Below are 72,089 nucleotides of genomic sequence, written 5' to 3' on the forward strand. Positions count from 1 at the left end.
TTTTTCCAAGGCAAAATGTTTTCCAAGGAAAAATAGGGTGTTTTAGAGAGGATGGCATGGAGGACGGTAATCTGGGGATAGGTTATTGAAGAGTTTAGGAAGATGATTGTAGGTGGTTTAGTTACGAGACCTAAAGAACACACAAAAAAGTATTTCATCTTACATCAAGCTTATGTTTTACAGAGAAGTATCTACTGTGGCAAGACTAACACTACTCATTTTTGAGTTACCATAAGACAGATTTCTGAATTCCATTTAGGATGAAGTTCAAAAGTTCTAAGATTTAATAGCTGAAACACCATACCGGTTTTTAGAAATATTTGAATTTTATATTGAATGTTTGTTAAAAATGGAAACAATGAAAGAATTTATGAGTTTACATAAAAGCCATTTCCTAAAAATTTTTCTAGATTTCCTTACCTATTGGCAATGGGAATTAGTGATTGTACTTTTGTCATTTCCAAGGCACATGTCTTAGAACCCAAAGCAGCTTATTAAATGGCAGTCTCTGGACTAATATAAACTAGGTGTTAATTTTAAATCCCAAAACTAGGAAGATAAGTATTGTTTAAATGTTTAATGGTTCCGTTACTAGAAGAAGTCCTTCAAGATTTGAAAACTAATTGTAATCTCTATTTCAAGGTTCTAGAAAACTGACTGGGATGGGGACTCATTTAGTTATTCCACGTGCTTTTGGACGTTTTTATTTGGCAAATCTACAGTTAGATATGATTATTTCCCTTTAAAACTCCTTTACCAATTCGGCTGCTTAGATCCACTACTAGAAGAGACAGAAGACAGCCCTTAAGTCTGATAAATATTATTAAAATCTATTTAAAAAGGCAGAGAGAAAATATTTTTACCTGTTTTATACTCTAATTCATTTTAAACTTTTTAGTTGACATTTTCAAACAAAAATGTGGTGAGAATAATATAACAAACCCCTATATATATCACGGAGCTTTAATAATTTTTAATACTTTGCCATATTTAGCATATTTATTATTTGTTGAAACATTTTTAATGTTTTCGAACGTTACAACCATTCTTAATTGCTTGAACACATACAGATGATTGAATAAAACAAAATATATTGCTCAGTGGGTTAGTGCACGCAAAGACCTGTGTAATGTCTACCGAGGCTGGGATCTAGAACACTGTCAAAACCCAAAGATCTCATGCTGCTTCCTCATCACTACACCCTACCTCCCAAACTTAAACAGTATCCTGAGTTCCGTGGGTTTGGCTTGCAGTTTTACTTAAGAGAACATGCATTTTTAAATACTACAGTTTTATTTCATAAATTTCAGTGGAATCATAGACTAGGTATTCATTTGTATCTGGCATATTTCGAATTTCGAATGTTCGTTTCAAATATTCATACATGTTATTGGGTGTAACACGTTTTCATTGACTTTCAGGGTTGTATAGTGTGGATGTACCACAATTTGTCTATTTCACTGATGATCAACATTGGGAATGAGTTCTCACTTTGCAATATTATAATGCTGTATAAAATTCTTGTGTATACCCTGTTACACACATGTGCATCCATTTCTCATGTCTGCAGAGACAAATTATAGGGTCATTAGATATACAGATCCATGTTTAGGAGACAGTGACTATTAGGTCTACTTAAGTCAAATTTTTAAATCATGTTATTTACAGGTCTGTATTCTTATTTTTTTCTTTTCGTTACTGAGAGAAATGAGAAAATTCTCCCACCATGACTTCAGACCTATCTATTTCTCATTTAAATTTTCCCAATTTCTGGCTGTTCCGATCTCTTGCCCTGTTCCTAATTTTTCTTATGAGTTCTGATTGAAGATCTCTGAAGAAGAACATGTGTGTGGATGTAAACTTCCCATGGGTTTAGAGTCTTAGGCATTCCTGGCCTTTAACAACATATTCAAAAATTTAACGATGTTTACCTGTTTACCAGGCAGCTCTGCTTTCCTCCCATGCTCTACCACAGTTGGACCAATAATCATCTCCTGTCTTTCTTTGGAGGTACTCTTTCCTAAACTCATGTCTACTTTTTCTTTTCTATTTTTTTCTTTTATTTTTAGAGATGGGATCTCTCTTGGTCACTGAGGCTGGAGCATAGTGGTGTAATCAATGATAGTTCACTGCAGCCTTGAACTCCTGGGCTCAAGGGATCCTCCCACCTCAGCTTCCTGAGTAGTCGGGACTAAAGGTATGCACACCCATGTTCCATGTTCTGCTAATTTTTTTTTTTTTTTTTTTTTTGAGATCCAGGGTCTCGCTTTATAGCCCTGGCTGGTCTCAAACTCCCGCCTTCAAGAAATTTTCCCACCTCAGCCTCCCAGAGTGTTTGTTAGTATTATGGGCGTGAGCCACCTTATTTTTTTATTGAAAAAAATATGATGTACACATGTTTTGATATATGTATACATTGTGGAATGGATAAATCAAGTTAAATAACATTGCTGGCCCTCATTCTTTTTCTTTAAATTCCCAAAAGTTTCTCTCTCCCATACACATGCGTTTGGTGTTTTTGTTTTCAATGTTTTCTGAATTAATTTATATAATCCTTTTCTGTCTTCTATTTTGTCTATTAACATTTTTATTAGTATTTACCTCTTCTTTTTTATTTTAGTATGCATTTTCCAATTCTTAATATAATTCATAAATTCTTCTTTGTAGTTTTTCTTTTTATAATAAAAATATTCAAAAGCAAATGCTTCTTTTAAGGTAAAGATTTCACCGGTGCATTGGTTTTTACCTAACGGCTACTTTAGATGTGAAAATTTAAGTTCCATTTAGATTAAATATGTAGGACATCATTTATTCGTATGTATTTAAATAATATCAGATTGTATATGGATGCATAATTAGCTTTTGTTTTATGGACATGTAAATATATTCTCAATTTGACGAATTAATCTGTTAAAATAATTCACTGGTTATAGTCCTTAAATCTTCATTATCTTAATTCTTGATCATATAATTTTGAAAAATATCTATTGAGATTTCCCAGTATAATTTTAATTTGTCAATGTATATTTAGACTTTGAATAGTTTTTTTATAGAGTTATTGTTATTTGACACATAAAGAGTTTTGACTCAATCTCTTTCCTAAATTGTGAGTTTTAACACTATATACTACCCTTCTTAGCACTCTAAATAATGAAAACATTTAAGGTTAAAAAATTTCCCTTGGCTATAACTTTCACGGTGACCCATTTGCATTGATCCAGAGGTTAATTTTAGAGTGTTATTTTGCTTAATGGTTTTAATATTAAATCCCACTGTGACTGATAATATTTCCAATCTTGATTTGTTTTCTTCTTGAATTGAACTGAAGAACGTAACTTAGAATTTTCATGCTTTATTTTAGTGTTCTTTCTTTCTTGTAATAGGGCTTCTTTCTGGCAATAGAATAACTTTGCATTTAGCATAACAATGCTAGACATTTTCATCATATTTTTGTTTACTGTTTATTGTCGTTTTTTTCTTTCAATTTTCCATGACTTCCTTGTTTTTCAGGTATAGGGTTGTTCTTTTTTAATTTGAAATTTCCCAAGAATTCTTTCATTATATTAGAGGTAACTTCTTTTTCGTAGTACTTACAAATGAACATACATTTCTCTATTATCATATACAATTCTCTAACCCCCCACTTCTTCTCTTTCTATCCCTCTTAATAAGACAGGACATGCCAGATGCTTCTATTCCCCTGCTCCCTGTCTCCTCCAGTGAGACTTTTAAGACACCTTTGCTATGACTTCTATCAATCATCTCAAAGCCACTTAAGCTCCTATGTCTTAGATGGCTTTTACTTTTACTTCTATGCAATTATTACATTTTTAACCTAGAGTATATTTCTTCATAAATCTCTATGTAATATTTAAGCTATACATGGTCATTTATTCTACATATCCATAAACAACTCAAGGTTTAATAATTTACCACTCTTCACTATCTTCTCATTTTCCCGTATAGGTTGGGATTTACTGGTTTGTTTATAATTATTCCTGGAATATTTTCCTTACATTTGGCATATGAGTGATGATATATTTCAAATCCTTGTATTTCCAAAAGCATCTTTTTTTCATCCTGATAACAATGATACTTGACTTGAAGCTCTACTTGTAACCTAGAGGAGTCCTGACCTCTTCTTCGTGTGTAGACATTATATTGTTCTAACATTTTCTTTTTACTCGGTGTGAATAAGCCATGGTTAGATTGATTTGTAGGCCTTTTTAGTAGCTTAGTCTTTTTTCTTTTTTTAACATTTTCCAATACTTTGTAAAATTAAGTTCATAAATACTATTAAGAATTAGAAATAAAAGAGGGACAGAGAAAGTGCGTGTGTGTGTATTGAGCTTGAAATTCCTTCTGAGACCTCCTTGTGTTGTTATTGCAGTGGTGTTCTAATAGTGCCTGTCTACTCTAATTATTTTTCATTAGATTCTGTCAGCTCTGTGTGTTTCATTTGCTTTTCCTGTCCAGGTTATGTCCATTTAGGTCTGTCAGTCTTCTTGAACTCCTCACTTTTCTCTAGTTCTGCTACTAGGATTTATTGAGTGGCTGAAATCCTGTGAGGGGCAGGGGGCACAGCAGTTTCTGTTTTTTTTGATCAGTGATCCTCCTAGCTATCAGGTTACCGTTCTCCATTTAGGCACTGGGTTGAAGTTCCCTGCTTTTTATCTGTGTGTTTTGGTGCTTCTCCCACCTAGAGGAACCAGAGAGTCCTCCAGGGAACACCTGCCTGATCAGATGTTGTTTCTCTTCAAGAAAGAAAAAGGGAGGTTAGGGGCACAGCAGAGTTCTCTGCACATTCTTCCATTTTATTTTTATTATGGTTCAATTTGAAAAAGATGTGATTTATACACAACTTTTTAGGCATCTATTGAGTAAAATGAAATATATCTGTAATCTTCTTAGTACATTATATTTATCAATATATCATACTTTTATTACTTGGTGGAAACACTATTAAGTAAGAAGTTCATTCTCATTTCATGTTCTTAAATATTTACAAGATGCAATGCTTCCTATGCCAATCTATGATTAAACGTAAAAGGGAATTCCTAGCACAAGTAATTTAATAAAATTTAGACCTATGGACAAAGGAAATTGAAAAATATCAAATCAGATTACTAAAAGTCTCATTTCTTAGGCTAGAACTGGAGAATTAAAATAAGACCTAAGCTTTAGTCTTTCTATGTTATAAAGACTTGTATTATGCAAAGTATTCTTGCTTTTTACTATACAGTGAAAAATGTATTTACTACATAATGCCACCAAATACATTGCTGGACAAACACTTGAAAAGATCTAATTTAATGGCAATATTTTTTGTAGATTGCATTTAACAATCTTATTTTATGTCTCTGTTTTGGTTGGAATAATTCTTAGGTTTCCTTTCTCAGTTTTTTTAAGCATAAGGTCCTATTTGCAAATAAAAGACATTATATAAATGTCAGATTAACATTCATTCAAAATATAACATTTTGAAAAACATTGTTAGTGGACCTATGGAAACCACTATTGGTAATCTTTGGTGGAAAATCATATTTTGAATAAGAATTACTTGAACTAATAATCTATTAAATAGAATCATTCCCATGAGGGATTTTATAGGTACTTTTGCAGTTTCTTAAGTAGATTCCAAAGTACTATTTCTTGGTTTAAAAACAACAACAACAAACAGGCTTTCTTTGTTAGGTGTCTTTATAGTTGATGGCCTGTAAGGTTCATGCATTAAAATCATTTTTAAAAGAATCATTTTCATGAGTTATGTTGACTGTTTCTCAGCTGAGCTCCATTTCACCAAAGATTTACCAATTTTGTACGTTGCATAATTTTCCAAATTGCTTCCTGTACATATTTAATGGATGACATATCTAACAGAAACAAACCACTCTAGGAAGCTAGGAATGGGATAGTGTTTTTAGATACAAAGGAAAATCTCGTTTTGAAAAGTTAGACCTTTTATTTATTTACCAAACACTCTGTATTGTAGTGTCTTAGCAATATTAACACATTTAATACCCACAACTGTACTTTGAGGTTATTACCGCAATTTACTGAAGAGGAAATTGAGACACAGCTAGGTTAACACATTTATCAGAAAAGTCATACAGGTGGCTGATGGCACCAAAGATCCCATCCTGAGCTTCTTCTTCTAAGGTCCTATTTTGAGCCTCCAGCAAAGCTGACATCCTTGTGATGGCTGCCCCCAATTTACTGGTTGTGGGAGCTAATGCAAACTGCTTAACCTCTCCATGCTATGGTTACTCTCCCCAGAAAGTAGAGATGATAATACTTACTCTGTTTTTTTTTTTCCATAAGATTAAAAGAAATGATATATGTAAATCATTTAGCAGGGTACCTGACTTCTATTATTATCTAATAGTTTATTTTGTTAAATTACAAGTTAAAAAGAAGTAAAATCTTTGAAAACGCTGAGTTAGGTGTAATCACAGTAGAAGTTTTACTGATGTGAGCAAGTATTTCGGAAAAATAGACACAGAGTGCATCCTATGGCATTTCATTTTCCACCCCAGCTTTAATATTAGCTTTTCCCCAAAAGGCAAGAATAAGTCCTGGAAATTATACTAGACCCCTGTACATCTTAATGTTCTTCATGAAATCCAGTTGGATTTTTCTTTTTTAAATAGAGAGATTGATATTGATTTCAATATTTATATGAGAAATACATTTAAAAGCTTTTCGGCTGTTTGTAACAAACATGCTCTCCTACTTGTGTCACTGTACAATATTGGATGGGAGGCTATTTAATTGTGTACAATCCATTAGCCCCTTTGATTCTTTTTGTAGTAACTAAAGCTGGTAGTAAAAAAAAACGTAAAATCTGCTTTGATCTGCAGTTAGATTAACTAGAGGATACTCCAAATTTGGATTTAGAGCCATATATTGTATAAAGCTACTACTCAATGAAAAATCCTCAATTATCTTAAGAGCTTGTCTTTACCATGCTTTTACATTTACAGTGCTTTCCCCTTCTCCCTTTTCAAAATTTCTGCTTCCATAGTGCCGGGATGATTTAAGCAATTATTTATGATGGCATTACCTCATACTCATTTTCTTCTCAGCAAAGTTGCATCTATGTCAAGACTAAGTAGTGAGAGCCAATTGAACTTACTCCCCTTCTTTGCTATAATCAATAAAATGCATTCCCTTGAGATCACACTTATTTTTCTCCTTGGATTAGCTGCAGTATCCTTTTACCCTGCAAATAGGAAAAAATAAAATCAAAACCTCAAACAACATTCCAGGATTCTGTTCTTGTCTTACTAAATTTCCTATTGTTGGATTATGGTAAGATTATAGACTAAGTGCAATTAAAGACACAAACATGTTTAGAAAAACGGTTGGTCAGTTGATTTTGACAATGGGATATTCAAAACTCAGTATGAATCCTGCCTGTATGAAAACACAATATGTGAATGATCTGGAAAGCATTTCCGTTTTGACGTTAAGACCTTTATTATTTAGTTTTCAGCTACTTTTGTGAGAAGGTACCAATCACTTCGTTCTGTGATATATTTAGTCAGAGGCCACCAGATTAATTTTCTTGGTGACATGAGTAGTATGGAAGCAAAAGCTAAAACCAAAATCAATCCTACTATATGTTTTAAAATTCTATGGCTTTTGGATAATAAAAGTCTACTAATATAGGCAAAAGATCTTTTTCCATTGTAAAGTTTGTAGAAATTGAAAATGATGTAAGCAATTTAATAACATACCTTAGAGATGTTTTTTAATACTCCATTTAAAACACTTTAGTAGAATCTTGCAGTTGAGAATTAAGATTCAAGTGTAAACATTATAACAGGGAATGATAGACATGTTAATTCTGTCCATTATGGCATTTAGTAAAATTGTTACTACGTGACAAATTCTTATTTTCTGAAAAGAAAGCTAACTTTAAAAAATTTCTGATTCAGGTTGTCTAGCTCTTATTCTTTTTTTCTAATATAAAATTATAGGCTTGGAGGAGGGGTCAGAAAACACTGAAGGAGAAATAAAACCAAGAATCTAAAAGTTTTATGGGAGTTATCTGAGTATATAATATTATTAAGGCAAGGGTAACTACCAGTTGACCTGAATACCTCTAATATGTCCATTCCCCCAGACTGCAGAGTCACGTTCTCAAAAGGAAAACTGATTAGATGTCAAAGCTCTCTGAAGCTCCTGAAGAAACCTTGAAAAAGACTATAAATTAAGTTTAGGGAGGCTATAAAGATAGTGGAAATGTATAGCCAAAAGTTGCAGTTGGATTAGAGGCTGTAAAGTTGAATAGCTACCTGATGTGCTCTACTTTATAATATATGATGCCTAGAAACCTTTGATATTAAAATGAACTTGGATCATTGTAAAAATTAACTTGGTAACTCAGAAGGGCAAATATTTACTCAAAGCATTTCTATATGGAGGGCAAAGTGAAAATAGTCAGAGTTTGAGATCTCAACACATTCTAAATAGTTACTTTCTATTGGTCTACAAGGCAGTAATTTCTAAAGACTACCTTAGTATAATCTACAGATACAGATGTAGAGATAGTATTGAGTCTAATAAAGACTGCTGGACATATATGAATAAAATTTATTAAAAAATAAAATGTAGAATTTTGTAGATTGCTCTTTAATCCATCAAATTTACTGAATAACTGTTTAACTCTGCACTTCATTATGCCTGTCTGGGTACAAAGATGTACACCTTTATGGATACTCCAAAACTAAAAAAAAATGTAGAATTTGTTTAGGTGGCTTTTTTAGTTCATCAAATTTATTGGATAATGGTTTAACTCTGCACTTCATTGTGCCCGTCTGGGTAGAGAAGTACAGCTTTATCCATATTCCAAAACTGAGATTGGGTACTTGTCTACATAGAATATCTGATAGTTATACCTGGGTCAATTTATTTTTCCCGGACACATTAATAAATGTTTGGACGTTGAATGCCCTCACCTTTCCAGATTGTTGACCACGCAGATTAATCATTGCTTGAGTAATTTTTATTAGCAATATAAATGAGTAAATGAATCAAGTAAACAATAATTCTATTTTGCCTTCCACATGATTAATCAATTTATGATTTTTACATTTGAAAATTATGTTTTATTTGCTCTCATAATTTCTAGAAGAAAGCAAATTATGAGAGTTTACCTTTTCCAAAAGTCTACCAAAAGGGCTTTGTAATAAGATGATATTTATTCCTGGTAGACATCAAGCATGTAATCATTAGTTTAAGAAGAGCATTGAGAATCCTTTGCCTAAAAGACCTGTTGCATCTATATTTATTTCCTTCTTTTCTTTCTCCCTTTCTCTCTTCATCCCTCCTCCTTTCTTTCACTACTACTTGCCTTTCTTTTCCTTCCCTTCTTTTCCCACATTGCATTCCTTCCCCCACTTTTCATATGGTTGTACTAATACTCTCCTTACAGTCTGGGCATCACAGGTAGAAAATCAAATGGATTTGAAGAAACAAATAGATCTGAACCCATGTTCCTGAGGTACTACGCTCTATCAAGAATAAACAAATAATGGGATCAGGCATTCAAACTGGTGTTCCCATCACACTTTGTATGTTTATATTGCAAGTCTAACCCTTTTCATTCTAATAATATACTATCAATATTTGCCTATCTTTCCTATTAGGTAATATCTGGAGTTTTTTCACGCACATTAGTATTTTTATTACTTTGCATGATACCTACTTGACCAAGCAGATTAATCACTGCTTAATTTTATCAGCAATATGGATGAATAAAAGAATCAATAAATTACCATTTTGCCTTCAGACAGAGGAGTCAATGAGTATATTCAGAGAAGACCAGCCATAGAATTCGTAATTGTTCTTTCTTGGACTCATGGTTAGATAAATATAAATATAGGGCCCTGCAAGCTTGCTGAAATAAAAAAAGCATATTGAGAAGATTTGCTCCAGGAAACCGCTTTGTCTAATTGATACATTGGTTTCCTTAGGGTCAGCATAAAATGAGTCCTTTAATTTGTTATGGACTGTGATGATTAGAAATGTTCACTCTTTGTGGGTCCTTCTTCTGATGTAATTACTAGAGTCTTGAGTTCCTTAAAAAAAAAAATCAATGATCCTTAAATAAATCTTGAGCAACGTTCAGATGATTATTTTCTGCTTCCATCATCTTTCTTGCCTTTCCTAATACCTTTTCCCTAAATAAAGCCCTTCCCTAACACAACTTTTATCCAACTGGCTTTTAAGCAATTGAATTTTAGCTCTACTGTCAGGGCATATTCAGCTGCAACTTTGATGCAATAGTCTCCTCAGTGACTAGTAATGAAACTGTATAGTAGCATCAATGAATACTGAATAAAAATTTTATCAGTTTTCTCCCAGTTTACATTGATGGGGGAACACAGATAAAATGGTGATGAGTCAAAATGTGAGAATTGCTATGTGTTAAAATTAATTCACAAAAATTTATGTTTGTTGTCAAATGATATAAATATATTCAGTCTCCCTTAGCTATTTCTCTTGTCTTCTTTTCCACCTGATATTTTTCTGGTATATATTTATTACTTTTCAATTAAAAGTGCTGTAAATCTTCAAGATAAAAGTGTAATACGCATCTTCCTTCTGTTCTTATGTGAGAATTTATCAAAAATAATGAGCATGAATTGGTGTGGCTGATTAATCTTTTATGTCCCTGCTTACTACAGTTATGTAATTTCACAATAAAAACCTTGAAATATATATATATATATTTTTTGCTTTCAAGAGGCGTTAATCACCAATTGCCCTGGCTTTACGCATGCCCTCCCCTCCACCCCCCAACACCTGCCACTCACACACACGGATTTACTCTGTAGATCTATCAACTGCATTCTGCTATCCTTGGGTCTTCTAAATCTTTATAAATTCTGGCTAGAGATGGTCTCAACATAGGAATTCACATGTTTTTTGCTCATATCATTTTTCTTTTCATTTTTGCATAAATTGTTAGAAATGTATTGGTTAAAAATTTTAAGTGCCCTTAATTTCTTTAAAAAAACTAGTATTTTTTCTGATGAAAAATAAATTTGTACCTTCTTCCTTGAAATATGGCATACAAAATAATTAACATGGGCCTAGCTGAGGACCAAACCATGAAGTAAAAGTGAAAGAATTAGCTCATAGACCTACAAAATTCAGAATTGAATTAGTTGTAATACAAATCTAGTAAATCTAATCTATAGATTTTAATGCATCCTAGATATTTGTATTTAATGTATACATTATTAAGGAAATTGTTTTTACCAGCATTGCACGTGTACCATTTTACATGCTATGTTTCACAAGAAATATTGCTCAGCCTCCCCACTCACTTTGTGTGTTAATATTCTCTAAAGAGCCCAGTTGCACTATCCAACTGAAAAATCACTTCAATCTGTCTGTTTAGTAGTGAAGACGAGGATAATCTCACTCTAGAGGATTCTTTCCACTTGACTAATAGATGGAGTCTCAGATCTCAACCCACGCTTTGAAGAAGCATTCTTAGGAACCCACGCCAACTGGACGACTGATGGGGTACCTCACTATTTTGTGGCAGGAAAATAAGACTATGAACATCCCCCAACCATAATGTGTCTACTGAATGAAAATCCACAGAGAGAGATTATACGAGGGCAGCAGTTTTCCCTTTCTGTTGTGCACAGAAAGTAAACTGGAGCATGCTTAAGTGTGGACTCTAAAACCAGATACTCTAGGCTTGCTTTCTTCAAAGTAAAGTATTTTTCCCTCATCTTTATATTATCATTACATAAAATTAAGGCCAATTACAGAGATTAAAAGAGTGAGAGTGGAGAAAGTATACAAATGCAAACATTTCTACTTTAAGGATTCAGGATATAAGTAAAATTTTAGCCTACGTTTTCAAATATCAATGCCAGCCCATTCAATACTTCTGAGTTTAATTTTTTGATGTAGCACTTACTGCTGTGCAATTTTAATATATTAACCCATTCTCCTGTTTATTGTCTGCCTTTCCCCACTGGAAATGTTGGCCCACATGGACAGGAAGTTGGTCTGTTTTGTTCATTTCTCTATGCACGGTAACTAAAAGAGCACCTGTACTTCATGGGAACTCAATAAACATTTGCTGAATTCAGCCAGGGACTCAGCCTCAGAATGGTCATTGGAACAAGAGGAGTTTGAGTATGGGAGCTGGAGGACAGTTTACAAAGATCTCCATTCTCCTCCTCACAGAGCTTCATCATCTGCCATAAATATTCTAAGTGCCCAGATCTTTAGAAGTATTTGTAACGAACGATGTTTACAGTAAGATAGATATTTTTCAAAGAAAGACAAAAAATCCGATATTATTAGAAACTTCATGCCTCGGGCCCTCATGTTGTGTAGTTTGTCATGAACTCTGTAACTGTGCTCATCTTTGCTTCTCATAGTGTACACATGTATATTCATTGTGCATATTGTTTTATGGAGAATTCATGCTTGGAAACATTTCCAGGAATTTTGGAGACATTGTAAGAAATCAACTTCTTTATGCTGCAGGGTCTCCTTTTACACCAAACAAATTATAAGGTATTAACTTAGTATATTTAGGAAGAAAGAATAATGCTGAAATTTGCTGTTGTACTTCTAAGATGTTCAAATTCAGGATACAGTAGCATGAATTGAGTATCAATTAATGATACAAGGCAATTTAAGAGCATATCTTAATGCTTAATCTTGGAATGTTTGTTTTAATATTATATGCTGAGGAAGCAATATTGAAGTGCTATAAGCTTCATTTGTATTTAGCATAAAAATTTTAAACTAATTAAACTAAAGGTGTCCAATAGGTTTTTTTTCTGTCTTTGTGTAGTTTAATATATATTGATGTTAAAACATAATTATATTCACTTTTGCCTAGTGAAGTAACACCGCTTGTGGAAAATATTTCTGAGAGATAAGAAATACCCTTTTATAATATTTTCATATGCTCACCAAATCATTCTAATAGTTTGGCAAAATCAACAGACATTTATTTCCCACTGGCACTGGCTATACTGAATGTTTACCAAATTCATTTAATTTTTAATGCGATTATTTTGGCCTTGCTGTTTAAGTGCCAGAAAGTGCCAGAGGGTAAAGCTATGCAGTAGGTTGAATAGTGTCTGACTCTGTCCAAAGACTCAGTTAGGAGAGTTTAGTCAGGGAGAATTTTTGTCCTAGGTTAGTTGTTAATGTCCATCTAAAACCATAGAGTAATTGCACATTTTAAAATTTACTTTGCTATAAGGCACTTGGTTTAAATTGGGAGTTCTGCCTTTATATTTCTAACAACGAAGTCACAAAAAAAAAATCCAGATATCACCTGGCCTAAACCTACATTTAGGTTGAATGTGAAATAATCTAAGACAGATGGCGATCTGTGTTATTTTGGTAGAGTTACTTCTTTGGCTTTAATTTTCACTGGCAGGTGAGTTCAAAATTCAATCAATCACAATAAATTTATTAATTTTAGATGTATTTTAAATAGAATGAATCCCACTATTATCTCCTAGCATTATAATTTATGTTTTATATTAATTATCATGGTTTATACATTTGGGCAAATCTCAATTTTCTGAATCTTAGTTCCATCTTTTATAAAAAGATGGAGGTCTGTTGGGTCAAAGTTGTGGATATAATAATAAACCAGATATATGCTTAATTATGCTTATTTTTATTTACAGAAATTGAAAGAATTTTGAACCAACACTCAAAAATCATGAGATTTTAGGTCAAAATATGAATTCCCAGGTTCGTCTGCAAAATTGGAAAAGCTATGGATTAGAAGGCAACATTCTCACATGGTAATAATCTAGAGCCAATCATTGGCTGCTTGCTAGTTGGTCCTATGACTTCCTCTTCCCTCCTCTCTCTGATACTGAAATTAAAGAAAATTTCTAAAAACGACTTTAAAGTTCATATGGAACCAAAAAAGAGCCCACATTGCCAAGTCAATCCTAAGCCAAAAGAACAAAGCTGGAGGCATCACGCTACCTGACTTCAAACTATACTACAAGGCTACAGTAACCAAAACAGCATGGTACTGGTACCAAAACAGACATAATAGACCAATGGAACAGAACAGAACCCTCAGAAATAATGCCGCATATCTATAACTATCTGATCTTTGACAAACCTGACAAAAACAAGAAATGGGGAAAGGATTCCCTACTTAATAAATGGCGCTGGGAAAACTGGCTAGCCATGTGTAGAAAGCTGAAATTGGATCCCTTCCTTACACCTTATACAAAAATTAATTCAAGATGGATTAAAGACTTAAATGTTAGACCTAAAACCATAAAAACCCTAGAAGAGAACCTAGGCAATACCATTCAGGACATAGGCGTGGGCAAGGACTTCATGTCTAAAACATCAAAAGCAATGGCTACAAAAGCCAAAATTGACAAATGGGATCTAATTAAACTCAAGAGCTTCTGCACAGCAAAAGAAACTACCATCAGAGTGAACAGGCAATCTACAGAATGGGAGAAAATTTTTGCAATCTACTCATCTGACAAAGGGCTGATATCCAGAATCTACAATGAACTCAAACAAATTTACAAGAAAAAAACAAACAACCCCATCAACAAGTGGGCGAAGGATATGAGTGGACACTTCTCAAAAGAAGACATTTATGCAGCCAACAGACACATGAAAAAATGCTCATCATCACTGGCCATCAGAAAAATGCAAATCAAAACCACAATGAGATACCATCTCACACCAGTTAGTTAGAATGGCCATCATTAAAACGTCAGGAAACAGGTGCTGGAGAGGATGTGCAGAAATAGGAACACTTTTACACTGTTGGTGGGACTGTAAACCAGTTCAACCATTGTGGAAGTCAGTGTGGCGATTCCTCAGGGATCTAGAACTAGAAATACCATTTGACCCAGCCATCCCATTACTGGGTATATACCCAAAGGACTATAAATCATGCTGCTATAAAGACACATGCACACGTATGTTTATTGCGGCACTATTCACAATAGCAAAGACTTGGAACCAACCCAAATGTCCAACAATGATAGACTGGATTAAGCAAATGTGGCACATATACACCATGGAATACTATGCAGCCATAAAAAATGATGAGTTCATGTCCTTTGTAGGGACATCGATGAAGCTGGAAACCATCATTCTCAGCAAACTATCGCAAGGACAAAAAACCAAACACCACATGTTCTCACTCATAGGTGGGAACTGAACGATGAGATCACATGGACACAGGAAGGGGAACATCACACACCAGGGCCTGTTGTGGGATTGGGGCAGGGGGAAGGGATAGCATTAGGAGATATACCTAATGCTAAATGACTAGTTAATGGGTGCAGCACACCAACATGGCACATGGATACATATGTAACAAACCTGCACATTGTGCACATGTACCCTAAAACTTAAAGTATAATAAAAAAAATCATTTTTTCAACAAATGGTGCTGGAACAACTGAACACCCACAAGCAAAAAATAAAAAGATTCTAAAGACAGACCTTACACTTTCACAAAAATCAACTCAAAATGGATTACAGACAGACATATATGCAAAATGCAAAACTACAAAACTCCTAAAAGACAACATAGGAGAAACTGAAGGTAACTTTGGCAATGACCTTTCTTTAAGTCACATTTTATCACAGTTTATTTGTAGAAGCAATTAGAAATCCAAATACTGAAAAATGCTTTGCTATACATAAAAATTTCTTTTTTAAATTACAAGGTGATGCCTGTACATGGATAAGGCAATATTTTTCTTACAATTTCTAGATATGAAGATAACTGGATTAAAACTATTAAGAATGGAATATTGGTTTCTTTCAGGCATTATTGGTTAAATTAGTGAAATTCAAAGTCGAAAAATATGCTAGATATCTGTTAAAATGGTCATTTCAGCTATGGTAGCTAATTACTCTTTTAGTAGGCATTTTAAGAGTCTTTCATAATGTATAGAAATTGAATGGCTATTAAATCATTTATTCATTTTTTTTAAAAAAAGAAAATTTCTTTTGTCATTGTGCTTGAAATTTTTTTCAAGTAGATAATATTTTTCTGTGTATCTCTAACAGTAAGCTTATAAAAGTTAAACCAAGAAGGATAAGCATTCATGGAAAGTTAGAAGACCATATTATTTAGTAGAACTTAATAATATTCTTATCTGTTTAATATGCAAACATAGTGTATCTATGTATAAAGACTGCAATTTAAAGCACCAATTCAAAACGAACCACAGTAATGGAGATGAACTACGTGAAAAACTTAATGAACTCAAAGGAAGAGGCTAACATTTCAGGAGGGTTTATTTTTAAATGCAAATAAGCACTGCTGTTCTGAAAAGCAATTATATCACAAATGAATAATGAATTGTCATATATCAATACTTTTTTAAATGGTAATTTTTAGAGCTGTTCTTATTAAATGAAGAAAAATTGCACATAGAAAAGTAAGACATGGCAAATACAAGGGTAAGTGAAATAACTGTTGCCCAGAAATTTGGAAACATGGATGAATACACCAAGTTCATATTAAATTAAAAAAAAAGAAGTAACTGATTTTTACACTGTTTTTATTCTCTGCTGATGTCTTACATATTTATGATACATCATCAATGGAATTATGATGTCTCAAGTTACTTGTGAACATGAGGTGTATGACCAAGACAAATTCATAAAGTGATTTTGTGTGTGCGTGCACATGCGTGTGTTGTATAATTGCCGGAATGTTTAACTTAAAATTGACAAGATTAATGATGAAAGACAATGTTTTGAAGAAGTTCGGTTAATTTTGGACTTAATACGATTCTTAAATCCTATTTGGAAACGTTTAGCAATGACAGAATAGCTACTCTCATGCAGCTCATCATTCGCCATGAATTACTTTACTTAAGAAGTTAAGCTGGAAATCATGCTGGTGTCAATGGTTAAGCCAGCCATTTGTTTACATTCCCATAGCATCAATGATCATCTTCTGAACTCTCTGGAAGAAGGATGATTTGTCACTTGATATTGAACAGATTCTTTGAAATGTAAAATGCAGTAAGTTTATTTCATCTAAGATAAAAAATTAATCTTAGCTCACAAGTGAAGACAGAATCAATGATAGTCTTTTCATCATCTAAATGCCTTATAGAATGCCATGTAGAATACAAGTAGTAACTGGAAAGTAGGACTTGCTTACCTGATTTCTAGTGAAATTATGCCTTTGGGAAGCTCCTTTGTCAAGGATTAACCCGGCAAATACTTCTTGGCAGAAATCACCCTGTGGAGCTTAACAGGATTGCATAAATGACATGTCTAATATTGTGGAGTTAAGAAATAAAATGTTAAGAAAAGTCTCAGGATTAAAACTTTCTGACAATGACCTCACACTGTTAAATCACATAATATGACTAGGTAAGTCAAGAGCCAGAATCAGAAGATACTTTACACTGGCACAGTCCAATTCCAAAAATTAAATGTAACTTTTAATTAACTTGAATGTAAATGTAGCTTTGTGACAATTTTTTTCCAGTTATAAACTGAATAAAAGTAAGCAATGCTGCTAGTTAAGAGATTGAAAACAGACTTCTGTATACTGTGAAAGCACACCATAATGCAATGCATACGACCTGGCATCTTCGTGTAGAACATGTCAGGTTTATTTTTCCAAATCAAAGAAATTAGCAATATTGGAAGATATTTCTATTTTCATATTTTGAGTTTTCAACTTCAACTTTTAAATATCACCGCATGTTCTCACTCATAGGTGGGAATTGAACAATGAGAACTCATGGACACAGGAAGGGGAACATCACACTCTGGGGACTGTTGTGGGGTGGGGGGAGAGGGGAGGGACAGCATTAGGAGATATACCTAATGCTAAATGACGAGTTAATGGGTGCAGCAAAACAACATGGCACATGGATACATATGTAACAAACCTGCACATTGTGCACATGTACCCTAAAACCTAAAGTATAATAATAAAAAAGAAAAGCTGTCAGTGAAAAAAAAAATATCTCCAATAACATACTTATCCTTGTTGCAATATACTTATATTTCAGTACTAATAGTTCATACATCTTTCTGATAGTTGACAATTTTTACGGCACATCAATTTCATTCATTTATATTACATGCTTTATCTATTAACCCAATATTTGTCTTTAACTATAAAGATGTCTGAGTCAGTATCTCTTAGGCTAATGACAAGAGAAAAATTTGGAGAAAATCTAACTCATCCTAAACATAAGATGTCTATCCTGTATTTTAAAGTCATCAGAAATGGGCTTTTATGGTGCTGTCAGAAGCTTATTAATTTTGATGTTCAAATGTGTTTCTATATGTGCATTTTGAATATGTACATATATATGTATATCATATATCTTAGCTTGTTGAACATCTGTATCTTTAATCATTTATGCTCCATTGAAATGATATAGATATGATACTGTACGCTATGCTAAAACCATAGACTAAGAGAAATGTATATAAAAGGCAAAGGCCTTTCCAGAAAATATCCTAGTCAAATAAGACATCAACTTTCCACTAAAATTGCCATTTACTAGGTCAGGATGTGTATATTTATTTGGAAGAAGACACGGCCATGTGGAAAGAAAGGTTATGAAGTTCTATTTCTTATAATTATTTAAAAGAGTCTGAGATTATAATATTTCTCATATGTAGAAATGATTTAATATTCACTTAGACTTTTCTCAATGTATGGAACACATTTGAATATAACATTCATTTAATTAAACTATTTATTTAGAGTTTCCTTGAATGACTTTCTCTACAACCTGACTTCAACAGATAATTGACAATTCTGCACATACTTTTATAAAACTGACTCGTAAATACAATTAATTAGTAAGCTTTGAAAAACTCCCACATCTCAAGGATGTTTTATAAAAAGGCAAAGTTAATGATTTCAAATCTTAATTTATATTAAATCAAACTATTCCCACCATGTGCAGAAATAACTATCTTGCTTTAAAAATTGGAGAAACAAAATATAGCCACTCAATAACCACTGCATCACTAACCTTTATGGTATATGACCTATTGTGCCATTTAGAGTCATGATCCCTTCTTTCATTCTTAGATAATATATCCATCGCTCATATATGTAGAAGGAACTATTTAGAGGCAAATGCTATTCAAGTACTGTTCTACAGAAGTAGGTACAATGTCAGGGTATTTGGAAGTGAACTGATGATGCACTGCACTAGCATATGGAGACATTCTTCCCATAAAACTTGTAACATTATAGTTCAGGGACTATTTAACCTTAAATACAAATCATTTTTATTGTCCCAATAGAACTCGCGACACTTTATTCTTTACATTTCTCTTCAGCACTGTGTACCAACTACATTATTATTTTGTCAGGGTGGAAAGAAAAGACATGTTAAGTCTAATCCATGTGCAAACACATCTGAAGAACTATTTAGAAATGTACACATCTCCATCAAATATAGAACATGAAGACTCAAAATTTGTCACTGATGACAGAATATTTATGAAATAAAATGATCTTCCAGACTTTCCTTTATTTTCAGAATTACATAGAGTTTTCTGCTTTCTTTTTACATGCTATCAGTGATGTGCTTTCAAATAATTCTAATAAAACAATTCTGCAACATTGAATAGGGAAAATGCCAGAATAAAACTTACCGCCGCCAATGTGTTTATTTTTCATACTGTATATTTGTTATTATTTATTTCTAAGTTTATCTGGCAGAACTCATCAGAAAAAAACATAAAGTCAATTTATTTCTAAATTTTAAAAATCTTTTTTGATAGGGACTTAAGTTAATTTACATTAGAGTGTATCTTCTGAGGAAATTGGTTCTTCATCTTTTGCTAGTTTGTTTTGTCTTGCAATCATGTTTCTTATTGTTTTCTTTTTTACAGTTTGCCAAAGACAAAATTTCCAAGGGGCATAGTATAGGGAAAAGGGGAAAGAAAAAGAAATACAATAAAACTAAATTAAGTGCTTTAAATTCCAGTGGGAAAATAAAAATGATTTGTGTTAAAGGTTAAATAGTCCCTAAACCGTAATGCTACAAGTGTTATAGGAAAGACGTTTCTATATCCTTGTGCAATGCATCATCAACCTACAGCCAAATACCACTGACACTGTATTTTTTTTTTTTTTATCTCTACAGAACATTTGGATACCACTTACCTCTGAGACAGTTCTTTTGGAAATTATAAATATATTTCTTTCCAGGGATCAAAAGAGTCCACATCAACATGAAAGATGAAGTGTTGAATCTGAATTCACAGCTGTTTTATGCAATCTGGAAAGAGTACGAGATTTCTCATTTTAGTTCAGTTCTCAAAGCTTTGTAGATAGAGGCCTGAAATGATATATTTGAATTTTTAAAAATATTCTTGTCTGGCTGTGTAAATGATTGCAATCAATCAGATTTTCTTTGTTCAAGAAAAAAACATGAAATTACAATATGAATATTTTGCACATGTAATTTTAGTTATACAGTGGGCAATGACTGACAGCTTAACAATGTCCCACTGTGGCAAGAGTAATGCGTTATTTTGGGAAAAATATTTTTACTTAAGAAAAGTTAACTTGCAATAAGTTGATTTTAAAAGTCTCCTTGGAAATTAATTTTGAAGGTCACAAAAGTATATCTGGAGTCTATTATTTTACAATTTTATAAACTAATTTTAAAAAATGTATTAAGACCTTACCTGTTACAAAAACAGAAATCTGCAGCAAAAATAAAATGATCTATTTCATGGTTGTTTATAATATACAAACATTTCAGAGAAGTATCATTGCCCATTTCAAAAGTGTTACATTAATTACAAAACAAATTTTAAATATTGGAAAAATTACAAAAATAAATTCCAATGGCAGGACAGATTATTATAATCAAATGGATGCATTTTTTGCCATTTTGAAAGAAAAGCTATGTTCACTGGATGTTTTATAATTACACTGTTTCAACAAATCAAAACTAAATATATTGTGATTTTGCTTGAAGATTCCAAAATGAGTTCAATTTTAAAGTGTAAATATACAATATTTAATATAATTTCCCCCTTTGAGTTGGAGATTTTACTGTAAAATTTGTTTTATCCATAAAACAAATTTAGTATAAATATTATTGTAATCAAATATTATACAGAGTTTGAGAGTGATGTCCACAAAATGGTAAAATAGAAGATCTCCTGCCATCACTCCTTTCAAAAGAGTACAACAGGAAACTATTCAAACCAAAATTCAAAGAAGTAATGGAGAAATCCCCGGGTCCATGTGATATTTAAACTTTATCTTATAGCCAATGGGAAGCTATTTACAGATTTTAAGCAAATGATTATGTCTGTGTTTTAAAGGTATTATATTCTAGATGCTTCACGGAATTACATAATTTATACTTTATAAATTTGTAATATATAACTGATTAAAAACAAGCTTGGAAACATAAACTCAAGCTAGAAAATATGGGTTTGACATAAAAGCTTAAATGTGTTTCGTGTGTTTGCTTGTTTGTTTCTAACACAAGTTTAACCTACATGTGAGTCACCTTTGGACTGGTGAGTCTAGAGTTTGAAACACACAATCTGGGTACATACATTTAGAGAAGGTCAGTCCACAAATGACGCTTAATGATCCTTGGGTGATGATCACTTTATCTCTAAAGAGAAAGTGCATGGAAAGAAAGGTCCGCACATACTCTGAAAAACTTAAAAACGGTCACATAAAAGGAACAAGACTAAGACTCACATATTCTCTACCTTGAAAGGGACAGAAATAGCCATATACATAGGAATAAATCATGTTTCTTATAATTATTTAAGGAGTCCAAGGATAGAAATGATTTGCCGGGTAACCATTTAGTGTTTGCTGAATTTATAATGTGTGAAATTGACACAGAAGCCTGAGCTGTAGGGGAAAACCTGGAGAGTGAGAATAAAGGGTCTCAAGAAGCAGTGGTTGACTTGGTCAATGTTGAAAGGTCAGGAAAGTGAGAACTACAATTGGTCATTTGGATTTGGCTACATAGTCACTAGTGACTTCTGTAAAGAGCGGTTTCAGTGGAGTGTGGGGATAGGAGACCTACTGAAAATGCATCAGACAATGAATAGGAGGTAGGGGAAGGGAAATAGCCTGTGTGGGAACAAACAACACAAACAAAAATGTTTTCAGCAACCGCCCTCGTTTGATCCTTCACCCTTGCGAATTAAAACCCAAAGGAGAAGGTCTTACGTCAATCAAAGGAAATTATGAATGACTCAAAGTCAGGAGTTCTAGCAAACGCATTATTTAGGTGGCAGGATCGTGATGTAAAATGGTCCCAGCAGGTTGGAAAGATACAAATATAGGTTAGCTTTTTTTCATGTCAGTTTTCCAAATTCACCAATGACGCTCCCTGCTATTATTTTTGGTATATCAAGGATTCTAAATAAAAATATTCAAAAATGTATCTTCACAATTCTTGGTCTTCTGAACTCTGATAATTTATCTTTATTCCACTTAACATACTTTCATAGCATCAACAATAGTAACAGTGGTTGCCAGTTCTAGATTTCTACCATTTACCAACAATAATCCAATTAGTTTATTAATTTAATCCTCATGGCATAAATTGAGGTTTAGATCATTTGTGCAGATATGAAATGGCTTAAGCAATTTATTTGTTTTTACTTATAATTAAGTTATTTAATTGTTTTTACCTAGAATGTTTCACCTCTAAAACCCACAAATTCTTCAATTTGGATCAATTCTCAATACTGCTTCTTCATATGCCAGGCCGCTGAGTACAACAGAGAAAATCACACAGCTGGCTAGATGAATATCTAATTTATCCTATATATTTATACTACAATGCATTCTCAGAAATTTCATCTGGGTTTCTTTTTTTGGTCCCTTTCTCATTTCTGCTCTGCCATGACTCAAAAACTTCTCTATTCCAACATCTTACCCAATATCCATCATAATCTTCATTGTCAACAACCTCATATCCTATTTTACAGAGATATTTGAGGCCAGAAGATTTAAACTTGCTTTAATACCTATCTTTATAAACAAATGTATTTTTTTTCCTACATTCATTTTTCTCTTCTTTGTTCCAGGCTCAAAGAGAAAATGGCCCCATTCGGAGTTGAAGGTTATTCTTTCTGTAATTTCCATCTGAAATATACTTCTTTAGATCCATTCTTCACTGAGAAACTACAATTTGTGCTCCAAAGCCCTGCTTACATTTTCATTTTGTGAAATAGTCTCTGACACAGGATTTTCTGCACGCTCCCCAAACACAGTAATTTTTCTACAATGCTAATGCTGTACCTATACACACATTCATCTTACTTATCATTGCATGGTTTATGAGGTGGGTGGCAAACATGGTTGAATATTAGGAAAAAAAGTTTCCCAACCCCCTTTGCCACATACTGTGATTCTATAGGACTGAGTCAGGACTTAGAAATTGATGACTCATAAATACTGCTATGTGATGATAATGATCATCCTGGGTTGGAAACCACTGAATCATAGGCCTCAGGTCAGGGAAACAGCTTTAATTTCAGCTCCGAAACTTAATAGAAGAATGGTTTTCCACAAACTTCTCAAATATCTGACTCCCAGCAATAAATCTTTTCTCTGTTTTCAAACAATGTTGGGATTTCTACCACGTCTTCCCATTTCTATCAGTAGCCCCAGCCATCCATCATCTCTCTCATCTGGCCTAATGCAACCCCCTGACTGATGTCTGACTCACACTTGCTTCCTCTATTATATTTTCTCCATCTAGAACTGAGAGACTCCTTTATGGAAAAGTAATATAATGCCACTTCTCTCCTTAAAAATCTTCCAGGGACTTCCTTTGACATGCAGAATATAATTCAAATTCTTCACAACAGCCTATATGACTGTATAACTTGCTGTTACGAATTTCCCTTTTTCCAATTCCTGTTATTCCTTTGATTTCTCCTACTTCCTTCTCACTTGTTTATTTCAACTCAGCCATGTTGGGCTCCTTAATGTTCCTTAGCTACACTAGGCACGCTCAGGCCTCAGAGTCCTTGGATTTCATATTGTTTCTGTGTAGCAATGTTTCCCTGCAGATATTCATATGACTCTCTTCTTCCCTTTATTCAGATTTCTTATCAAAATCACCTCCTCTGAGAAGTATTCCTGGCAAAAGAGTATGCACACATTGTATTCACTCTTATCACCACAAATCACTTTTTAATTTTTTTAAAAAATTTGTTTTTGTCAATTTCCCTGACAAGACAGGAAAACACTGTTGAATTGAAGAGGCCAGAGAATTCTGGGCAAGGGATGCATGAATGGTTCTTGTTGGTGGATGAGGAAACATTGGGGAAGAGATAGCAAGTGATTATATTCCATCCTGACCAATAGGGGCACTCGCAGCGGTGCTGAGACCTTAGCAGCCAAAAGCCCAGAAATAGGATCTGATTTCTTAGTGCCTGTGGAAGGCATCAAACCAGGAAAAGTGATGCAATCTTCTCAGTAAGGAGACTGCAATATTTGTTCTTCCCTAATTTTATTTGCAAAATGTTCAATCACAGTTTTACTTCTGTGAGAACAACTCTTACTGGGACTGACACAAACAAAACTTTTTTCTTTTTTTATTTTATTTTATTTTACTTTTTTTAGATGGAGTCTTGCTCTTTCACCCATGGCACAATCTTAGCTCACTGCAACCTCCACCTCCTGGGTTCAAGTAATTCTCATACCTCAGTCTCCCGCGTAGCTGGGATTACAGGTGCCCGCCACCACGCCTGGCTAATTTAAAACTTTTTTCTATATTTAAATTTTTTTCTGTATAGTCTGGTTTCTATATTAACAAGCACTGTAATTAGATGGGACAAAATTTGTTTAGTGTGCTCTGGCCATAGTTAACTGGTGATATTATGGTGAAAACCTGTATCATATTTTTCCAATTCCATTTCTAGTCTCTAAAACCATTTCTTCCTCACACACTGTGTTTCAAGACAGAAGTTAAGTGTTTTTGAGTCTGGTTCCAGGAAGCCTAAAATAACATACCAATTATTTTGATTAAAGAAAAAGGCCATGGGTCATTTTCCTCATTAGATTATGTCAGTTATGGTATTGCTTGACGTCTATATTTTCTCCCAAATAAAAATGGGCTCTATATAATTTTATTTTAGTGTTGAATGGAAAAAGTGTGATCTAGTAGCCTTGTTATTAGTTTTCCTTTGTAAAATGTCTCAGTTAATTAGAATTGTATCCATTTATAAATATTTCATTGCAAATTTATTAAATAAGCTTTAAGCCTTGTCACAGAGGTGAATGGTGATTGTCTAATTTAAGCCTGAATTTTGTCTGTAACACTGCCTTTGTCTGGTGACACAATTTTGTATGAGCTTAATGAAAGTGGGTTTAGCTTATTCTATTGTCCTTTTGTTGCATTGCCATGACAATGTTTCATACAGAACTATATTCTCTTTTACTTCACTCTTTACCACTTTATTATCTGTTCTACCTTTAAATGACTTCTGCATTAATTTACACAGTAATCCATTGTGCACTGGTGTATGCCACCAAAAAACTAAAAGCATCTAAAAATATGATTACTGTGTATTCATTGGTCATTCACTCGCTTTCAGTGTAGATGATTTAGGTGAGGTTCATAAGAACTGGAAGACTTACCAGCTGTTTCAAAAAAAGTCTATAATAAGTGTGCCAAGAGACATTACCCTCATAGAAATAAACCCATGAATGTTTGATGTCCCCTCCAGTTTACTCCTGTACTTTAGTACACATCATAATGCACGTTTTTCAAGTTTTATTAAAGTGAGCATTTTTCTATTCATTCAAAATATCATATTCAGCATAGTGATTATAGGAAAATCATTTGGAGAAGGCAAATGATTCTGGATTCTTTCTAGTCCTGGCTACAACTGACTTTAATAGGACCTTATTAAAGTCAGTTTAACTCAAAGGGTCTCAGTTAAGTATTCTTTTTATTTTTTTTATTTTTACTTTTTTTAAATACAGGGTCAAGCTGGAGTGCAGTGGCACAATCCTGGCTCATTGCAACCTCTGCCACCTGGGCTCAAGGCATCCTTCCTCCTCAGCCTCCCAAGTAGCTGGGGCTACAGGTATAAGCCACCACATCTGGCTAATTTTTGTCTTTTTAGTAGAGAAAGGGTTTTTCCATATTGCCACGGCATTCTTGAACTCCTGAGCTCAAGCAATCCACCCACCTCGGCTTCCCAAAATGCTAGGATTACAGGTGTGAGCCACCATGCCTGGCCAGTATTCATTTTTTTTATGGGGTAGTGAGGGGTCAGTTTTCTGACCCATGAAAGCCGATATTGAGAGTTTAAACATTTTTTAATTTAAAATAAAGTTTTATATAAGATCGCGTTTTGTTAGTAACTTAATTGCTCCTTGGATGCTGTAGATCAAAATTTTAAAGACCATTAAGATACAACTTTATATACACCATGTGCCTCATTAGATGATTTGGCCAATGACAGCCCACCTATACAACAATGATCCCATAAGATTATAATACTATATGTTTTCTGTACCTTTTCTATGTTTAGATACATAAGTACTTACCACTGTGTTACAGTTGCCTACGGGATTCAGTAGAGTTCATGCTGTATAGGCGTGTAGCCTAGAAGCAATAAGCTATACCATATAACCTAGTTGTGTAGTAGGCTATACCATCTAGGTTTGTGTAAGTACTTTCTATGATGTTCCCACATTGACAAAATCTCCTAACAATGCATTTTTCAGAATATATCTCCATCATGAAGAGACATGACTTTTTTTTGTACCACTGTGTTCTTATTCAAAGAAAAATATGCACATTACACACAACTTTAAACTTATTCACACTCACGTTAGCAATCAAGAATGCAGGAATGTACAGTACATGCACTAACTGTGCCTTGACCATTTGCTGACCTGATACATGACTTAATATATTTGCTCTCACTTGAGGAAATCGAGTTTGGAAAAGAAAATGTGCATTTAACGTAAGTAAAATTATATTGAATGTTTCTTCCTAGTTTAATTTTTCAATAAAACAGGATCTCTTAAAATTATTTGTCATTAAACATTGAGCTATTTTTCTTTTATTAGAAATTACCTATCAAAATAGTGGCTGTCTGTCTTGATTAAAAGTGGATTGGTATAATGATATACTATTGGATCTGTACCCTTTCTATTCTGTTTTTTCTTCTAATTTGTAGAGTAATCACGACTATGATAGCAGGAATAAAAATGTCCTCAAGAACAGGTGCCTAATTGGGAGAAAACTTGACACTTCCCATTTCCATTTTAGAAGTTAAAAAAATCTACATGTTAAGTTATTTTTATAGTTAAGAAGTTTAAGTTGTTTAAAATGCCACAAAGTATAAAACATGATCTGAATATTGTTAAAAGGTCATGCAAATTAGAACCATGCTTATTCAATTTGAATCAAAGTATATTTAAGCCATTTTTTCATAAAATTATTGAGATTATTAATATTTAATAACCTAAATCATTTTTATAAAGTGATAATAAAACAGATTATCCTAAGAGATTGTTTTTGTTATGGCTGCATCAAAAGAAACTAAAATGCATTGTGCCAGGAAGGACTAGTGTCAGTGACATTCAAGTAATCTGGGGGTGATAGATGCTTGACTCTGCTAAATTTATGCTAGGATTAGCACCATTTACCTGCTCTTAGTGTGTTAAATACTCAATGAAATATGTATTTATGAAAGTAATTCAGTGTTTTTCAAATTTCATGACACTTTTAACAAAGCTGTTAAATTAACAGCTTTATGGGGTTCTAATTGACATATAAAGAACTGCACATATTCAATATGTACAATTTGATGAGTCTGAACATACACAAACACCCATCATATCATCACCACAATCAAGGTAATCAACATATCCAGCACATTTTAATAGTACCATAAAGACTTCTCCGCCTTTTAAGAGTCCTGGTAGTCTCAGTGAAACAAAATCTCTTGATTTTCAACATTCCTCTAATTTATCAGTTCTTTCCAACTGGGATTTACCAAGCGATGTCATTTTGTGTTGAATTACCATGAGTTTTTAAAAGATGCTAAATGAAATAAAGTATGTTAGAATTTGATTGCCAATCAAGATTATGATATGCGATCTGAATTTTTAGACCAGTGGTTCTAAAGTTGGTGAGGGAGAGGGGCAGTTGTACTGTGTGGGAGACACTTGGCAATGTCTGGCAATATTTTAGTCGTCACAATTGCAGACTGGTGCCAGAATCTAGTATGTAAAGGCCAGGGATACTGCTACATGCCCTACAAGGCACAGGGCAGTCTTGTAGTATCTGGCTCACAATGTCAACAGTGCTGAGGTACAGAAACACTGATTTAGATTAATCATTGTACACAGAAGTATAGAGTGAGTAAAATGTGTTGTTTGCCTTGTGAAATTTGGAGAAAAAAAACAAAGCTCTATCCAACCATTCTACATTTCTGACATCTGTGTTACATATGATTGGAAATTCTCTTTCTTCTAAATACCCATTGTGTGCTTCAATGACTGCCGGGATACGAGCCACTTGTTCCTACAGTAATTGTCACAGGATAGCTGCCAGATGGTAATACTGAGAAGGACAACATGAAAAAAAATTGTGTTCTTTTTTTCTCATTTCATTCTGTCTTCATAGGCTAAATAAGTTGGTCTAATGTTTGTTCTACCCTACTTTAAGCAGAAGACATAATTCCTTCATGCAAATGGCACCTAAATGGTAAACAGACATGTCACGTGAGATTCTGAGATTCTTTTAATAGATCTGCTTATTATTTGTCCTTATGGACCATTTGACATTATTCAAAGAGGAAAGTTTTTTTTTTTTTTTGCCACTAAAAGAGAACCCGGGTAGGCCTATGACTCTTCTGTTCACTCTTGGAGAGTGCTGTGATAACTTTGTCATAAATGCTATTAGAATGCCCTGACTTTATAATATGTATAGCTATGTATTTGATTTAAATCTTCACTGTGACATGTAAGACTGGCTTCAGGCAGGCTGTTGCCTGCAAATAGGCGTGACCAGCTTGTTCTCTCTTTTCCATCTGACTTTTTGCAAAGCCTCTCAAATTGAAATACAGAGAGGGGCATGGTCAGGGGATAGACTTTTACACAGAGGTGCTGCTCTAGAATGAGTCTCTGTTACTATGTCTGGCAGGTTGTTAGCATGGATTTTTCTAGTTACTAGCCTAATTTAAGGTTTCGTGGTATCACTAAGGCGCCTCTGCTTGGACTCCCTGCCATGACGTGGGCTACAGGCACCCTCTCCCTGAGTACTACTTCCTGTATACCTCTGGTTTTTCAGGGGTCCCATTCATGGAAAAACTCTTTGAGTCTCACTGTATACACACATGATACTCTTGAGCAGGAATCACATTGACTCCAGGCTGACACTTCCCTGCATGACAAATTATCTGATCTATAAGAAACATTTACCTATCATTTATCCTGACAGATTCTACCAGTGAATTTCCTACCAAAGAATTTTGGCAGAATTTCTTTCTTCTTGATGGCTAACCTTCAAACTCCATGAAACACAGATCGAGGTGACCTTTGTGAGTCACCTGTCTCTAGGCTTAAGCAGGTAGCATCTTTCCGGTCATCCACATTTGGAGAGAATATTGGAACTCAGCACAGCAGCAACATTCTCCAAAGCAATCTCTCAATCTCTGTTCTCTCAAACTGATATGCCGAGCTACGTTCAAAATCTGCACCTTTGTAGGCTCAGAATTTACTTGGATAACTGACATTTATTGTCAACTGGGGCCTGAGTCTAAATATCTAAGATACCATTTGTGATTACTAGAAGAATCCATATCACGATTTGCTCATGAATCAAAATTTCATAGTATTTGGAAAGACAGACTGAAATCATATTGATACCATTGTCCTCATGCCTCATTCTAATGATTAAAAACTCTAAGCAATATATGTGCATAAAATACTCATTGGAAATTATAAATGCACATATATATGTATATGTCTATATATGTATATGTTTATACACACATTACATGTATATGTATATATGTACACATATGTATATGAATATATATGTACACATATACATGCATATATGCATGTGTATATACATATGCATATGTGCATAAAATTCTCCTATATGTATGCATATGTATATATATGCATATATGTGCATAAAAGATATACATGTGTATACACGTATGTGTGTATATATATGTATGTGTGCATATATATAGTGTTTTTCTTTGTTAAATGGTTTATAATAGTGCAATTTTCAATTTTGGTGTGAAGTATTAAGTAACTGATGTTAAGACAGAAATCTAAGAAAGTTATTTTAAACAGTAATATTTTGGCAATGCAAAGCTATCTAGTAATATTGCTCAGACAATACAAAGCTAGTTCTATTCATATTTGTCCTGCTGATCTGGAAGATAAAACTGATCCCTCCCTGCAAGGGCTGCACTAGCTGGAATGAGACATTGTGTTTGTAGGACCTATGATCTTCTTTACAGAGAAAAGCAATTCATAAAGTTAGAAAAGGGCACCATGTAAAATCCAACTCACATTTTGTAGAAATAGCGTGAGGATTGCTGAGAGTGCTAAGAAAGACTAAATAATCGCAACAACCAAACCAAAAACAACAAGAAAAAGACCTCTATTCTCCATAGTTTATTCTTGAGAATATGACATGGAAAAAGTATGCCTAAGAAAATGTATCTTAAGGGAGAATGTTATTTGTGTATTTTTTTCAAAAGGGCCATGTTCTTAACTGTTTTTGCACTGCATTTATATATTGTTAATATCTTTTTATAACTTGAATATATCTTAATTCTACAGCCTACTTTGCATTAAGTGCTCTGGATCAAGGCATGCCAATATGATATTTTGATCTTGTATTTTAGTTTTGTCTTTTTCTTAATTCCAGGTAGCACACATGATTATTATGAGAAAATGTTTTAGATTTACCTGTATGTTAAACAATTTTATTTTTGTTGTTAAATCTTCTTCCATCTCAGCTTCTTTATACGATTATTTTCCTTTTTCCTGAAGTATGCCTTTGTAGGTTCCTTCAGTGACATTGTATTTGCCATGTTGATCAATCAGTTTTTATTTTTCTGGAAGTGCATTTATTTTTCCTTTAGTCTTGAATGCTTGCTTTGCTGGATTAAAAAACTACTTGATCCTAATTTGCAGGCATCAGGGCCTTAATTTGGAGAGACTTTCTTGTGGAGAAAATGTGTCTTCTGCTTCGCTTGAGGACCATGAATTCCTAACAACGTGGTACACTTTGTCTTCCTTTGAGAGGCCTGGTTAGTGTGAGAACCTCAGAGTCAGCTCTCCACCGAGGATATAAGCAACGTTATTAGTGGAGTCTTCCATTTCAGGAAGATATTACAATGGTTTTTACAAAGAGTATTTCACAAAGGAGTATATTCAAATTTTATTTGATCTGGGATATGAGGGTATACCTAAAGGTGTTCATGGTATAGTGTGAAAAATTTTCTAAATTGTAAGTAATTTAAAAATAATAATGTTAACATACTAAAAATAAATCTAGTAATTGTAGTAAAGTTTTTAAACATTGTCAAAACCTTTTTCTCCTGCCTTCTTTGTACAAGGCTTAGGTGGTAGACTTGTTAATTAGTGAAATGAGATATTCAAGTTTAATGCTTAAGGCACAAAGGGTTAATGACTGTTATAACAGGTAATACTCTTCAGATTGTTGTTTGATAATACATGGAATGACTCAGTTCATGTTAATAATGCACAATAGTCTTCAGTGGGGGAAGCAAGGGTGAAATTGAGATTTAACACAGAAACTACAGATTTAATATTTAGCACCACTTTACCACTCAAAATTTAATTTTCAGATCACGAATTTTATATCTATTTTGTTCTAATTTTAATTACTGCCTCCAGATTTGTTACGTAAACAAATTCTTATAGATGGTTAGATAATATACCTCATTATTATTGTTTGTCCTAAAATGGAATCAGTTTACAGCTAGAATGACATCATTACCAAACTGGATCTTATAGATGGATCCGCCAGATCTCAGTGGTTGTTCAGAGCTCCAGGGTCTGTCAGTCAGGATGGGGGCCTAGCGAGCACTCTGCCATGTGGACATAGCACATTCTGTAACCACTTCTTGCTCAGATTACATGATATTTAAGACTCATCAAGCCAAACTTGAGAGGAGGTGGCTCTTCTGGCAATATTTCCAGTGATCCCAGAATCTTTGTGAAGAGAAATTCTTATTTGTTTACAAAGCTATTATAATATGTATAAAACACTAAGATTTAATTTTATATGAATATTTGTAAGTATATTTTTGTTCTGGCATTTGATTAAAAAATATAATTCCAGAAAGTAAGTCTTATAAATAATACATACAAATAGTCATATAAACTTTTTTTTTTTTTTTTGAGACTGAGTCTCACTCTGTCGCACAGGCTATAGTGCAGTGGTGCGATCTCGGCTCACTGCAAGTTCTGCCTCCCGGGTTCACGCCATTCTCCTGCCTCAGCCTCCCGAGTAGCTGGGACTACAGGCGCCCGCCACCACGCCTGGTTAATTTGTTTGTATTTTTAGTAGAGATGGGGTTTCACCATGTTAGCCAGGATGGTCTCGATCTCCTGACCTCATGATCCACCCACCTCGGCCTCCCAAAGTGCTGGCACTACAGGCATGAGCCACCGTGCCCAGCCTAAACAATTTTTTTAAATTTAATTATACTCCTTATATGGCTGTCTTGGTCAGAATTGTTAAAATATAAACGTAACAAAAGCCCTAGCACCATCGTATATCTTATAAAGAATAAAAATTACTTTTAGCTTTTATAGTGAAACCCACCAAAATGATTGAGTTTGACAGTATTTTTCAAAAACAATATTAACAGTTTGACAGTATTTTTCATAAACAATATGGCCCATAAAAAAGTGAACTAACAAAATTTCTTAAAATGATAACTTCATTGATACACAGTAAGGTAGGTGGGCATTGAGTCTCCAACTTAAGCATTTATCTGAAGCATTCCAAAATAGTTTCTTGCTTTGCTTCGAGAGATGTGCAAGTTCACCAACATAGAGAAATTCTTCAGTTTTGAATCATTTTTGTGCTTTGTAATAGTAAATGGGCAAAAATCAGAGCACTTATATAATAATAGACTACAGTAAAGAATAGATGTTTCAGCTGGGCATGGTGGCTCACACCTGTAATCCCAGCACTTTGGGAGGCTGAGGTGGGCGGATCACCTGAGGTCAGGAGTTCAAGACTGGCCTGGCCAACATGGTGAAACCTCATCTCTACTAAAAATACAAAAATTAGCTGGGCGTGGTGGTGGGCGCCTGTACTCCCAGCTACTCAGGAAGCTGAGGCAGAATTGCTTGAACCCGGGTGGTGGAGGTTGTAGTGAACCGAGATAGCACCATTGTACTCCAGCCTGGGCAACAGAGTGAGACTCTGTCTCAAAAAAGAAAAGATGTTTCAAAGTGTTTTAAAGAATTATTTACTCTCCATAATCTGGCTTTTTACATTCGTTTTCTTATTTTTAAATCTAGCCCTTTGAAATTCATCAACTGTCATGTATTATTTTCAGATGAAAATAATGAGTGATTATTGAAAATGGAATTTAAAGTTCTGTGAATCAGATGGGAAACAAAAACTTGCCTTCAGTTTTTACAGATTCCACCAGAACGTAAAATTTGTGATGTCATAGATTTTCTCTATTTTGTTTGCTGCTGTATCTCTAGTACCTACAAGAGTGGCCCACACAGTGAATTCATGCATTACTGCATGCATGAATGAATAAAGAATCTCACATGTGGCCATTGCTCACTTATTCAGCTCAAAACCATGACACTCTGTGTCACATTATTTTATCTCCTCTCTCATTCTAACACCTAGCTTTTATAATATGCTTTTCCTAGCATTATAGTTACATTTAGACAGGTGATTTTATTTTAAAAATGCAAACCATTCTTTACAAATGACACTCAAAGCCAATAAAGAATTAATCCCTTTAAGATAGATACTTGCGTATATTGAGACTTTCAAGCCACCAAATGAAAGAGCTCTCATATGTGTCCTATTATCACAGAGGCTGAGTACCAGGATTTTACTTTTAAGATTTTTATATTGTCTCTCTCCCCTGCTCTTCTAAATAGAAGGGAAAAAACCAGTATGTTGGCCATACAGTCTTTACGTTGCATTTTCTCAGAGAAATGTTGAACAGTTATGAATAGAAAGAGTAAGAACCCAAAAGCATGGCCTGAGTCATCCCTTGCTTGTCATTTTGTGGGGAAGTTGAGTCTCATCCTTATCAGTTCTGTTGCTAGCCTGGGAAGCTGAAACCACAGTCCCTTCCAAATGATAACCATAATTTTCTCCCTTCTACTTTATTTTCTCATTTTTCATCTTATAATGAGCAGTTACAAAAACTTTTGGGTCCAAATGTTTTGCCAAGTCAGATAACTTACTTCTTAACCTTTTTGAATAGCCCATTTGAAGCCAGTTAACATTGTGACTCTAAAAAGACTAAATATAAAGTTTTACTAAGATAAGTCATCATGTTGAATAAATACACAAATATGACCTTTGGTATGGATGTGCATATAAGCAGTGGGGTAAAAGCATCCTTGTATTTAAAAGTAAAGAATTCGGTACTACAAGTAGAAATCTACATGCAGAAACACACACACAGTCTGGCTGTAGCTACAGGTAGCATGCATGTTCCTTTTACATGTGAGTCAGAAAACCTGATTTTCTTATGCTCTGTGTTATTCATCAAAGTAGTGAGGGCAAGCCTATTGGGATAGTGTGCATTCCTTGCAGAGAAAGCAAAACAAGCTGTTGAATTTTCTTTTCTCAGGAGAGAAGACAATGAGGTCAGCTAGAATGACGGATTGTCATCACTGGGGCACGGGAAAGGGGTTGAGCAAGTCAATGTATGTTTTCCAGAGCCTAGAGAATGTGTCTGATTCTCTGAAGTATATTTTTTCTAAATGCCAGGTGAGTATGCAATGCTGTTGTGAGGTAGAGATTATTATTGTCATAAGCATTATTACTTAATATGTTTTTCCTCTTATATGCTACACATTATGATATACGCTTTAAAATATTATATTGGTTTGATTCTCACAACAAGCCTGTGAGTTTGGTATTGCTAGCAATAGTTAACATATTTGAAAAAGTTGGAAGAGAGAGATATAATAACTCGTTTCCATGAAATTAATCAACCATTGATATATACAAGGAGACTATTTTAAACAAAGGGAAAGTGTGACTAAATAAAACTTTAAATGAAAAGGAGTGCAAAAATGCTATCGGGATTGGAGATACATTTTAAAAAATTTGCTATGTATTACAATTAAAAAATATATTAATGAAGTATTTTGAATAGAGTTTCCTAAGTCTAATAAGTTTTGCTAGGGCATGAGTGACTAAAATACAAACAAACAGGCTTCTCAACATATTCTCCTTCACTGTTTCATCAATGCCATACATACTTATTAATGGTTTACAAAAATACACCCTGCTATGGTTTATTGCCAAATAGCAAAGATGTAAATTACATCTCCAACACTGACATGCCACTACATTATTAACAGGGCCACGGAGGCCATTGAAACTACACTGTATGCACATTTACAGTAGAGGACATATTGAATGGTAAGCTTTAGTATTTTAGTATATTTAATTTGACACACTTGGTGCTGTTCTTTGTGAATGTTAATCTTTTCAACCAATACAGCAGCATGTCAGTATCTTCATTTGCAGGGTATAATAGGCTTATATCCTGAAACAATAAACTTATAATAGCTTGTCTGTTGCTTGGTGGAGATATGCGTATTCAGCACGAACAAGGTGTTGCATGCCCTATTTTTGCTCAAGGTTCTTTACACATGCCTTTCCTTTCCTGTCAGGAACACAAGCCACATTTATAAGTTTTTGCTATAATACCAACTACATAGTTTGGAAATTTTCCATGGTAGTACAATTCACTTTCTTTTTCCATTATTGATATAATTATAACTAGGTACATCTATATTTGAAATGTGAAGTGAGCATTAGACTGGTTTTTAATATTACATTGAGACTGATTTCTTTTTTTAGAGACAGAAGTAAGATTTGGAAAAGGTGCATGCTTGTAGTATAAAACAGAAATGTACATAAAAGATCTTAATACAGATTACTTCTTTCTACCAATGGTAATATTCAACTTGGTATTCATCAGTGGGAAGGTTTGAATCCATTCTATTTAACTACTTTCTTTTCTGACTAATTTCATTTCTGCAACACAGTAGATATATTATTAAGAACCAAAAATTGAAACAAAATACTTATAGGTCACTTAATAAAAGATTTCTCTTCCAAATATTCTAAAATGGTATTAACACATATTCTATTTAGAACTCTTACTTCCTGTTATTATCTGTTATATTAAAACAATTGAGGTATAAATTTCTAGATAAAAGGGCATTACTCTAAAATTCCTTTCAAAAGATTGCAGCCTCAGTTGTACACTCTTATTGAATGACCCCAGTGATTGTGCTGCTTCATTGCATTTTACTTCTAACATTTCTGTCCTATGCACAAGATTGAAAAAGATTAAATTTGATTTGCGGCAGTCACTACTTGTTATCTTCAAATAAGTATTTGCAGATTAAACAAAGCATGATTCTAGAAGTAAGCATTATTGAGCCTATTTTAGAAAGACTTTTGTAAAATTAACCCATTTTTTACCATCAAACCTATGTTGTAGGAAATAGAATGCCTGTCCCATATATTTCCAAATGAAGCGTGACTTTAGAATGTGCTCCTCGTTATGCAGGTCCAACTCATCATTTTAAAGCTTTTCAAATCAAGTGCATTGGCACCATACACTGAACTGAATTTCTCAGAGATTTTATGGTTATTATCTAAAATACTGTACTAGCCAATCTATTATTTTCTCAGATTGTGTTTCAGTTTTAGTGATTAAGTTTGTTTTGCAAATTGATATAATATTGAGGATTGCATATATTTTAAACACACATACAGATAACACACACACACATTACCCCTATACTATTAAATCTAGAACTTACTGACCAGTATAAGTTTTTCCTCTACCTTTGGGAACCTTGAGCATAATAGCTTTGTTCATTAGATTATAGTATTAACTACAGATAATTAAACGTTACTTTAGAAATTGCTGTAGTAAAGTGATTTAGGCTTACCAATTTAAATCATACAAGCCTTATTAAAATAGTAGTAAAATTCCATTTATCTCTTAAACAACTTTAAGGACTTTTTGGAAAAACAATAACGTGTTGAGTATACTCCCCTTTAAAGGAGTTTCTGATTTTTTTTTTCTCAGCAGTCTAAAAGCAGATTAGAGCATTCTGTATATTAATTTCAAAACAGATTATGTTTCATATTAAATAGAAGATGACATATTTCAACTATTTTGTAGTGGAGAATAAAGCATGGAAATTTATCAGCCTGGCTATTCTGTTGTGACCTTTTTTCTAAGTTGAAATGCTTCCAATGACATTCCCAAAAGAACGATTTTTACATGAATGATCCCATATACACGTATGCATGAATATGTGTGTACATATAGATGTAATTTATTTGGTAAGTTTTTTGGATTTTTAAAAATTAATGAGGTCTTGCTATGTTGTCCAGACTGATCTCAAACTCGTGGTCTCAAGCAATCCTCCCAACTTGGCCTCCTAAAGTGCTAGGATTACAGATGTGAGCCATTGCACCCAGCCAACTTTTGGTGCTTTTGAACACTCCTCGGCTTTCCAAGAGGGATTCATGATGGGCATGGCACCTCCGAAAATAGAGTGACTTGGGACAAAGATGGTAGACAATGTTTGCTTGTGTTAAGGAGTTTTGCCTCTAAGAAGTGCAAGGTTTTTTATAAAACATAGGAATAATTATACTTTATAGGATTGATGCGTTAAATTTAAAATCTATGAAATGCCATTCACTATTCATGTCACATGGTAAATGCTCAAGGAATGGTAGCTTTCATTACTATTACTAATAAGAAAGTAGTTGTTAAATATACAGATTTTATAGCCAAAGTATTTCTCTACTATTTCTTAGCTATTTATCCTTTTCAAGTCAATTAACTTCTCAGAGCTGCAGGTTCCTCTTCTATAAAATAGAGATAAAACTTGCCTCTCAGTAATTAATATATACAGCATAAAGTGCACAATAAAACTGTGAAAAGTGTTGCTCCTATTTTCTTGTCTCATAGAGGATGCAGTCTTTAGTTATTGAAGGTTGACCAAATAATTAGCAGTGTTTTGTACAGAATCAGGTTGGAGGGGAGTCTGGAAAGACAATTAAGAAGCAGGTAAACATTATAAAAGTTACCAGAAATATTACAAATGTTATTACTTCATGCCACTAATAATGCATTTTAGAACTGAAGGAGCTACACAACTTAGCCAAAATGTAACAAGAGGAGTTGAGGGAACATGGAAAGAACTGGATTCTGAGAGAGCTTGGTCAAGATGGGTGGAGATGATGTCAGAAGTCAAGAAAGTTACTGGTATGGAAGCACCCTCCTGTTACACAGGAGTTCCATCCTACCATGCCTCTGGGATGGCTCTTAAAGCTGAGAGAGAGCCAACTATGAGTGAAGGAGCAATGTTATTGTATGGCAGGGGGTTGAATCAGGGATACAGAGTGTGGGCTGCAATGGATGCTACGGTACGTTGCCCAAACCCCCTTTAAGACCGAAGCACTCATTCCCCAACGGCTGGGAGTGTTGCTGGCTGATTACTGTAAGTGAGGTCCACCACCTTGGAATTGAAATCACCCACTGACGAACAGAGTGGCTTCATCAAGGTGTATGGAAAGCAGCCTCTACTCAATGTCTGTTTGATGTGGGTGGTATAAAGTTCTGCTCTTGTGTTCAAGGTGGGTCAGCTCTGAATGGACACTGGGGTCTGGCACTCCCTGTGGAGTCAGCTGAGGTCCTGGTTGTGACCGCATTGCAATTTAACACCTCTTCTGCAAATCCTACTTTATTCTACTCCCTGACTTTTTTTTCCTCCTTTTTGTAAAGATACATAACATAAAGTTTACCTTGTAACAATTTTTACATGTACAGTTCAGTGGCATTAAGTATACTTTTACCATTACTTTTCAACCATCACCACAGTCCATCTCCAGGTCTTTTTCATTATCCCAAATTGAAATTTGTAACCTTTAAACAATACCTACCCATTCTCCCTACCCTCAGCTCTGGCAACCACCATTTTACTTTGTGTCTTTATATACATAACCCCAAGCCAATTTCCATCTTTTAATATTCATATTTAATATTTAATGATCAACTAAAATAAATTGAAATCAAATTATTGTATCAAATATTTTTCAAAACAAAAAATTTTACCTGGGAATACAAAAATATATAAATATATTTTTATGAAGAATCCAGTTTAGTTAAGAGGTCATAGTATAACAAACATCCAAGAATCTCATTATCTCCCTCCTGTATTTTTCTTAAACTTTTCTATTGATGCTCACTTGATGTCTCATAATTTTAAGCCAAATAATTTTTTTGCATCTTTCTTTTACTCTCTCTTCATTATTTTGTTGGTAACACTCTTATAATTCATTTTTTAAAATACTTTGATTCTTGCATTCATTTACAGTTACAATTAGTTTGCACTCTCATTGATCTGTTTCTTGGCTCCTGTTACAGATTCCCTGGAACCAGTTCTGCTACTTTTATCTGACTTATTTCCTGCTTTTCATGACCAGGTGTCAAGCACACTCTCTTCCAGTTGTACAGTTGGAAAGACTGAACTCAAAGTCTGAACCTCCATGTTCAGAAATACTAACTGTGCAAACCTGAATCAGCTTTTTCCTTCCAACTTTTATTTTAGGTTCAATGGGTACATGTGCTGGTTTGTTACACGGATAAATTGCAAGTCACAGGGGTTTGGTGTACAGATAATTTTGTCACCCACGATATCAGCATAATACCTGATTGGTAGTTTTTTAGTCCTCACCCTCCTCCCACCCTCCACCCTCATATAGGCCCCAGTGTCTATTGTTCCCTTCCTTGTGTCCATGTATACTCAATGTTTAGCTCCCACTTATAAGTGAGAAATGTATTTGGTTTTCTGTTCCCGTGGAACCAATTCTTTAACGTATTTTAGCTTCATTTTCTACATATGTTAACTGGAAATCATCATCACTTCTCACTAAATACTATAGGAGACATAACACAGCCTACTTTTTATTTTAAAAAATTATTTTTACGTTCCAGGGTACATGGGCAGGATGTGCAGACTTGAAAACTTTAAAAAAAATATTTTTGTGTAAACAATTTAAGAAGAGTATAGAAGCCAGGATGTTTGCTGATATACATGACAGTTGATTGGAATCTTTTGAATATTCATATACGTGCCTACCCATTGAACAGCCTGGCTGCAAGAAGTTTAAGGCACTAGAGGAAATACACAGAGAAATTAGACACGGCGATTGTTCATAAAGCTCTGTGGAATCATGCCTAGTGGCTTCCCGGCAAATAAGTAGGAATTAGTAGTCTTTTCTGGGTTCAGAGGCCTACATAAAATTTTAGATTTTAATGTACTATGAGCTTTACACCTTCTAAGGTCTTTTGCAGTGCAATTTTGCCAATATTAATTATTCTGAACTTATCCTTGTAATTTGTATTTTTACATCTGCTATATCCTTTTGATTTATTGCTTTGATCTTATTTTAGGTTCAGCAATAAATTTTGGTTGAGGTCCTGATCACTCCAGTTAATTTAGTGAACTATAAGATATAAAATTATTTTAAGTAAAATCTCCTCACATTTTCACAGTGGTAGGGGTCAGGGAGAGTTCTTACATGAAATATTTAAGAAACATCTGACTATAACCCAACCAGCATGTGGGGAAATTACATTATTTCTTAGACTATTTTAACATCAAAGCTCTGAAGTGAAGGATAGTCATTAAAAGCAGAATTACTGAAAGTATATCTGGTTAGTGCACTTAAACACATTTCGGCAGACTAAAATAATTTAAAATCTGAAGTGTGATCCGGAATCACATATGTCAATTACTGTGTTGTCTGTGGTATTAAAAATGCATGCAGCTGGAGGCTTCAATTATGTGAGATTTCTGACTTAGAGATGCTTTGGCTTTTACTTTTTGAAAAAGTCACCTTTTCAGAAATCCAAGGGAAAACATTTGTAAAATGCATAGTGCCTTTCCCAATTACCTCTTATTGAAAGACAGAACAACACTAGAGAGTTATAAAAGTGAACTGAAAATATGATTTTGTATGAAATTTGATTAGTGTTTGTTGAAACGTTATCTAGGAAAAGTAAATCTTTGTGCCAGACTTTTCTTCCTCAAGTCCCGATCTCATTAAAACAAATGTGATCCAGTATTTTTTGTATTCTCTCATTATAATAAATTTAGAGTTCTAAAATTATATTTTTCAAGTAAATTTTGGACTTGTATTTCACAAATAGGTAATATTTATTTTCTTCCCATTAAAACAAAGGCATGCAAAATTAAAATGATATATATTATATATAAATATAAATATTGCAGGCTTTTTATCATACATTTCCTGTATGTCACCAGATCCTTTTTTTAAAATTATATAAAGCTACATGAGTTGCTTCTAAATATGTGACATAGTTACATTATATTAGAGTGCTGTCACTAAAACACGGACTGCTATGGTTTAAATATGTCCCTTCCTAAAGTCAGATGTTGAATCTTAGTGGACAGCTGGGTACGGTGGCTCATGCCTGTAATCTCAGCACTTTGGGAGGCTGAGGTGGGTGGATCACCTGAGGTCAGGAGTTTGAGACCAGCCTGGCCAACATGGCAAAACCCTGTTTCTACTAAAAATACAAAAATTAGCCAAGTGTGGTGGTGTGCGCCTGTAATCCCAGCTACTAGGGAGGCTGAGGCATGAGAATTGCTTGAACCTGGGAGGTGGAGGTTGCAGTGAGCCGAGATGGTGCCACCGCACTCCAGCCCGGGCAACAGTAAGATTTCGTCTCACAAAAAACGAAGAAACCTAGTGGCCATAGTGATGGTATTAGGAGGTGGGGTCCTCAGGAGGTGATTAAGTCGTGAGGGTAGAGCCTACCTGAGTGGAATTAGATATCTTTATAAAAGGGTGTGCTGGAAAGAGTTTATCGCTTTTCCTTTTGCACATTCTGCCCTGTGAGGACACAGCATCCTTCCCATACTGAGGATGCAATGTTCAAGGCAGCACCTGGAAAGCAACGACTGAACTCTCACCAGACACCCAAACTGCCAGCACCTTGATCTTAGACTTCTGAACTTCCAGAACTATAAGAAATAAGTTTCTGTTCTTTATATTACCTGATACGTGGCATTGTATTATAGTAGCACAAAACAAACTAAGAAATGGACCTTGAGAAATCATGAAATCATCCCTTAAAACAAACAAACGAAAAATCCCAGTAACATATATTTTTATTTTTTAGGGAACAGATGATATTTTTAAAAACCATGTTGTCTTCAGATTTCAAGTCAGTTTAGCTCTCAGATACAGATAAAGAACATGACATTTCTGAAGTACATATTTTTTTCTTAAAAAATCTGTGTTATTTGCAAAAGATCTAGTCCCTCTGATTTCTATTTGCTGGAATGTCCTTCCTTTTTTCCGTCTCCAAATTCCCGGGCACAATGCAGCTCTTCACACTTCCTGGGGAAGCAAGCTGCACAGTGACCCAAACCACACTCATGTGTGTTGGACTGGTTCACTGATTTGATGGTTTGCTCTCGTATAAATGATATTTTTTATCTCTAAAAATGAGCCTGGGCTGACTTTTGTTCAGAATCAAAGACAGTGTTGGAATAAATCTCCTCTTCAAGTAGCAGGAGAAAATCAAATGTATCTCTCATTAAATAAAAAGTCAGTGTGAGTTTTGGAACTCTTCCTATTATCTACAAAACACGTCTTATAGGATCCAGAATGAGGATGTGAAAGAAAAAAAAATGACCTAATTTTCTAAAAGGATTTTCAAATAATAGTTGTTCGGTAGAGTGCCATTGAAAAGGTCTATCAAGTAGAGAAGGTATTGATATTCTTTAAGTGACGAGGAAAAGTAACATTCTTTTCACAGCTATAAATTCAGTCTTTGGCCAACATTCTTTTTATTCATTTCAGGTCCTGTTTTTTTTTTGTTATAAAATGTGAGAACATGGCATAGTTTTCAATTGGATATTTTACCTTATGTGGCATGAATTATCACTTTCCTAACTGAATGGCACGTGCATTGCTATTTCTTGGACTGCACATATATTTGTGGTTTTTATTTAAGGTCAGGAATTCAAGGCCCCAAGCACGGGATGAGATTCCTCTTAGGCAGCACTGTGACACCAGCATCTCCCATTCTGCACACTGCCGCTGCCTTCTCCCCAAAAATACACTTCGTTTTTCCTGAAATAGTTAAGTAAAATGGCTATTTTCCAGATAATTTTAAACCAATCTAAAAGCAAACAATTTAGTCGTTTTCCTTCTTTTCCCCGCCTGTGGTACAGAAGTTACCAGTATTTGAAACTGTGGCCTTAAGCCTCAGCAGTTTTAGTGCTCCCTTTTCAGTGGAATAATTATACCAAGGAACAAGCTGACCACGTTTTGAATGGAAGTGTGCCTGCTACTGTAAAAACAGGCCAGGGGATTCTGGTCACTCTGCATGCCTTCACCCAAGAGCATTTTTATCATGTTAATTCTAATCATGGGTGTAGTCATGTAAAGTACAATGTTCGAGTTTTGCAGTACCCCCAAGGAGACTGAAGACTGGTATCATGAAATCCTTCTAATGTTAAAAATCATTTTAATGAATTGTGGCATTTACCTTAATGTTTTGGGGTTTTTGTTTTAGAAGATTTTGACAGGGGACTAATTCCTATGTTTTTAATTACACTACTTCATAGCCAAATGGTATCTTGGAACTTGCCTTTTTCTATACCTATTTAGCTGAAGCTAAATCAATTGAGGAATGTCCCAAGAATATTTAGCATGTTATTGGTCCAGCTAGAGTTGTCTTCAGTTCTATTCTAACATTGTTCTCTGCTGTACTAGGTTGTACATTTTACAAACAAAAATGGGTGTACAATGGATATTAGGAGATTCCCTAAGATGTCAACAATAAAAAAAACCATGACTTTATTACTCTCTTCACAAATCTTAATTCCTATATAGATCAATTAAAATCATGCTGTTATCTGATCAATGGACAACAGCTGAAGCAGAGAATGCTTGGGCCTCCACACTCCCTGTTAGAACAGGGAGCTCTGTGGTGTCATGCTGACCAGGCCTGGGAACGGAAGACCTGTCTATCTGTAAAGCACATAGTGGCTGTCGGATCTGAAGCCAAGCACTTAACCTCTTTGAGAAAAGATTACTCACATATGTAAAATGAAGGAAATACCTCACCTGCTTCACAGAATGGTAGTTTGATAATACTTATAAAATATTGTATATTGTTTTGAAATTAAAAAAAAATCATGTAATGTCAAATTATCAAGGATAATTATCAGCATGGTCCGCTCAGCAGAAATACGGCACTTGCCTGTTTCCCCACCTTGTACTATATATAAGAACCTAGATTTCTGTTCCCTGATTGAAATATCTAAAGCAAGCAGATATATAATCCTTGGGAGAGCCATTTTTTTTCAATATCCAGGTTTAGGCAAGTGATATGGCACTGTGCAAGCATTTTAGAGCCAAAGTCAACTAACTAAATCATTAAGAGACTCTCTAAAAACAAATTTACCTATGTTGTGTAACCAACTTTTCATGTTATGGTGACAGATAACTCATGGAACTTGAGCTTCTACCTAAACATTTTCAGTTCCACCTTGTCACATCATAGAAGTGTGTTTTTTAAACCTCTGGTGTGATTTTTATCATTTACTGATTTCAATACACTAGTATCTCCTTAGAACAGATTAAACCTTCATGCATTTTAATGTATTCTACTGAAAGGATTAGACCTTTATCACTACATCCAGAAAGAAATGTGTATTTGGAGGAATATTTCTTCTTTTTAATAAATCTGCCCCTATTCATGTTGCAGTGCCATTCCTCTAAATTTATATAGCATATTTTTGTATCCTGTCATAATGGCATTTGTTTTGTGATTGGCCTGTATTTTCCCAGGTAGTAATAACTTTACATACTAATTTGCTACACACACACACACACGCACACACACACATTCACGCATACACATAATTTGCTTATGTATTTATTCTGTATAAATATCCTGATACAGGCTACTTTTTCCTAACAAGTATTTTTACCACCCGTTTGTTAAAATCATGCAGGCATTCATTTGATTCATGCAGCTGGTGATAAACCAGCACTATTTGCAGGCCTCACGCATGCATTTGGCTATGTCAAGAGACATGATTCAGTTATAAGTGCATTCAAGCATACATTTACCTCTGAATCCTTGAGTGTTCTTGATGCAAGCTACAGAGCTGTACTGCACTGCCTCATAGACGAAACTCTAAATCAATAGTTTTCAGAGGTATGAATAGATATAATTATTGTGTGATATTATTTCCTGTTTCAAAGGCTAGAAAAAGTAGGTTTCTCAGATCAGAAAATGAGACACATTTACACATGAAGGATACTTTCTAATACTCTTATCATCTCTGAAAATCTATGTAAATTATAACTGCTAACAAGAACACTGATATTCACTTACAGCCTTACATGAGAATTTCATGTTTATATACAGAAGCAATAGATTCAAATATGTACTCAATGCATTCTATATATTAAGGTTTGAGATACATACAAGCTAAAAGAAGACAAAGACTGTAGCATTAAAACAAAGAGCTTTTTAAGTTAATAAATAATTTTAGTTATAAAGGTAATTACGACTTACTGTTATTTGGAAATAGAGACTAGTAGCTACCGCTTCTTTTTCTTTTCACTTTTTTCTTTTCTTTTTTTTTTTTTTTTTACTTTTTTGGATACATAGTAGTTGTACATATTTATGGGATACATGTGATATTTTCATACAAGCAAACAATGTGTCATACTCAAATCAGGGTAATTGGGATATTCATGACCTCAAGTATTTATCATTTATTTTTTCTTTTATCATACCACTTATCACTACTTGACATTTTCTTATTTATCCATTTTCTTATTGTCTATATCCTTCTAGAATGTAAGTGTCATGAGGGTATGGACATTTTTTGCCCTGTTCAGTGCTCTATCTAAAATGTTCAGAAAAATTCCTAGCACATAGTGCTAAGTAAATATTAAATTATGAAGAAAATAGAACAGGGTTCACAATTTTAGTTTCTGGAACTTTCCAAAATTATATGTCATTATTATTATCATGCTTTTTTTAAAGCTATAATAATTATATCTTTTACTTGGTTTTTATTATTTTTAAACTTTACATATATATGTGTATATTTATGTAGCATTATGTTCACATTCTTATATTTTGAAGGAACAATAGAAAACTTAAAGATGCCTCAAAGATATATAATACATAATACATTCTATTCCCCAAAGAGGTAAGAATAGAAGATGGAGTAGGAAATACCAATATTGGTAGTCAGCAGAGAGTAGAGCATTTTTATTTCTCGGAAAGAGAACAACAGAAGAAATATTGCCTAGTCACTTAGTCAGTTGTTTTCCTGCATAAATCTGTCAGAAGAAAGAATCAAAGATAATGTGTGGAAAAAGTCCCACATATATTACAGAAACATTTGAAAAGTTACTACTATAAGTAGTGAGTAGGGTGAATTATGAGCTTATTTCAAGACTCTAATCTGGTAATGCTCTCTCCCTGAAACACAATTTTAAGGGTTTGATGGTTTTACTCCTACAATTTAAAAAAAGAGAAGAGTGTATCCAAAATATACAAAGAACTCTTAAAATTCAACAATAAGAAAACAAACTAATTTAAAGTGGTCAAAAGATCTGCTTTACCAAGCAAGATATACGAATGGAAATAAGCATATGAAAAGATGCTCAACATTTATCCTTAGGAATTTGCAAATTATAACAACAATAAGATGTCACTATACACCTATGAGAATGGCTAAAACAAAAAACAAATAAACCAAAAAACCCCTGACAATACCAAAATCTGGCTATGTTGCAGAGCAACAAGAACTCTCATTCATTACTGGTAGGAATGTAAAATAGTATAGTCACTCTGGAAGAGTTTGGCAGTTTCTTACAAAGCTAGAAATAGTCTTTTCATATGATTTAACAATTGCATGCCTACATATCTTTTGTGCATTTACACAGTGATGAAATATTCCACGTTAAAAAGAAATGTGTAATCAGGTCACCAAAGGATAAGAATAAATCTTAAATGCATATTGGTAAGTGAAAGAAGCCAGCCTGGAAAATGTCACATACTGTATGATCCAACTATATGGTATTCTGGAAAAGGCAAACCATAGAAACCATAAAAAGACCAATTGCTTGCCAAGAGACCAAGGGGAGGGGGGAGGTAAAAAGTAGAGCATAGGGGGTCTTTAGGGTAGTAAATCTATACTCAATGATGCTTGAATAGTAGATACATGGCATTTTGCATGTGTCAAAACCCTCAGACCTTTATGGCACAAAGAGTGAACATTAATAAAGAAAACAACCATTTAGGACGTCAAGGAATCCCAGGAAAGATACAGCTTGAGACATGAGAATCTAAGTGTATTGCAATTGTATGAAACAGCCTCGATGAAAAGGGTCAGGCTGGGGAGATACTGATGTAAGTAACTTTGAAAAGAATGAAATCCAAAAAGGCAAAAGGAAATTCACACAAACTTGTATCATGGTTAACAAAATTACTTTTCATGGGAGTAGAGCTTCATTCTGATACTGCTTTTTGGGGATAATAGAATTGATCAATTAAGTAAATGGATGACACATGGTGGGAGGTGGGATTCTCACTGCTGAAGTGTGAATTTACAGATAAGCAAGGAAAGGAGGCTAAAATAATCTACGTGGTAATGAAATTAATTTGAAGCCATAAGTACACATGTTTAACCTAATACAGATGGTTTCATAGAGAAGGACTTTAGATAAACGTATATACACAGGTTAGTATACACGTATGGATTTCTCTGTCCATTTAAATGAGAGGACCTGTAAGAAATGACACACCAGTAGCAATGAGCATGCCTAGTGCTCAGATCTTAGTTTCTCCTAACATTCTTTAATAAAAAATGACCCACTGGACCTACGAGAAGTGGCTGATTACAGGGCTGTGATAGTAAATATACAAAATGTGTCTGTAGTACTTTGTACTTTCAGAAAATTCTAAACACACACACACACACAACTTTGATTGGGAGTATGTCAAAGGAGCACAACAGCAAACTAAAGAGCTCCCAATATCCAAAGTGCAATGCTAGAATAATTTGAGCAACAAAATAAATAAAATAGTATTAGATTATAAGTCAACGTATAAAATGGATATTCCTGAGTCTATATATTTACAGTAAATTATTGAACAAATTAACAGAGAGAACTTAAAATCTCCCATGCAGAATAATATTTTTAAATAACTTATGTAGGTACTCCATCCTCAAGGAGGGAAAGCACAGCTCCTCACCTGTTAAATGTGTGCTGCACAAAGTAACTTCCTTCCAGAGCCCAGCACGGAAACAGGATAGAAAAGGGGTAATTTTACAGTGCAGAAAAATGACAAACACCTTCTCAGCCAGGTGATAAAGGTCAACATTAACAGTTATAAATCACATTGTTAGTTTGCACTCTTCACATAATGCAATGAATATGGCACTTTATTTCTCTGACCTTTTCCCCCAAACCCATAACCCCAATCCAGTCATGAGAAAAACAAATTCCAATAGAGGAACATCCTACAAAATTCTTGACCATTACTCCTCAAAGCTGTCAAGGTCATCAAAATAAAGTCTGAAAAACTGTCATAGCTAAGAGAAGCCTAAGGACAGATGGCAATTAAATTTAATATGGTGTCCTGGATGGGATCTCTTAACAGAAAAAAAAGGACATTAGGGGGAAAACTAATGATAGGTGAATAAAGTCTAGACCAGAGTTAATAATAATGCATCAATATTGGCTGACTAATTGTGACAAATATCTCGTACTAATGTAAAATGTTACTATTAGGAGAAATTGGGTACGGGCTAAATGGGAACTCTCTGTACTACTCAATTTTTCTGTAAACATAAACCTGTTCTAAAAAATCAAGTGTATTTGTAAATGGTAGGCAGAAGATAAATGTCACTCTGAGGTAACCAGAATGCTATTTTTGAAGCTGAATAACTTGTTTTCTAAAATACTGAGTAACATTAATCAAAAGGTTATGATGCACAATTGTTTACCCTGTGAGCTCCATGTGACTCTATTCCTGAGTTGATCACCAACTCAACAATTTTTCTTATGTTCAAACTTGCAGAACCTAATAATGTACATGTTTTCTTCTAGATTCCAGCATTAAGCACTGTGCAGTTTTGAGAGAAGAAGTTATAAAGCAAAACTGACTTGAGTAACCACCAGCCCAACATTCGGGACTTTGTGGGGATTGCTATGGCTCTGCTGGACTTACAAACAATAGTGATGCAGAACCTGTCATTAGCATGTGTAACGCTTGTCAAAAAATAATCTGCCAAGAAATGTTCTAATTTTTACTGGTCAGTGCACTACCAACACTAGTTTTGGCATGGCGGATACTAAATAACAAAGCTTTGTTTCGAATAAATGTTTGTCCAGTTTCCACTTTTTGCTAAATCCTGTGATGATGTGCTCCCATTTGATAGCATGCTATACTGTACTAGTAAATTTTACTTGCTGTTTAATAAAGGAGGATTAAATGAATGCCATGCTACAGTGGGTATACTGACAGGGAAGGCACGATAGAAAGCTGTCTAAATACAACTGAGGGAAGAAGAAAGTGTTGACGGGAAGGTGAAAATGTGCACTGAGATTTGATGGGTGAGTAGGACTTCAGAGAGTGGAGAAGGCTCTATGACTTTTTAATGGGAACAATTGCATGAGATAAATATCAGGGCTATGGAAATGCATACTGCACCGGGGCAATGGTTGTAAGTCTGAGATGGCTGAAGAACAGGGTTTAGGAAGAGATACCGTGAAAAATAAAGCTTAGAACTGAGACAAACTGTCTCCAGCTCTGGATCCTCAGTTATTCCATTTGAAACCTAGTAATATAAACAACTTGAATCCATTACAAAGGTTTTGATCTGACTTGGGCTTTGGAAAGAGATTTCTGACTTTCTGTAGCTCAAAACTCTAAGCAACTTATTTTTCTTCTCTACTCTTTTTTTCTAAAATAAGGATAATGATACCCATCTGACTGAAATTTTATGCGCATAATGTAAAATTAAACATGGAATCTATGGTGCTTTACAAAATAATTTGTGTTGTCTCTCCACAGAATGAAGTAGTATTTGATACTATTAACATAGAAGTCATGAAAATAGAAAAAAATCATTTCTTGGGTGGTGAAAACTTTCCAGTATGGTAAAAGTTAATTAGAATTTGTGTGAATTATACTGTATAATTACCAAGGCAAGCACGGTATTAATATGAATTTAAAATAGTAAGAGTAAGATTAAAGGCATATAATTTAGTACAAATGTGACATCTTGACAACCTGCAAAAATTGCTAGAAATGAATGGTTCTTAATATTAAGAAATATAATAAGGATTGGTTGATTATTTAATAATTTAGATAATTTACATAAGAGTTATTGCGATGTGGGAACAGTGTTCTTGTTAACTGGTTATATTGTGTGGTTATGTTACCGACTACAAAAATTGAAATTAAGGGGAAAGAATCACTTTACTGTCTTTTTATGTGAAACAACATCACTCTCACAGTATTGTTATAGTTGTAAATCCTAATATTTTGTAAAGTAGAAAACATAATCTCTAGGTGTTATGTGGTTCCTTGACTTAATCTAGTCCTGATGTACTAGACCTTATTATTATTATTTTTAAGCCTGTTGATTTTCCTTGGTGTCCATATTCAATCCTGTATTTAACATTTTAAAAAACTTAAAAAGTTTTATATATATATTATATATATAACTCATCAAATGAGTTATAGATATAAATGAGTTATATATATATAAATGAGATATATATATATATATATACATACACACACACACACACACACACACACACAATCTCCTTTGATGACCTGAAAGCATGAAAGCATATACTGTATGTTCTGGACTTGGGTTTATAGAATAAAAATGTATGATTTTTAGGAAAGTGTTATGTTTCTGGTCCAGCTGTATTCTGTTCATTCATTCCCCAAGTTAAATAATTTGTGTTCATTTTGTTTCTGAGACAGTTTTCATTGTATAAAATTGGAATGATCCTAATTTTGACTCCTTAAACAATGTTAAAGGAATAAACCATGCTTTTTTTTAAAAAAAAAGAAAAGCTACTTCAAATTCCTATGCTTTGCAAGATACAGTGGATCAATATAAATGAGCGAGGACTTATAGACCAATTTATTTAATGTGTCCAAGGAAATAGTATATTTCACATTTGTGCTATTTTCAAAGTGATCCTGGTTAATTAAAAAACAACCACAACAACAAAAATTCAAAGACTATAAGCCTAACTTGATCCTTCAAAGCTGTAAAAAAAGTGTGATTAAATATCCAAACAGAGTTTCTATGTTTTGTTACTGCAGCTGTCTCTTTGATATAGGTATTTCTGAAGTGTGTGAAACAATAGAAATTCTTCAATGCATTTAAGGTGGCCTATGAATTTATAAGGTCTATGAATTTAGGCTAAACATGTAACAAATCTGCACTGTTAAGCAACAATAAAATATACACTTATTCAAGTAAATACAAAGAAATGATGACATCTCTCAGGAAGAGAAAGAAAATAAGATTGGATAAATTTTAAAAATGATACCTCTAATTTTATTTTTGCTGATTCTTTTATAGTGTGATATGTTTTTTAGAAATCATGTCTTGATATTTCTTTTAGCATCTCAAATTGGCTCTTTCTTGTGATTTTCTATTTCTGTAAATGTTTAGTTGTGATAGAGTTCTCTACATTCATATATATGTGTGTATATGCATGCATATATATACATGTGTATATCACCAACATCCAGTTTTTTGTTGGTAACCATAACATAAAAATATAACTTTATATACTTTATATATTTATAATATTAAAGCCTTAAAATATGTTCTATATAATAGGTAATACATGCCAAGTCCTATATAATGTGGGATATATTTAATGTATGATATATAGATATGAAATATGATAGATAATGTATAATAATAATATAGAATATATTAGGAGTCCTATATTGTCTATTCTGAATTACATATACAATCATGTCTTATTTGTTTATAATAAACCAAAATAAATGATAATTAAAGCAGAAAGCCCGCTTTGCTTAGATAAAATTCACACTATTTTTTAGGTAAAATTTTATATTGTTATAAAGAGATGATTTAAAATCTATGGAGTGAGTTAAGGGTCTGATGTCACTCTTCTGCATTGGGATATTCAGTTTTCTCAATATCACCTATTGAAGAGACATTCTTTTCCCCATTGTGTGTTCTTGGCGTTTTTGTTGAAAAATCATTGGATTAAAGACTTAAATGTAAGACCTGAAACTGAAATTACAAGAAGAAAACACAGGGGAAACCTCAACAACATGTGTCTGAGCAATAATTTTTTTATTTAACCCCCAAAAGCCAGGAAACAAAAGCAAAAATAAACAAATGGGATTTTTTCAAACTGAAAAGATTTTGCACAGCAAAAGAAACAATCAATAAAGAAAAGAGGCAACCTACAAAATAGGATAAAATATGTGTACATTGTATATTTGGATAAGGGGTTAATATCCAAAATATATCAGGAACTGAAACGCATTATAGCAAGAAAATAAATAACCCATTTAAAAAAATGAGCAAAGGACCTGAATAAAGATTGTTTAAAAGAAGCATACAGTGGCCAAAAGATATATTAAAAATGCTCATTATCACTAATCATCAGGGAAATGCAAATGGAAACCACGATGAGAATCACCTCATGTCTATTAGAATAGCTATTTTCCAAAAGATGAAAGAGAAGTGTTGGTGAGGATGTGGAGAAGAGGAAATCCTTGAACACTGTTGGTGGGAATGCAAATTAATTCAGCCATTATGGGAGCAGTATGGAAATTCCTTAAAAAATTATAGAACAAAACCAGAATATGATCCAGCGGGATCCCACTGCTTGATATATATTTAAAAGAAAAGGCAATCAGTATATCCAAGACATATCTGCACTGCTGTGTTCACTGTGGCATTATTCATAATAGCTAAGTTATGGAGTCAACCTAGGTATCCATCAATGGCTAAATGGATAAAGAAAATGTGATATGCAGGCTGGGTACAATGACTCATGCCTGTGATACAAGCACTTTGGGAGACTGAAGCTGCAAGATTGCTTGAGGCCAGGAGTCCGAGACCAGCCCAGGCAACACAGTGAGAACCCATCTATACAAAAAAACTGTAAAAATGAGTGAGCATGGTGGTGGTATGTACCTGAAGTTTCAAGTACTACTATACAAATTCGAAAAGTTGTATGTAGAAAATACCAGTTACACGACTCAGGAGGATCCCTTGAGCCTAGGAGTTGAGGCTGCAGTGAACTATGATGGTACCACTGCACTCCAGCCTGAGTGACAGAGCAAGACCCATCCCACCTTAAAAAAAGAAAAGAAAGAAAAAAATGTGATATACATACACAGTGGAATACTATTCTGCCTTAAAAAATTGTCACTTGTGACTACATGAATGAACTTAAAGTACATTATATCAAATGAAATAATCCAGGCACAGAAGGACAAATACAGCACGTTCTCACTCATATGTGGGAACAAAAACAATGAAACTCACAGAAGCAGAGAGTAGAATGGTGAACTACCAGGCGATGGCAGGTGGGGATTTGGGGGAGATGTTGGTTTAAGGCTACAAAATATCAGGAACGTGAGATGAATAAGTTCAAGAAATCTATTGTACTGCATAGTGACTATAGTTAATAACAATGTATTGTATACAGGAAAATTGCTGAGAGTAGATTTTAAGTGTTTTCACCACAAAAAATTATGTAAGGTAATGCATATTAACTAGCCATTTCATAATGTGTACATCTACAAAAATAATGTTGTCATATATATATATATTTGTCAATTAAAAATGCTTACTTAAAATTTGTATGTAGAAACTACCAGTTATTTTGAAAACCTTGAATTTATAAGGATTGGTAAACATGCACATTTATATTTTACAATGAAACAAAATAAGGCAAGCATGTATATTTTTGTTTGCTTTAAAACTAGTTTATCATAAATTTTGAATGTGTTGAATGCAAAGAGGAACTGAAATAAATTTTTTAAACTATTGTCTTCCAATATGCTGTTCAGGATCTCTTGTCTCAGCTTCTGTTTGGAATATCATGTATAGCTCACAGATTTCCAGCCACTTTGAGTCAAAAGAAGTCTCACTTTGAGAATTAAAATACATATCAAAGCTAAATAATGGAAAATCTCAATATGGAATTTAAAGCTTAAGTATCATATAACATTATTATTTTTCCTCTCCCCTCAGTTAAGGGGCGTGCAGTAGGGACAAGGGTTGTGGTCTTTTCTTCACTCTTTCTTTTATGTCTTCCATGTCATGCTGGTAGAATCTTCAGGATGGATGTCAGGTAAATTGGAATGGAGGAAAAGAAACAAAGTGCTTTATAACTGGGGCTATTATTACTCTGCTTTCAATAACCTTTTCGAGGCAGACATTCACATGCTATGTCTCCCATAGGATTCATTTCTTTCTCTTTAATTTGAACTCTTGTGACTCTCCTGCAAATCCTGCATAGAGAACCTAATTACTAAGATTTTCTTGCTTGAAAAGTTTGCCCCCTTGGCTGGTTATTTTTAGGACAGCTCGATCTTGTCTGTCTTCCATAGTGTCCATTTGACCCACACATCCTTCATATGTCCACAAAGGGGATTCAGTCTGTCTGACTGCTGCCCTCTGCCTCTTCTGGCTACTGTTCTGCCCTCAGGATTCTACAGGAAAGGGGCAGCACTAGTTTCTATGTCCATACATGTCCCTTTCAATGTCCTGGGGGAAAATAAAATGCCCCATTCTTTGAAAACACCTTTCACAGCATTCCCACTGCTGTTCCAGGGTGTACCTAAAAGTTTATGCAACTTCGTGCACATCCACCCAAAAAGTTGGGTGCAAGTCTTTCCTTTCGTAGAGATCTCTGAGCATTTCCTTTGAATATCACCTTCTTTTTTCCGAAGAAGCCACCTTATCCCCAATTCTCCCCAGGAGCACTAGGCTAAAACCTCACTGCTCTATTCAACTCTTCAATTTTATCCAACGTTAACTTGCACAAACTCTAGATTTCTAGTCTTTAAAATATAGACCGGGAGAATGAGAGTGTGCATCATAGAACTTTTTTTTTTTTTTATCTTTAAGAAGCCTTGGAAGAAGTGTTTAGCAACAACTTATCTCTCTAGTGTAGGGTGCATATTTCTTTCTAATGTCTAGAGTGTAATCATCTCTTGCTTTCAGTTTGGGGCCGCTTACCACATTATAATAAAGTGGGGATGCAAAAACAATTTGATAAAGAGTCACAGCATTGCAATTAGGAGACCAATAGAAAGAAGTCTGCTATTGATCTTTTTCTGTTGATTAATCTACTTTCTATTCAGAACCAAATAACCAAAAAGAAGTTTAGACACACCGCCCATGTGTGCAGGTACTCATGTATCATAGAAAAACAAGCCATGTAAGTCACTGTATTAGTCAAGGTTCCCTGGAGAGACAGAACTAATAGGATGTGTGTGTGTGTGTGTGTGTGTGCGTGTGCGTGTGTGTGTGGGTGTATATATGATTTATATATATAAAGGGGAGTTTATTAAGTATTAACTTACAGGATCACAAGGCCGTGATGCAAGTTTGAGGAGAAAGGAGAGCCAGTGTGTCTCAAAACTAAAGAACTTGGAGTCCAATATTTGAAGGCAGGAAGCATCCAACACGGGAGAAAGATGAAGGCTGGGAGGCTAGGCCAGTCTCGCCTTTTCACCTTTTTCTGCCTGTTTTAAATTCACTGGCAGCTGATTAGACTGTGCCCACCAGATTAAGGGTGGGTCTGCCTTCCCCAGCCCACTGATCCAATGTTAATCTCCTTTGGCAACATCCCCTTAGACACCCTCAGGATTAATACTTTGTGTCCTTCAGTCCAATCAAGGTGACACTATTAACCTCTCGCAGTCACTGACCTACAATAGGTACAGATTGTGTTATTTCTTTTAAGATTATTGTTTTTCACGTGGCTTATTTGGCTTGTTTTTCTCATTTTAGAAATTCATTCTTTTTCTCTTTATTGTAAATATTTACTATTATTTCTTCTCCCCATTCTTTAGCAGTTGTTCTATTATTATTATTATTATAGTTGGGTTAAATCTGAATGATTAAAAGGTAGGAAACATTGATATCTTTTTTTTTTTTTTTTGCTGTGCTCAAATTGTATTGCAAGTAATCAGATATGTCTATTCCCTAGGAAGACTTAAGATGTTGCTCATTGTAATGTAGAAAAAGTAGCATGTTATATTTAAATTTTGATTAATTGGTGACAAGTTGAATGGCTTTGCAGACTCTCAACAACATTCGGGTTTGAATTCAAATGAGCACATTTTCAAATCACCTCAAGCACTATACTTTTCCACCCATGAGCATTAGAATAAGGTATTTTGAAAATAAAAATGAGAAGTTGTATTGTAATTAAAGATTTCAATGTAATTTAGTAGAGATAGGCAATATTCTAATAGTGAAATATAATGACATTTCAAAGCTCCCAGTGCAGTTTGGTAAAAATTTATATTTCTTCACAAATTATGAAAAAAATAGGTTACTGCAGAAAACAGCTTTTGCAAAGCCATGGTAAAAGAAAAGAGTTTTCCACAAAATTATGAAGGACAGGGGTGAAAAGAAAGAATTATGGTAAAATAAAGAGAATCAATTGCCCCTCTAATAGGTCTTTACCTCACAAACAAAGTTTGTGAATTGCATATGGATGTATTTTTGATCCACATATAAAATGTTTTGGAATGTCTGTACATCATTAGATTGACAGAAAGTTACAGTAAAATTGTGTTTTCAGTGTACTGTCATGTTTTTGATATAGCCCATAGCACTTTAAAAATAAAGCATAAATAGGTTAAATGGAAATCACCGAAAATATTTATCATGGAAATACTAATTTCGCTAAAGCTGGTAGGTATCTATCACCATCAGACAAAGCTAACTTGAGATAAAGGAATATTATCAGAGAGAAACAGAACTTTTGAACCATGAAAATATTTGTAAGTCAAGACAAACCTTGTACCACAAATAATGAAAAAGAAAACCTTAAAATTAAATAGCAGAAACAATTTAACTCAACTGGTTATTAACATTTTATATAATTATACACAAATAATCAATTTATAAAACCTTTGAATTCAGTAACCTGAATATAGACCTTTAGTAAGCAAAGTCTCCAAGGAAATATATGTTTGATGCAATATTTCCTTTAGTTTAGAAATATTTATAATTTTGAAACTATTTTGTATGGATTCATATAAGACGAATGAGTAAATACGTTTTCATTGTTGATAGCTAAAGTTCTTACTCTGAAAGAAAGCCAGAAAACATATGGAATGAGAGAAAATAAGAATATGTCCTTTACCTTGTTTTGAAATAGAGATATAAGTATGATTCATATTTTTAGCAGAAAACAGAACCTAATTCTGCAGTAGCAATAAGCACACCTATTACTCAAGTTTAGTCTTATAAATAATATTCCCCACTATAACTAACCATTGTTTCTTAGAGAAATGGGGGCCTCTGGACTAGTGTAGGGAAATTACAGGTTGAACCGAGGCAAGAGTGCTAATACATTAGAGAAGTTATGGTAAAGCACAGCAACCAGCTGGAAGGAATTCTCATTGGCCACATTTGGGACACTTGGAGGGTAAAAAACATAACAGTGTTGAATTATTACCCATTGAATTAGAAAAATAATTCATGAATCTATAATAGCACTCACAAAAATAGGAAGAGAAAAAGAACGTTCTCTCGAAGGAAGTACCAGCTAAGGAATGTAGAGAGGTAAACAGAATTAGCAAATCAACAATGCAATATTAGATTCAGGCAGCATCCTCTGAGAGAAAACATACTGAGAAAAAGATAGTCACACAATCTCAGAGTATCTTCTACAGATTGCTTAGAGAAAATAGGTTCATTCACTAATTTAGTATCATCAGTAATGATAAATAACAGACACTGCTTATTACCTGATGTGATGTGATAGGAATAGTGCTACACACCTATAGAGTATTCTTGCTCAAAATCTTTTCCCTGAATCTAATTATTAGAAGAAAAACTCAGAAATATACACATTGTGTGGTAAAATACAACTGTGAACCTTATAACTAATTTGGACTGTAAAAAATATTAATAACATGTCAAGATCATAGACTTTAAAAAAAAGCCTCAGTAGATTTTGAGATTAAAAGAGATTTATGAGATATTGTAATTAGTTGCATGACCCTTAATTGGAACCCAGATTGGGAAATAAAAACCTGCAGAAGACATTTTTAGAAACAATGGGAAACTTGGATATGGACTGTATAGTTGCTAATTTAAATGAAATAAAGCATGTGGTTTTTACTATTACTGTAGTTTTGAGAGCAATGTATTTGTAATTGGGACATAAGTGTATTAAAATTTAGGTGTGAAGTATTAGGATATCTGCAGTTACTTTCTTACTTTTAGACAAAAAAAGTGTTGTACAGAGAGAAAGACAAACAAATGTGTAAATTATTTTTAAATCACTTGTGAATCCAGGTGAGTTGTTTAGCATTTTTCCACTATTCTATAATTTTACTTCATGTCTCTATTATTTTTCATAATAAAAATTGGAGAAATGATTCACTATGTATAATTTAAGGGATCAATTTTCAAAAAGAGCCATGATATCTCAATGAAAAGAGAAGCCTACCCATTTTTCATCCCAAGAAAAATTATATCAAAATTCAATTTAAAAGACAAGTTCCAGAAAATATCCTCATATTTAAAAAACACACTATTATACAATGTTAATTCAGATATTTCTCTTTTTATTTATTAATTCATTTATAAGTAAGAAAAGCAAGGTATCTAGTTTGTTAGAGATAAATGTTTATTTTTTAAAAAGTGTAAATCTGAAGAGAAACATATTCTATTGACTATTCTTTAATATGTCTCACTGGAAAGAATAATATGAATTACAGAGTGTTGCAACCTTTAGTTTATTTTTAAATCAAGAGGAAGCTTGCTACATTTCAAGAAAGTTACCAATGGAATAGTATATTTGGATGTAATGTTTGTAATTAACTGTTGTGCACTGTTCAGGTTTATTACTAAAATTTAGTTTCATTTATTCTGTGTTTTTAAAAAATCTAAGGACTATTTTTTAATGATTTATGCATCTTTGACTGCTGACCATGTTGTTGTGTTACATTCTACCAATGGCATGGATAAGCTAGTCTATAATTTAAATTCGTTTTTGATTAGTTATTATACCTAAATAAAATAGTGTAGACTATACTATGTGATTCCTAAACTTATATAATCAATTTTTGCCAATTCCTTGCCTATCCAAACTTAAAATACTAGGAAGATAGTGTTTCCCTTAGTGAAATTTTATTTAAGTATAGAATATCTACAAGATTGTGAACAAATCGTGTGTGCGTGTGTGTGTGTGTGCACGCGCGTGCGTGCAGTTCAGTAAATTTTAACCAACTCTGCACACTCAATAAGCTCCCAGGTCGGGAAATATTACCAGAAACAGGACACTTGTCATCAGCATCCTTTTCTACTATTGGTCATCACTGATCTCATTTCTAACAAAGATGAGTCATTTCCAAGATGGTGATCAAATTCACAATTATACCATAAATTTTATGTCCATTATAGTGTTAATGGACCTTTGGATTGTGTCTAGGTTTTAAGTGTTACAAATGATGCTTCTATAAAAATTCCCGGACATGTCTTTTGGTTCTCATATAAACATACTCTCGTTGACATATACCAACGGATAGAATTGCTGGATTGGAGGATATTAATATTCTCAGCGTGAGAAAGTGCTCTCACAGTTACCACAGTGATGTTAACAATTTATATTCCTTCTATCAATAGATGAGAGTGTGGATTGCTTCTCTTTCTCACCAACATTATTTTCTACATATTTCTATTTTAGACATTCTGGTTGGGTTATAATGGTATTGGCTTATAATATGAATTTGCATTTTCCAATAAATAATGTAATGGTATTGGCTTATAATATGAATTTGCATTTCCAATAAATAATAATTCCAACAGAATAGTATATTTTGACATAATGTTTTAATTAACTGTTGTGCACTGTTCAGGTTTATTCTAAAATTTAGTTTCATTTCTTCTGTGTTTTTAAAAAATCTAGGGACTATTTTTTAATGATTTATGCATCTTTGACTGCTGACCATGTTGTTGTGTTATACTCTACCAATGTATTTTGAACTTTGTATTTGAGTGAAGTTTTTCATGTTACAACTTAAAAGATTTCACCTTTTTTTAACTTATAAAATAATGTGTAAAAACCCCCTTCATCTCTGCTTCTTACCCTATCCCTGAATCTTACATTTTCAAAGCCTCCGGTAAGATGTGATCCTTTGAAACATTTACTCAAAACAAAATAGCCTACGTTTTTAGAGTTTTAAAAAATGTGTAAGATGATATAGTTGAGCAGCCTATTTCATGTGTTTTTAGTCATTAGAATATATTCATTAGGGAAGTTCCTATCACATCTTTCTCTTATAAACTCTTATTAGATATTTGTACTCTGGCTATCTGGTTTCATTTGGTAGGTTTTTAAAAATAATCTATGTTTTAGAGTAGTTTTGCATTCATTGCAAAACTGAATGGAGAGTACAGGCAATTTCCATATATTCCTTGTACATAAACACAAACCCCCACCACTGACATCCTGCACTAGAGTTTTACATTTTTATAATTGATAAACGTGCATTGACATGTCATCATCCAAAGTCCATAGCTTATATTCAAGTTTACTCTTGGTGTTCTATATGCTACGAGTTTTAACAAATGTGTAATGACATGCATACATGATTATAGACCCCAGAGTAGTGACACTGCACTAAAAATCCTCTGTGCTCCTTTCATTCATCCTTCCCTCCCCACAAAATATGGAAAACACTGATATTTACTGTCTCCATAGTTTTGTTTTTTCCAGAATATCATTTAGTTGGAATCATAAAATATGCCACCATTTCACATTGGTTTCTTTCACTTTATAATACACATTTAAGGTTTCTTCATGTCTGTTCATGGATTGACAGCTTAAATTTCTTTTTTGTACTGAATAATATTCCATTGTCTGCTGTTGTATCTAGTTTCTTTATCCATTCACCTACTAAAGGGCATCTTGGTTGCTTTCAAGTTTTGGCAATTTTGAATAAAGCAGCTACTTGACCAACTGGACCTAATAGACATCTACAGAATACTCCACCCAACAACCACGGAATAAACATTTTTCTCACCCACACCCAGAACGTATTCTAAGATTGACTACATGCTTGGCCATAAAGCAACTTTCAATAAGTTCAAAAAACTCAAAATCATACCAAGAGTATGTTCAGACTACAGTGCAATAAAAATAAAATCAAAACCAATGAAAACTGAACAACTTGCTTCTAAATAACTCATAGGTAAACAATGAAATTAAGGCAAAAATCAAAAACATTATTTGAAACTAATGAAAATAGAGACAAAATTTACCAAAATCTTTGGGATGCAGTTAAAGCAATGTTAAAAGATTATAGTGTTAAACAACTTTATCAAGAAGTTAGAAAGATCTCCAGTTAATGATCTAACATCATACTGCATTAGTTCGTTCTCACATTGCTATAAAGAACTATCTTTAAACATTTTTAGAGAAAAGAGGTTTAGTTGATTCACAGTTCTGCAGGCTATACAAGAAGCATGGCTGGGAAGCCTCAGGAAACATAATCATGGTGGAAGGTCAAAGGGGAAGCAAGCAAGTCTTCGCATGGTGGCAGGAGAGAGGGAACAAAGTGGGAGGTGCTATACACTTTTAAACAACCAGATCTCATGAGAACTCACTCACTATCATGAGAACAGCAAGGGAGAAATTCGACCCTATGATCCAATCACCTTCCACCCAACCCCAATACCTGAGATCACAATTTAACATGTGATTTGGGTGGGAACACACCAACAGGAACTAGAACAAAAAAAAAACAAACCCCTAAGCTAGCAGAAGAAAAGCAATAACTAAAATCAGAAAAGAACTGAATGAACTTGAGATGCAAAAGTCCACATAAGAGATCAGTGAAACCAAGAGTTGTTTCTTCCAAAGAATAAACAAAGTTGATAGAGCACTAGTTAGATTAACAAAGAAAAATGAGAAGATCCAAATAGGCTTAAGTGCAATCAGAGATAACAAAGATGATATTATAACTGATCCCACAGAAATACAAAAGATCTTCAGAGACTATTAAGAACAACTCTATACATAAAAATTAGAAAATCTAGAGGAAATGGATCAATTTCTGGAAATATACAATCTCCCAAAATTGGACCAGGAAGAAAACAAAATCCTGTCTAGACAAATGGCAAGCTCTGATATTGAATCAGTAATTAAAAAAGCTACCAACCAAAAAAAGCCCTAGACCATATGGATGCAGCCAATTTCTATGAGTCATACAAAGAAGAGCTGGAAACAATACTATTAAATCTATTCCAAAAAAATCAAGGAGGAGGGGCTCCTCCCTAACTCATTCTAAAATTCAGCCTCATCCTGATACCAAAATCTGGCAGAGACACAACAACAACAACAACAAAAACTTCAGGCCAATATCCTTGATGAACATAGATGCAAAAATTCTTAGCAAATTATTGGCAAATTGAATCCAGTAACACACCAAGAAGTTAATTCCCCATGATCAGGCGGGTTTTACTCCTGGAATACAAGGTTGATTCAACATATACCAGTCAACAAATGTGATTCACCATATAAACAGAGTTAAAGTAAAAAAACCATGATCATCTCAATGGATGCAGGAAAAGCTTTCAATACAATCCAACATCACTTCTTGATTAAAAAAAAAAAAAACCCTCAATAGAACAGGCATCAGAAGGACATACCTCAAAATAATAAGAGCCACCTATGACAAACCTATAGCCAGTATTATACTGAACCGGCAAAAGCTGGAAACATTCTCCCTAAGAGCTGTAATAAGACAAGGATGCCCACTCTCACTTCTCCTATTCAATATAGTACTTTACGTCTAAGCTAGAGCAATCAGGCAAGAAAAAGAAATAAAGGGCATTCAAATGGGAAAAAGAAGTCAATCTATCTCTCTTAACTGATGATGTAATTCTGTACTTTGAAAACCTTAAAGTCTCTGCCCATAGGCTACTGGAACCGATAAATGATTTTAGCAAGATTTCAGGACACAAAAGCAAATTACAAAAATCAATAGCATTTCTCTACACCAGTAACTTCCAGGCTGAGTCAATTCAAAAATACAGTCCCATTTACAATACCCACAAAGAAAATGATATACCTATTAATACAGCTAACTAAAGAAGTGGAAGATCTCTACAAGGAGAACTACAAGACACTGCTGAAAGAAATCAGAGATGACAAAAATAAATGGAAAAACATTCCATGATCATGTACTGAAAGAACTAATACCATTAAAATGGCCATACTGCCTATAGCAATTTACATACTCAATGTTATTCCTATGAAACGACAAACGTCATTCTTCACAGAACTAAAAAAAAACAAAAACTGTTCTAAAATTTATGTGGAGCCAAAAAAGTACCTGAATAGCAAAGCAGTCCTAAGCAAAAAGAGCAAAGCTGGAGTCATCATATGATCCAACTCCATATTATATTACAAGGATACAGTAAGCAAAACAGCATGGTACCGGTATAAAAACGGACACCTAGAACAAAGAAACAGAAGACAGAACCCAGAATAAAGCCACATATCTACAGCTATCTAATCTGTGACAAAGTAGACAAAAATCAGCAATGGGGAAAGGACTCCCTATTCAAAATGGTGCTGGGCTAGCTGGCTAGCTATATGCAGAATAATAAAACTAGATCACTGGCCAGGCATGGTGGCTCACGCCTGTAATACCAGCACGTTGGGAGGCCAGGGTGGGCAGATCACTAGGTAAGGAGTTCGAGATAGCCTGGCCAACTTGGTGAAACCCCGTCACTACTAAAAATACAAAAATTAACTAGGCATGGTGGTGAGCACCTGTAATCCCACCTCTCAGGAGGCTGAGGCAGGAGAATCATTTGAACCCAGGAGGCGGAGGTTGCAGTGAGCCGAGATCATGCCATTGCACTTCAGCCTGGGAGACAGGGAGAGACTGTCTCAAAAAAAAAAAAAGCCAGAAAAACTAGATCACTACCTTTTTACCATATCCAAAAATTGACTCACAATGGATGAAAGATTTAAAAGTAACACCTCAAAGTACAAAAATCCCAGAAGTAAACCTAGGAAATATCCTTCTTGACATCGGCCTTGGGAAAGAATTTATGATTAAGTCCCCAAAAGCAATCGCAACAAAAATAAAAATTGACAATTGAGAATTAAACTAAAGAGCTTTTGCACAGCAAAATAAACTATCAACAGAGTAAACAGACAACCTACAGAATGAGAGAAAATATTAGCAAACTATACATTAGATAAAGATCTAATATCCAGAATAGGACAGTAAACAAATCAACAGACAAAAACCAAATAATCCCATTAAAAAATGGGCAAAGGGCATGTATAGACACTTTTCAAAATAAGACATACATGTGGCTAACAAACATTTGAAGTCACTAATCATCTGAGAAATGCAAATTAAAACCACAATGAGATACCATCACATACCAGTCAGAGTTGCCTTTATTAAAAAGTCAAAAGACAACAGATGCTGGCAAGGCTGCAGAGGAAAGAGAAAGTGTATACGATGTTGATGGGAATGTAAGTTAGTCCAGCTATTATGGAAAGCAGTTTGGATTTTCTCAAAGAACTTCAAACAGAGCTACCGTTTGACCCAGCAACCCTATTACTGGGTATGTACCCAAAGGAAAACAGATAATTATATAAAAAAATTGCACTTGTATGTTCATTACCATGCTATTCACAATAGCAAAGACATGGAATCAACCTAGGTGCCCACCAACGGTGGCCTGGATAAAGGAAATGTGGTATATATACAACATGCAATACTGTGCAACCATAAATAAGAATAAAATGTTCTTTGCGGCAACATGGATAAAGCTGGAGGCCATAATCGTAAGCAAACTAATGCAGGAACAGAAAATGAAATACCGCATGTTCTCACTTAAACATAGAAGCTAAACATTGAGCTCACAGGGTCATAAACATGTGAACAATAGGTACTGTGGACTAATAGAGGGGGGAGGGAAGGAAGCAGACGTGGGTTGAAAAACTACCTACTGGGTATATTATGCTCACTACACGGGTATAATATACCCTTGTAACAAACCTGCACATGTACCCCCTGTATCTAAAATAAAAGTTGAAATTTTTTTTAAAAAGCTGCTATAAGCATCCCTTTTCAGGTTTTTGTGAAGACATAAATTTCAATTCCTCTAGATAATCACCAACGAGTGTAATTGCTGCGTCATATGGTAAGCGTTATGTCCAGTTTCATAAGAAACTATCAAACTTCCAAAGTGGCTTTACTATTTTGCATGACCACTAGCAGTGAATGAGTTCTGTTGTTTCACATCCTCACTAGCATTTGGTGGTGTCAGTGTTTTGGATTTTCACCATTTTAATAGGTGTGCAGTGGTATCTCATTCTTACTTTAATTTGCAATTGTCCAAGGCCTGATATCAAGCACCTTTCACAGGCTTATACGCCATTTGTGTATTTTCTTTGGTAAAGTGTTTGTTTGGGTCTATTGCACATTTTTAATTGTGTTGTTTCCTTATTACTGTGTTTTAAGACTTATTTTTGTATTACAGTTAACAGTCCTTTATCAAATATGTCTTTAGCAAATATTTTCTACTAGTCTGTGGCTTGTAGTCTCATTCTCTAGACATTGTTTTTTATAGGACAGAAATTTTAAATTTTCATGAAGTCCAGCTTATCAATTCTTTTATTTATAAATCATGCCTTTGGTATTAAATCTGAAAAGCTATCACCATACCCAAGGTTATCTAGATTTTCTCTTATATTATCTTCTAGAAGATTTATAGTTTTACATTTTACATTTGGATTATTCTGACTTGGTTTTGGGGAAGGATGTAAGAACTATGTCTAGATTCATTTTGTTTCGCCTGTGGATGTTTGGTTGGTCCAGCACTATTTGTTGAAAAGATTATCTTTTCTCCATTGAACTGCCTTTGCTTCTTTGTCAAAAGTTGGTTGACTTCATTTGAGTGGGTCTTTTCATCTGTTCCATTAATCTGTTTGTGTATTCTTTCACCAGTATCACATAGTCTTGATTACTGCAGCTTTATAGTAGGTTTGAAGTTGGGTGGGGTCAGTCCTCTAACTTTATTCTTTTCCATCAATATTGTGTTGGCTATTTGGGGGTCTTTTTACTCTCCATAGGAACTTTAGAATTAGTTTTTTAATATCCACAAAATTATTGTTGAGATTTTGATTGGGATTACACTGAATCCATAGTAAAATTGAGAAGAACTGACATCTTAGCAATATTGAATATTCTTATCCCTGAACATAAAATTTCTCCATTTATTGAGTTCTTTTCTGATTTCTTTCACCAGTGTTTTATAGTTTTTCCTCACATAGATATTGTACATATTTTGTTAGATTTATACTTAAGTATTTCATCTTTTGGGGTATTAGTGTAAATGGCACTGTGTTTTTAATTTCAACTTTCAGTTGTTCATTACTGATATAGTAAGTCAAGAAAGCAATTGACTTTTGTATAATAACTTTGTATCTTGCAACCTTGCTATAAATTCTTACTGACTCGTTTTTTTTGTCAGTTCAGTTACATCTTCTACATAGACAGTCATGTTATCTGCAAACAGAGTTTTATTTTTTCCTTCTCAACTTCTATATTTTAATTTCCTTTTCATGTCTTACTGCATAGCACTTTCAGTATGATGTTGGAAAGGAATGATGTGAGGGGACAGTCTTGTCTTTTACTTGATGTAAGTGGAAAAACTTATTTTTTAAAAACGAAGTCTGATGTTAGCTGTAGGTTTTTTTGTGGATACTCTTTATCAAACTGAAGAGGTTGCCTAGTACTCCAACTTGCTGAGAGTTGCATTTCTTAAAAAAATCAGGGTTAAGTATTGTTTTGTCAAATGACTTTTCTCCATCTGTTGATGTAATCATGTGATTTTTCTTTGTATGTTTACTGATGTTGAATAGAAAGGCATGATTTTAAATATCCTTGTCTTTTCCCAAATTTTAGAGGCAAGGCTTTAAAATTCACCATGGAGTATGCTATTTAGTGGAGATTTTATACATGTTTTTATTAGACACAGATACTAAGAATTTTAAAATATAAATGACTGACAAATTTTATCAGATGTCTTTTCTGTATCTATTGAAGACAAGTATTTTTCTCCATCTTTTGACATAGTCACATTGATTTCTCCTTTTTTGTTATCGTGGCAGAATATATTAAAGCATTAATACATTAATACATTCAAATGCTAAATGACACCTCTTCCTACAAATAGCTGGGGTAGATTATCTTGTACATAATTCCAGATTTATTTATGTTCTTTCTTCCGTCTATTTTTACGAGAGAGATAGTTCTAGACATTTATTTCCAGAAATTATTTTGGAATTTCATTTTTTTATTATCTTAAAATTCAGTTTAATGCCAAGATTATGCTAGCTTTATTAAAAGACTTGGTAAATATTTTATTTTTTTATCTTGTCCTCAAGACTTTGTATACAACTGATGTTATTCCTTGAGTGTTTTGAGAAATTTGTAGGTGGAGTCATATGAACTAGTGATTTTCCTTTTGTGGTGGTGTTTAATAATGCATTCAAATTTCTTCAATAGATGAAATACGCAAATCTTTTATTATTCTGTCAGCTTTAGCATGTTTATCCTAATTTTCAAATATATTGACATATGTTTATTATGATGATAATATTAATAGTGTTGTAATGTCACCTTTTACATGTTGGCATACAGTTATTTTTGTTTTCTTTTTTTAATTAATAAGTGATATGAGGTGTTTATCAAGTTTATCAATCTTTTCAAAAAATCAACTTTTGGCTTTGTCTAACTTTTCTATTATACATTTTTTATTTTTTAGATTTCTACCCATATCTTTATTACATCATTTTACATAAGTTTAATTTGCTTTTTCCCCCTAATTTGAATTAGAAAACATTTCAAATCTTTTGTTACTCATATTCTTTTGATATATTCATGTAAGCCGGTACATTTTATTCCAACTATGCTTTAGTTATACCCTGCAAGAATTTATATGTTTAGTATTCAGCTAAATATTTTCTAATTTCCATTGTTTCTCTTTTGAATTCTGGGATTTTCTGAGATATGTGGTTGATGTTTTCACACTTAGGAATTTTCCAGTTATCATTTGTTAGAGAAATAAAAACATTTAAATATTTTAAACATTTTGAGGATTTCCTTTGACTTAGCTATAAAATTTGGCAAATGTTTCATGGCAACTGAGAAAAAAATATAATTTTTGTTGTTTTTTGATGCCAGATTCTTTCGATAGGAATAAAAATATTTTACATTGTATTTTAATTAAAGAGGCTGAGAAGGGAAGGGAAGGAGGATGAGAAGAAGGTAATCAAGGGTCAAAGATACAGTTAGATAAAAAGAATAAGTTATGGTATTCAATAGTACAGCACGGAAATTATAGTTAACAATAATTTATTATATATCTCAAAATAGCTAGAAGAGAATAACTGTAATATTTCCAACAGAAAGAAAAGATAAATGTTTGAGGTGGTAGATAACTCAATTGCCCTGGCTTCACTATTCCACATTGCATATACGTATCAAAATATCGCACATACCTTCAAAATATGTACAACTCTCATATATGAACGAAAAATAAGATGATTCCTTGCTCACTTTTCCATTCCATCAGCTACTGGAGGAGTGTTAAAGTATTTTTTAATATTGAAGGTTACTTTTTCCCACCAATTTGATTAATTTTTGCTATATATATGTAATAGCTATGTTACTAAGTATATAGAAGTTTGAGATTACAAAATAGTTATAATTCATTATTACAAAATTTTTATCTTTTAGCTAGTAATGTTAATTGCTTTTAAGTCACATTTATTTAGCCTTTCCATGGCATATCATTTTCCAAGATTTTCTTTCAACCCTTTTGTATCTTTTATCTTTGCAACAAAACTTTTGATAGATTTAGGTTTAGAATAAAATCCAGCTCTACCATATTAGTGCCTAATTTTGAGAATTTACCACATATTCCACATAACTGGAATTGCTGAGTTTTACCTATAATTTTATTACGTGTTTTCTATTTGACTCACTTATTTTAAGATCCTACCTTCCCTCCTGTGTTGTCTTCTTTTAAATTAATAAATACTTTTAATTGTTCCATAATTCCGTGTAATAATGTGATATTATTTCATTTTTAATAATTTAATCATGTTACAGATTACATTACATATTCTTACATTTTTCAGTGTAACACAAATATTTCCGCAGTAGATTTACATGGGAACTTCAGAACACATTGCTTCTCCAGATGCTTTCGCTGTCTGCATAATTTCCTCTCTCGATACATTTAAAACTCCACAAAACACTACTGTTGTTTTGAGTAGTCGATATTTATATACATTTACAAATTTAACTCCCTTTCCAGTATTCATTATTGCATCTTGTAATCATATACATAGATAGCTATATAGTTGTGTGTGTGCATGTGTGTGTGTGTGTATATACATGTATATATATAACATAACTATAAATTAAATGAAAACTGTTTTTTGGCTGCATAGACCAGCTTCTGATATCTGAATCAAATTAAGATGTTAAATATTCATAGAAATCAAGTTATAGATACAAAATTAAGTTTTAAAACACTTTAATTCAATAGTGATTGCTAGTCATTTTAGGGCAAACAATCTAATAATAAATTAGCACATTCTCCAAATTGCTTGGCAATTAGTAAAATTGTTAAAAAGAATGCATTTTTTTAAGAATAGAAATTTTTATGATTTTAAGATAGTGCTATATAAATTATCTGTAAAATATACTACAAACATAGTGGCTTAAAAAAAAAGACACATCTTTATTCTCTCACTTATTTCTATTGAACAAACATCTCAGCAAGGTTTATCTCATTCTTCCACTCAGGGTCTAAGAAGGGTGCCTTCTGGAATCAGCCAGGCCACATTTTTATCTGGAGGCTTACCTGGAGAAGAATCCACTTGCAAGCTTGGTCAGGGTGTTGGCAAAATTTATTTCCTTACCTCAGTAGTAGGACTGACAGCTCTAGATATTTCCTGACTGTCATCTGGAAGCTACACTCAGCTCCTGGAGGCTATGCACAGTTCCTCCGCCTGTGTTCCTCTCCATGAGCAGTGAGCAAGGTGGTGGCTTGCTTCTTCAAGGCCAGCTGGAGAGCACAATGGTGAATCTGCTGGAAAGATAGTATATCATATAAAGTCATATAATGATGAGAGTGACATCTCAGCACTTTTACCCATATTTTAGTGGTTAGAAGCAAATCCTATCTTTCCCACACTAAAGGGAAGGGATTATAAAAATGCATAAGCACCAATGGGTTGGAAAAATGAGAGCATCTCAGATTTTGTTTGCCACAGGATCCTATCATTAACGTGGCTCATCTAAATACATAGTTTCAAAAATAGACTTGAGTCTATTAAGAAAAGGAAAAGTATCAAATCAGAGATTTATTCATTATATAAATAATATATCCATCTTCAAAAATGGGTTTCAAGTTTTGTATATGTGTGTAGAAATGTTTCAGAGAAAGTTTAGAATTCTATTTCTTTATGAAATTTTAATTGCTAACTTCAACATTTAATCTTTGTGTGTGTCTTTGCTAAAGAGAAAAGAACATCATTTAGTTTAAAACCTGATTATTTACTCAAAATTGCATTTTTCCTCAGTACTGTATATAACTGATATTTAAAACTCCAGTTACAGTTTCCAGAAAAGAAATCTTACTAATGAGAAAATATTTGATTCAACAGCTATAATAACTTTCAATTCACCATTTAAAATATTTTTAGCCTTAAGGCTTTTGTTTTTATTCGACAGGTATTTTTATTCTACTTCCTCTTGACTGTTATTGCTGATTCTTCTCCACCCCAAGGACATTTACACTTCATCACAAGAAGCTAGATAGAACATTCTGAACTGTTATTCCTTTAGCATATTTGACACTTATTTTGACCTGGGTACAAAGTTAGGAATTTGCATTTGGTTTCCTTTATGATGTTAGAAAGTTTAAAATGCATAAAATAACATGAAACTGTTGCTTATTTTGTGTAACTCATAAAATGTATTTGATAGATTAATTTTTGAAACTTACATATGTAATGTAATTTAAGATATAATAACATAAATATATCAGGTACTTAAATACACTAATACTTAAAGCAATGAGGTATTGATCATTTTATACTGAATTTCTTTGTGAATATGCTGTGCCTTTGGACACTCAGATTAAAGCAGAGTGGATATATGAAAATTAGTAACGGATAGCTTTCACCCTTTCCGTATTTGACTCTAGTAATTCGTAATTAACGTATGTTTACTTAAAACAGAGTAAAAGAATGTTTCTTTCTTCGTAGCCTAGGTGACCACTATAGGTAAACACCAAATTGTCTGAATGTAATTGGTGGAAAGTATTCAGAGTACATCCAAGAGTTGTTTCCTTGGAATGACTAGATTTGATGGAATTGGCCGAT

General features: G+C 33.7%; 1 protein-coding gene across 1 annotated transcript; it reads left to right on the forward strand.

Moving 5' to 3' along the window:
• Nucleotides 1-20,153: 20,153 nt before the first annotated feature.
• On the forward strand, nucleotides 20,154-49,752 carry LOC100593515. Its single transcript, XM_003276675.1, has 4 exons — nucleotides 20,154-20,297; nucleotides 26,000-26,103; nucleotides 34,876-35,015; nucleotides 49,479-49,752. Exons 1-4 carry the CDS (start codon nucleotides 20,242-20,244, stop codon nucleotides 49,506-49,508), a joined length of 330 nt encoding a protein of 109 aa, XP_003276723.1. The 5' UTR covers nucleotides 20,154-20,241; the 3' UTR covers nucleotides 49,509-49,752.
• The last annotated feature ends 22,337 nt before the right edge of the window (nucleotides 49,753-72,089 follow it).

Source organism: Nomascus leucogenys, chromosome 7b, assembly GCF_006542625.1.
Source record: "Nomascus leucogenys isolate Asia chromosome 7b, Asia_NLE_v1, whole genome shotgun sequence".
In the NCBI taxonomy this organism is placed as follows: domain Eukaryota; kingdom Metazoa; phylum Chordata; class Mammalia; order Primates; family Hylobatidae; genus Nomascus; species Nomascus leucogenys.

Excerpts from the sequence above, each read along its gene's own strand:
- LOC100593515 (XM_003276675.1), top strand. The coding sequence starts at position 20,242 with ATGAAAGATGAAGTGTTGAATCTGAATTCACAGCTGTTTTATGCAATC. Across the intron at positions 20,298-25,999 it reads TTTTATGCAATCTGGAAAGA|GGTCAAGCTGGAGTGCAGTG; the intron begins GTACGAGATTTC and ends TTTTAAATACAG. Across the intron at positions 35,016-49,478 it reads ATATTTTTTCTAAATGCCAG|ATTCCAGCATTAAGCACTGT; the intron begins GTGAGTATGCAA and ends GTTTTCTTCTAG.